The 72,089-nt window shown below is 40.9% G+C and overlaps 2 protein-coding genes across 3 annotated transcripts in view; both read left to right on the plus strand.

Moving 5' to 3' along the window:
- The first annotated feature begins 2,184 nt into the window (after positions 1 to 2,184).
- Positions 2,185 to 34,609, plus strand: LOC110540658 (vomeronasal type-2 receptor 116-like). The gene is made up of 6 exons (XM_021627417.1): positions 2,185 to 2,381; positions 5,852 to 6,146; positions 6,428 to 7,228; positions 21,811 to 22,038; positions 31,580 to 31,703; positions 33,705 to 34,609. The coding sequence occupies exons 1-6, from the start codon at positions 2,185 to 2,187 to the stop codon at positions 34,607 to 34,609; spliced, it is 2,550 nt and encodes an 849-aa protein (XP_021483092.1).
- A 37,030-nt stretch (positions 34,610 to 71,639) lies between these two features.
- The window catches only part of LOC110541546 (zinc finger protein 420-like), a 24,558-nt gene continuing 24,108 nt past the window's right edge, over positions 71,640 to 72,089 (plus strand). For both annotated transcript variants that reach the window (XM_060367202.1, XM_021628274.2), the window contains exon 1: positions 71,640 to 71,822. The gene's annotated coding sequence lies outside the window, so the exon portion shown is untranslated. The remainder of the gene's footprint in view (positions 71,823 to 72,089) is intronic.

The following is a 72,089-nucleotide window of genomic DNA, read 5'->3' on the forward strand; positions in this document are numbered from 1 at the left end:
CCTAGCAAAGCTGCTCCTCCCTCCGGGGTCGGGATATCAAAGAGCCAGTCACCGAGTTCATGTCAGAGACAGTCCCTGTTCCCCTTCCTAGGGCACATACTTGGATACTGAGCTGCCATGGGCTACATTCCGAGCAGGGGTTCTAGGTTATATCCACACATGCTACTTGGTTGGAGAATCAGTCTCAGAAAAGACAACTGGGCCCAGATATATTTGGTCCTTGTGGAGCTCCTATCATCTCTAGATCTTACTAACTCCCCCTTCTTTCATATTATTCCCTGAACTCTGTCCAAGGTTTGTTTATGACACTCAGCATCTGCTTTCATACACTGCTAGGTAGAGTCTTTCAGAAGCCCTGTGTGGTAGCCTCCTGTCCTGTTACTTGTTTTCTCCTACTTCCAATGTCCATCCCATTTGTCTTTCTAAGTGAGGATTGATCATCTTACCCCTGGTCCTCCTTCTTGTTTATCTTCTTTTGCTGTACAGATTTTAGTGTGTTTATCCTATCTTATAGGTCTAGTACCCACTTATAAGTGAGAATATATCATGTGTGTCTTTCTGCTTCTGGGATACCTCACTCAGGATGATATTTTCTAAATCCCACCATTTGCCTGTAAATGATTTCCTTGTTTTTAATTGCTGAGTAGTATTCCATTGTGTAAATGTACCACAATTTCTGTATCCATTCCTCAAATGAGGGACATCTGGGTTGTTTCCAGATTCTGGCTATTACAAATAAAGCTGCTTTGAGCATATTTGAGTGAATGTCCTTGTTGTGTACTCAAGCATCTTTTGATATAGCTGGATCTTGAGGTAGAAATATTCCTAATTGTCTGAGAAAGTACTAGATTAATTTCCAAAATGGTTGTACAAGTTTTCATTCCCACCAACAAATGGTGGGGGAATTCCCTTTTCTTCACAATCTCTCCAGCATGTGTTTTCACTTGATTTTTTGATTGTAGCCATTCTGATGGGTGTAAGGTGAGATCTCTGGGTCACTTTGATTTGCATCTCCCTGATGGCTAAGGACGTTGAGCATTTCTTTAAGTATTTCTCTGCCATTCTATATTCCTCTACAGAGAATTCTCTGTTTAGCTCAGTACCCCATTTTTTTAATTGGATTGCTTGATTTGTTGTTTTTAACTTTTTTAGTTCTTTATATATCCTGGATATCAGCCCTCTGTCAGATATAGGGTTTTTGAAGACCTTTTCCCAGTCTGTAGGCTGTCATTTTATTCTGATGACAGTGTCTTTGCTTTAGAGCAGCTTTTCAGTTTCATGAGGTTCCATTTATTGATTGTTTCTCTTAGGGCCTGTGATGTTGGTGTTCTATTCAAGAAGTTGTCTCCTGTGCCAATGAGTTCTAGGCTCTTCCCCACTTTTTCTTCTAACCAATTTAGTGTGTCAGGTTTATATTGAGGTCTTTGATCCACTTGGACTTCAGTTTTGTGCAGGGTGATAAATATGCATCTATTTTCATTTTTCTGCATATAGACATCCAGTTAGACCAGCACCATTTGTTAAAGATGCTACCAGAAGATCTTTTATTGCACAGAATAATGTAAGCTATTCTGGGTCTTTTTGTTTATCTAAATGAAATTGAGAATTGCTCTTTCAAGGTCTCTAAAGAATTGTGTTAGTATTTTGATGGAATTACATGAAATCTGTAGATTGCCTTTGGTAGTATGACCATTTTCCCTATGTCAATCCTATTGATCTATGTGCATAGGAAAACTTTGCATCTTCTGGTATCTTCTTCATTTTCTTTTTTCAGGAACTTGGAGTTTCTTTGAGAAATCAACAAGATAGACAAATCCTTAGCCAAAGTAACTAAACATTTGAGGCAGTTCTCAGAGGAAATTTTCTCAAAATGGCACCTTTCCAAGAGCCTTAATGTCTACAAACATGGATGATGTCAACCTAAGTAACCTGAGGCATATTTATCAACCCATGTTTCTCACAAGGACTATGGACATCAGATGCAGAGCCCCGGGGAAGAGAGTGTACAGGTTTCCTCCAGAGGTGAGAAACAACCTGGGAGAAAATGGGAATTGTGAATGTGCACATTGATTCTCTTTTGATCACAGGAATAAAAGCAGGTAGAAACACATTGATGCCCATTTTCTATGCTGTTCTTCATGGCGCTTCACTACCCACAGTGCCCAGACTTAGAGCAGTATAAAGATGTTCAGTTCCATTTTCCTGTTTTTGCTCCTGAACATTTCAATTCTCATGGTCAGATTCACTCATACTAGGTGCTTCTGGAGAATGAAGCAGAATGAAAACAAGGAAGGAGATTTGGGGACAGGTTGTGTCTTCCCTATTAGATTGGTGCCTTTTCCTGTGGAAGAAGAGTATTTCAGCTACATTCTAAACACACAGTAAGTGCTTTTGTATTTTCTATGTAAATGTTATCATGAATGTTGCATGAAGCTTATTAGGATGAGGAGCGGAGCAGTGCTCTGTGTCTACTATCTTGTTCTTCATAACTCTACACTCAAAGCAACCCCAAATTCATTTAGGGACTCAAAGTTATTTTTGTACTTTTAATTAGTACAGAACTATTCTGTTTCCTCCAGTTAGACTCCACTTGCAAGCTGTAGGCTGATAAAAGAAGGAATTCCACCTAGATTCATCACATATAGCCCTCTGCTTGACAGCTTACAGAGCACACTAACCAAAGATTTTTTATCAAAAGAAACCACAAGTTTTTTTTTGTCTGAAACAGTGCAATTAAATGACTTAAGAAATGGGCTGATGGTCTTTACACCAGCGTGTAGCCCCTAATTCGTGTGGTGGGGCAAATAATGTTTCCATCACATTTAACTGAGGAGATCTTCATATACATATTCAGTTACGTTCTCAGATGCTCTACCTGTAGTTATTCTATGAAGCTGCATTAAGAATGGAAGTAGGAGATTTGTCTACTGTAAACTTTATATGTGCTACTGTTTCTCCACATTTCTCTTGTATGCATGTAAAAAGAGTTTTTTCATTATTACAAAACCAAATTTTTCATTTTCTCATTAAAATAAAAAATAATGTATGGAATATATGTTATATGTTTGCATTCTTTGAAAACTGAAGCTATCACTAGCACTGGTGACTGCCATGTCCTTTGTCACTTGTCTCAGTGACAGCTGTGAAATGTGATGGTTGGCACCCCTTAAGAACAAGTATTGATTTACCTACTAGCTCACATCTGTTATTATTTAAGAATCTTCTCTGTTTATGTCTAAGTTGTTTATTCTCTGATACTTAAATCACATTTACCTTTATGTCTCTCATTTAGTAACTTTATTAAGTATAGCTGCATATTTTCTCACCGTGAGCACTCTACATATTTTGATGTTGTGAATTCTTGAGTGTTGTTTCTCAAACACAGCTCTTTCGACCAGTAACTACTCTGACAGCACAAGTAATTGATGTTTCTTTTTTTAAAAAAAAATCTTTATTAGTTTTAACAAACAATCCCTTTGAGTATTGATTCTACACACCTTTGTTGTACTGTGGTGGTATGAACAAAATGTCCTTCAGGCTCAGAGCTGCTTGATATTATTTATACTCACTTGTGAGGTAGTAAATTGGAGTAGAGAAACCCTTTGTAATATGCCCATGTTCAGTAGGAAAAGCTGCAGTTAGCTTCTTCCTTCTTGGCCAATAGGTGAACTGGTACTATAGCCTTAATACTGATTGATGCTTGAACTTACATTCTTCATTTATTATTATCATTTATTACAGTTTATTTAATTTGTATCCTGGCCATGAGCCCCTCCCTCATCTCCTCCCAATCCTAAATGTTTAGTTTGTGGGACTTAGTGCTTCAGAAATTCTAGTTTCAAATTTTCATTGCCTGTTACTTAAATTAATTGGTGTGAAAAACAATACCCTAAAAGGGCCTACTTTTCTAAGTTAAAACACCATAGAAGTACAATGTCTAAATGAGAAAGAGATTATATTAAACTCTGAGTCAATCATTCACAATGAAGTATCTGGTTTCCTATTTATTGTTAAGATGCCATGTAATGATTAGGAAGAGACAGGATTTATTATTCTTTCCATAAACATAAACACAAAGTGGCGTTTTCTCTACCACTTGGATTGTTGACTATTTTTATTAGAAAAAAAAAACACCCATATATGTTTTTCACACATATTACAATTTCTAGTCTTTTCTATTACAAACATGTAATACTAGCACATACAAACATCACTGTAATATTTAGATGTTCACAGTTCTTACTAAGATGCTAGTGTTGTGTTGGTATAACTGAAAAAACAAACAAACAAAAGATATGTTGCTCACGCTTTCCTCCCATTAATATATCACATGCCTGTGTAAACATAAAACAGGCCAACTATATTGGAATGGTAGTGCATGCCCTTTTTTGCAGCACACATGAACTGGACCAAGTGTATCCATCTGTCTTTGAGAGCGGGTTAGTCTACAGTACAATGCTATTTAAAAACTATGGGATCAGAGGATGGACATCAGAAGAAGAAGAGAACAGGAAACGAGTTAGGAACCTGCCACAGAGGGCCTCTAAAAGGCTTTGCCCTGCAGACTATCAAAGCCGATGCTGAGACTTATGGCCAACTGTTGGGCAGAGTGCATGGAATCTTATGAAAGAAATGGCAAATAGTAAGATCTGGAGAGGACAGGAGCTCTACAAGGAGAGCAAAGGAACCAAATAAAAACTTGAACACAGAGGTCTTTCCAGAGACTGATACTCCAACCAAGCACCATTCATGGAGATAACCTAGAACCCCTGCACAGATGTAGCCCATGGCAGTTCAGTGTCCAAGTTGGTTCCATAGTAATAGGAACAGGGACTGCCTCTGACATGAACTGATTGGTCTGCTCTTTGATCACCTCCCCCTAAGGGGGAAGCAGCCTTACCAGGCCACAGAAGATGACAATGCAGCTACTCCTGATGAGATCTGATAGACTAGGATCAGAAGGAAGGAGAGGAGGACATCCCCTATCAGTGTACTTGGGGAGGGGCATGCATGAATAAGGGAGAGGGAAGGTGGGATTAGAAGGGGAGGTGGGAAGGGTTAATGGGGGGATACAAAGTGAATAAAGTGTAATTAATAAAAGTTAAAAAAAGAAAAAAAAACTATGGGATCAATTACCCTTTTATGCCCTAAATGAGCATTGCTCATGTCCATACACATAGATGCATACAGACATGGACTTTTTACAAAAGGAAATCCTTGAGTTTGAATTTATTTAAAAATAAATCTTTAAGCATATCTTCTATTTGCAATAAATAAGCTGGGAAAAATGAACAAGATGAGGTTGGATATGTAGAGGTATGTTAACTATATTATACACTAATTATAATATATATATTTTTAATTATAATATATTTTAAAGAGCCAATTGTTGCACCAGAAAGACTCCTGTGCACTCATCAGTCATTCTTTTGTAGTCTTTGCCAACTGAGTTAATGTCATAGTAATTATCATAAACTCAAAGGCAAATACATCATGTGTATTTTTCATATTGCTTAATAATTTCAAAATGAATACATGATCAGGTTTATTGTTTGGTGAAATTCTGTGGCCTTGTCTTTATTTTCTTAGCAAGTACTCAAAAATTAGAGATGGAAAATGTCCTCTGTGAAAGATGCCAATGGCTCATCTCACTTATGGGAGATGCACTCTCATAAAATTATACAACTTGTGGAAGCTCCCAGCTTCATATGTAATCCCAACCTCAAAACACAGGGTTTTTTTTTCCAGTCTTTGTGGTGGGGAGCAATAACATCCAGCACAGGATAGACCTTGTATTAAATACAAATAACAGTCTGTATATGTTCTTAGTAAACACTGTACCCTTTTACAGGACACCAACTAAAAACTACCAGTTTGCCCTAGCCTTGGCTTTTTCTATCAATGAAGTCAACAAGAATGCTGATCTTTTACCAAATATGTCTCTAGTATTTGACATTTTTGAAGATAGTTGTATGAGTACACCAAAGCTAAAAAGACTCATGCATTTGTCTGAAACAAATCGTCATAGGATTTCCCCGAATTATGTCTGTGATGATGAGATCACCTGTTCAGTGCTATTAACAGGCCCAAAGTGGAAAACATCTTGGAACATTCGGACAATCATGGAGCTCTACATACCACAGCAGGTAAGTTCTTGTGGGCTGTGAATTCATGAAACTATGTTTTCATTTGTACCTCACCCAAATGCTAAGATGAATGTAAACAGGCGACTAGCCTTATGCTCATGCAATTGGTGAGGTTCAAGGATACTATTCAAGGATTTGACAGGATTTTCAAGTTTCCATGTTTGAAACAGAGATGAGGAAAGAAGTAATAGTTCAGGGGAATTTCTAGAACTCTTTACAGAAATGTGTGTTTATATGTTCTTGGGTGTGCATGCTAACACCTGCTGTTTCCTGTGTCCTAGATCCTACAACTTACCTATGGACCTTTCCATCCTATGCTGAGTGATAGTGATCAATTTCCCTATCTGTATCAGATGGCCCCTAAGGACACATCTCTAGCCCTGGCCATGGTCTCCATCATAATTCATTTCCTCTGGAACTGGGTTGGGCTGGCCATCTCAGATGATGACCAAGGTATCCAATTTCTCTCGTATTTGAGAACAGAGATGGAAAAAAATACAGCCTGCTTGGCCTTTGTGAACATGATACCAGTCAACATGCAGTTATACATGTCAAGAGCTGAAGTGTACTACAACCAAATCATGACATCATCTGCAAATGTTGTTATCATTTATGGTGACACAGACAGTACTCTAGCTGTGAGCTTCAGAATGTGGGAATCTCGAGGTATACAGAGAATATGGGTCACCACCTCACAGTGGGATGTCACTACAAGTAAGAGAGACTTCACACTTGACTCATTTCATGGGACTTTTGCTTTTGCCCAGCACCATTCTGAGATTTCTGGTTTTAAAAATTTTCTTCAGACATTGAACCCTCTCAAATACTCAGACACGTATCTGGCAGGGCTGGAGTGGATGCACTTTAACTGCAAAGCCATGGCATCTAAGACAGTGAAGAACTTCGTATCCAATGCCACATTGGAATGGTTAAAAGAACAGACTTTTGACATGGCCTTCAGTGATAACAGTTACAACATATACAACGCTGTGTATGCTGTGGCCTATGCACTTCCTAAGCTGCTTCTTCAAAGGGTAGATAACCCGACAAACGGGAAAGGACCCATTTCTCTCTGCTTGAAGGTAGTGTTTCTTCTATTCGATGATATTTGGTTATCAATGACATAGTCTTTAAGGATTTCTCAGGTACACAAAGCAAGTGGCCTGGGAAATAATTTCCAAGACAGAATAAGAACTGAACACTTTTTCCTGCTGAGAAAGTAAATCTAGAGATGGGTATAAATGTCTAATTCAAAGGCAGTGGTGTAGAAGGAACAATTGACTAATAAAATTCTGTTACATTGTTACATGGCACCTAAATCTCACCATACATGTTCAGATACTAGAAAATTAAGCTATCTTTCATTATGATACTCTCTGTGATGAGATGATAACTTTTTTATTAATATCAAATACTTGGTGATCAGTGTAAGGGATTGTTTTCACAAGTGTTACCATTGATTCTGCACCCACTGTTGGCTCTGGGAAACACCAGTGATCTGAGAGTAAATACCCAGGAAATCGTGGTGGTATTAAGTTCAGTATATACAGGGGTTAAGGTGACTGAATGAATGTTTCTCACTGAGTACATGTGTTCGCTTATGTATCTTTTTATGTGTGTGCATACATATATTTCTGTCTATCTGCTTATTTTTCCCTCTGGGGAAATGAGCATAAATTTGTGTGTGTCAATGCTTTCTGTATGGGTGTTTTTGTCTATGTGTATCTTTTGTGGTATTTGTCAGTGCAGGTGTCTGAGTGTTCCTATGTTTACTTCTTCTATTTCTATATATGTGCCTGAAGGTATGTATATCGAGGATGATGATGGTGGTGGTGGTGGTGTGTGTGTCTGTCTTTCTGTCATTGGATATGAGCAAATATTTGTCAGAATGTCAATGTCTGTCTGTGTGGGTGTTTGTATATATGTATGCCAATCTATGCGTGCGTGTATACATACCTATCTGTCTGTATTTCTCTCTGTGTGTGTGCCTGTGTATGTGTTTGTGTGTTTCTGTGTCTTTGTGTCTCTTTGGGTAGATATTTCCATTTGTCTATCTGTTCCTGTGTGTATTTAGGTGTGGAGGGCATTTATTTGTGTGTAAAAAAGTGTGTATCAGCCTTATGTGTCGATCTTCCTTTTTTTTCAATCTTTTTATTAATTTATTTTATTCATTGCAATTTATTTGCCTTGTATCCCAGCTGTAAACCCTCCCTTGTCCACTCCCAATCCATCCTTGCTCCCTCTTTGCCCCTCCCATTCCCTTTCCCTAGTCCTCTGTTAGAGGAGGTCCTCCTCCCCTTCCATCTGACACTATCCTATCAGGTCTCATAGGAACTGTGCCTTTTTTCATCTCTGGCCTGGTAAGGCTGCTCTACCCAGCTCAGGGGGATGTGATCAAAGAGCCAGCAACTAATTTGATGTCAGAGATAGCCCCTGTTCCGGTTACTAGAAAATAAATTTGGAGACAGAGTGGCCATGGGCTACATCTGTGCAGGAGTCATAGGTTATCTCGACGAATGGACCTGGAATGGAGTATCAGTCTCAGAAAGGATCTCTGGGCCAGATTTTTTGGTTCTGTTGCACTCCTTTGTGGAGCTCCTGTCCCCTCCAGGCCTTTCTATCTCCCCTTTCTTTCATATGATTCCCTGTACTCTGCCCAAAGTTTGGTAATGAGTCTCATCATCTGCTTTAATACCCTACTAGGAAGAGTCTTTCAGAGGCCCTCTGAGGCAGGCTCCTGTCTTGTTCCTTGTTTTCACCATCTTCCTGTGTCTATCCTGTTTACCTTTCTGAATGAGGATTGATCATCTGACTCAGGGTACTCCTTCTTGCTTAGCTTCTATAGGTGTATGTATTTTAGTATGATTATCCTATAATAAATGTCTAATATCCATTTATAAGTGAGAATATACCATGTTTGTCTTTCTGCTTCCAGGATACCTCATACAGGATGATCTTTTCTAGTTGCCACTGTTTGCCTACAAATTTCATGATTTCCTTGTGTTTAATTGCTGAGTAGTATTCTATTGACTAAATGTACCACAATTTCTGTATCCATTCCTCAACTGATGGACATCTGAGTTATTTACAGATCTGGCTATTACAAATAAGGCTGATAGGAAATGTCCTTGTTGTATACTTGTGCATCTTTCGGGTATGTGCTTAGGAGTGGTATAGCTGAATCTTAAGACAGCAATATTCCCAATTGTCTTAGAAAGCGTCAAATAGATTTCCAAAGTTGTTGTACAAGTTTATATTCCCACAAGCAATGGAGGAGGGTTCCCCTTTCTCTGCATCCTGCCAGCATGTATTGTCACTTGAGACTTTTTAAAAAACTTTTTATTTTATTAAATACAGTTTATTCATTTTGTATCCCAGTTGTAGCCCCCTTCCCCAGTCCCCCGCAATCCCACCATCCCTCCTTCTTCTTCTCCCATGCCTCTTCCCCAGTCCAGTGATAAGGAAGTTCTTCCTCCCCTTCCATCTGACCCTAGGCTATCAGGTCTCATCAGGACTGGCTTCTTTGTCTTCCTCTGTGGTCTGGCAAGTTTGCTCCCTCTTCAGGTGGAGGTGATCCAAGAGCAAGTCACTGAGTTCATGTCAGAGATGGTCCGTGGTACTGTTACTGGTGAACCCTCTTGGACACTGAGCTGCCATGGGCTACATCTGTGCATGGGCTCTAAGTTATCTCCATGCATGTTCCTTGTTTGGAGTATCTGTCTCAGCAAAGAACCCTGTGCCCAGATTTTTTGGTTCTGTTGCTCCCTTTGTGGAGCTCCTGTTCCCTCCAGGTCTTTCTATCACCTCTCTTATTTCATAAGATTCCCTGTACTCTGCACAAAGTTTGGTTATGAATCTTAGCATATGTTTTGACACCCTGCTGGGTGAAGTCTTTCAGAGACTGTCTGTGGTAGGCTCCTGTCCTGTTCCCTGTCCCCTCCCTCTTCCGATATCCTTCTCATTTGCATTTCTGAATGAAGACTGATCATCTTACCCAGGATCCTCCTTCTTGCTTAGCTTCCTAAGGTGTACAGATTTTAGCATGATTATCCTATATTGTATGTCTGATATCCACTTATAAGAAAGTATATAGCATTTGTGTCTTTCTGCTTCTGGGATACCTCACTCAGGATGATCTTTTCCAGATCACACAATTTACCTGCAAATTTCATTATTTCCTTGTTTTTCACTGCTGAGTAAGTATTCCACTGTGTAAATAAACCACAATTTCTGTATCCATTCCTCAAAGGAGGGGCATCTGGGTTTTTTTCCAGGTTCTGGCTATTACAAATAAAGCTGCTACAAACATGGTTGAGCAAATGTTCTTGTTGTATACTTGAGCCTCTTTTGGATATATGCCCAGGAGTGGTGTAGCTGGGTCTGGAGGTAGCGTTATTCCTAATTGTCTGAGAAAGTGCCAGTTTGATTTCCAAAGTGGTTGTACTAGTTTACATTCCCACTAGCAAAATTCTCAACTTCATATGGAATGACAAGACATGCAGAATCGTTAAAACAATCTTCTACAATAAAAGATCTTCTGGAGGTACCTCCATTCCTGATCACAAGCAGTACTATAGAGCAACAATTACAAAAACTGCATGGTACTGGCATAGAAATACAATGGTGGATCAATTGAATCGAATAGAAGACCCAGAAATAAACCCACACACTTATGGACACCTGATTTTTGACAAAGGTACCAAAACCGTACAATGGAAGAAAGCTAGCATCTTCAACAAATGGTGCTGGACTAACTGGATCTCTACATGTAGAAAAATGCAAATAGATCCATACTTATCACCCTGCACAAAACTAAAATCCAAGTAGATCAATGACCTCAATATAAAAATGGACAACTAAACCTGTTAGAAGAAAAAATAGGGAAGAGCCTTGAATTCATTGGCACAGGAGACAACTTCCTGAACAGAGCACCAACAGCACAGGCTCTAAGAGCAACAATCAATAAATGGGACCTCATGAAACTGAAAAGCTTCTGTAAAGCAAAGGACACTGTCATCAGAACAAAATGACAGCCTACAGATTGGGAAAGGATCTTCACGAACCCCATATTTGACAAAGGACTAATATCCAGAATATAGAAAGAACTTAAGAAGTTAAACAGCAACAAGCTCAAGTGACAACACATGCTGGAGAGGATATGGAGAAAGAGTCACTTCAGCTTTTTATCTTAACCGATCTGATGGGTATATGGCAAAATCTCAGGATTCTTTTGATTTGCATTTCCCTGATGACACAGTACATTGAGCATTTCTTTAAGTGTTTCTCTGCTGTTCGATATTCCTCTATGTAGAATTCTGTTTAGCTTTGTAACCCATTTTTTAATTGGATTACTTCATTTGTTGCTTTTTAATTTATGAGTTCTTTATATATTCTGGATTTAGCTGTCTGTCAGATATAAGGTTGGTGAAGATCCTTTCCCAGTCTATAGGCTGTTGTTTTGTTCTGATGACACTGTCCTTTGCTGTACAGAATCTTTTCAGTTTCATGAGGTCCCATTTATTGATTGTTGTTCTTAGAGCCTGTGCTGTTGGTGTTTTGTTAGTTGTCTCCTTTGTCAATGAGTTCAAAGAGCTTGTTCACTTTTTCTTCTAACAGATTTAATGTGCCTGGTTTTATATTGAGGTCTTTGATACACTTGGCCTTTAGTTTTGTGCAGGGTGATGAATATGGATCTATTTGCATTTTTCTACATGTAGACATTTTGTTAGCCCAGCACCATTGATTGAAGCTGCTATCTTTTTCCATGTATGATTTTGGCATCTTTGTCCAAAATCAGGTGTCCATAAGTGTGTGGACATTTTAATTGGCTCTTCTATTCGATTCGACTGACCTGCTAGCCTGTTTCTATGGCAGTACCATGCAGTTTTTATTACTGTTGCTCTATAGTACAACTTGAGGTCATGGTTAGAGATACCGTCAGAAGATTTTTTATTGTAGAGGATTGTTTTAGCCTTTCTTGGTTTCCCTTTTTTTTTATATGAAGTTGAGAATTTTTCTTTCAAGGTATATAAAGAATTGTGTTGGTAATTTGATGGGAATTGCTTTGAATCTGTAGATTGCTTTAGGTAAGATGGCCACTTTTACTATGTTTGTTATGCCAAGCCATGAACATGGGGGATCTTTCCATCTTCTGATATCTTCTTCTATTTATTTCTTTAGAGACTGGAAATTTTTTTCATAACAAGTCTTTGACTTGCTTGGTTAGAGTTACTTCAAGGTACTTTATGTCCTTTGTGGCTATTTTGAAGGGTGTTGTTTCACTAATTGCTTTCTCAGTCCTTTTTTCTTTCATAAACAGGAAGGCTACTGATTTTTTTTTTTTGAGTTATTTTTTTTTTATCCAGCCACTTTGCTGAAGGTGTTTTTCAGTTACAGAAGTTCCCTGGTAGAATTTTTGGAATCACTCATGTATATACTATCATATTGTTTGTGAAGAGTGATACTTTGACCTCTTCCTTTCAGAAATGAATCCCCCTTATCTCCTTTAATTGTCTTATTGTTCTAGCAAGGACTTCAACAATTATCTTATAAAGATATGAAGAGATTGGACAGCCTTGCCTTGTCCCTGATTTCAGTGGGATTGATTTTAGTTTCTCTCTGTCTAATTTGATGTTGGCTATAGGCTGGCTGTATATTGCCTTTAGTAAGTTTAGGTAAATGCTTTATATCCCTGATCTCTTCAAAACTTTAAGCATGAAGGAGTGCTGCATTTTATCAAATGTTTTTTTATAACATCTAAGGAGATTATCATGTGGTATTTTCCTTTCAGTTTGTTAGTATGGTGGATTACATTGATGGATTTCCATATATGGATCCACCCTTGCATACCTGGGATAAAGTTTACTTGGTCACAATGAATGATATCTTTTATGTGTTCTTGGATTCAGTTTTGTGAGTATTTTGTTGAGTATTTTTGCATCAATGTCCATAAGGGAGATTGGCCTGAAATTCTCTTTATTTGTTGTATCTTGTGAGGTTTGGTTATCAAGATGAGTGTGGCTTTGGAGAATGAGTTTGCTAATGTTCCTTCTTTTCTATTTTGTGGAATAGTTTGAAGAGTATTGGTATTAGCTCTTCTTTGAAGGTATGGTAGAATTCTGTGTTGAAACCATCTGGCCCTGGGTTTATTGTTTGGCTTTTTTTTTTTTTTATGGGACACTTTTGATGACAGCTTTTATTTCCTTAGGGCATATAGGAATATTTAATTCATTTATCTGGTCTTGATTCAGCTTTGGTAAGTGGAATCTATCAAGAAAATTACCCATTTCACTTAGATTTTCAAAATTTGTGGTATATAAGATTTTGAACTAAGACCTAAGTGTCTGTTATGTACCCAGCTGATTTCTGATTTTGTTGATTTGGATAGTTTCTCTCTGCTTTTTAGTTAGTTTGAATAAGGGTTTGTCTATCTTTCATTTTCTCAAAGAACCAGATCTTTGTTTCATTGATTCTTTGAATTTTTTTGTTTCTAATTTATTGATTTCAGCCCTGAGTTTTATTATTTCCAATCATCTACTCCTCCTGGGTATGTCTGCTTCTTTTTTTCCCTAGGGCTTTCAGTTGAGCTGTTAAGTTGTTTGAATGACATGTTTCAAATTTCTTCTTGAAGGCACTTGGTGCTATGAGATTTCTTCTTAGCACTGCTTTCATTGTATCCTAGTATGTTGTGCCTTCATTTTCATTGAATTATAAGAATTCTTTAATTTATTTCTTTATTTCTTCCCTGACCCAGCTATCATTGATTAGGGAGTTATTCAGCTTCCATGTGTGTATAACTTTTTTACTATTTTTGTTGTTGTTGAGGTTCAGCTTTAGTCAATTGTGGTCAGATACGACACAATGAATTATATCAATCTTCTTGTATCTGTTGAGGCTTGCTTTGTGACCAACTATACGGTCTATTTTGGAGAAGGTTCCATGAGGTGCTGAGAAAAAGGTATATTCTTTTGTGTTTGGATGAAAGGTTCTGTAAAAGTCTGTTAGGTCTATTGATTCATGATCTCTGTTAGAGTCATTATATCTTTGTTTGACTTCTGTTTTGTTGACCTTTCCATTGTTGAGAGTCAGATGTTGAAATCTCTCACTATTAATTTGTGGGGATGGGGATTTCTGTGTGTTTTAAGTTGTATTAATTTTTTTTATAAATGTGGCTACCCTTTTATTTGGGGCACAGATGTTCAGAAAAATGAGGCCTTCTTGGTGGAATTTTCCTTTGATGAGTATGAAGTGACCTTCCCCATCTCTTTTGATTAATTTTGATTGAAAGTCTATTTTATTAGATATTAGAATGGCTACTCCTGCTTGCTTCTTGGCTCCATTAGCTTGGAAAACTCTCTTCCAGCTGTTTACTCTCAGGTAATATCTATCTTTGTGCCGTAAGTGTGTTTCTTATATGCAACAGATTATTGGGTCTTATTTTATCAACCATTCTGTTTGTCTGTGTCTTTTTATTGGAGAGTTGAGTACATTAATGTTGGGAGAGAATAATGACCAGTCGCTTTTAGATCATTTGTTTTTTCTGTTGGTTGTGGTAGCGTGTTTGTTTGCCTGGCTACTTTTAGCTTTGCTGTGGTGAAGTTATTTATTTCCTGTGTTTTTATGAATGTAGTTAGCTTTCCCGGGTTCTATTTTTTCTTCTAGTATCTTCTGTAATGCTGGACTTATAGGTAGGTATTGTTGAAATTTATTTTTGTCATTGAATATCTTGTTTTCTCCATCTATGATAACAGAGAGTTTTGCTGGGTATAGTAGCCTGGGCTGACATCTGTGTTCCCTTAGGGTCTGCATGATATCTGTCCAGGCTCTTTTGGCTTTCACACTGTCTGTCCAGAAGTCAGGTGTGATTCTGATGGATTTGCCATTACGTGTTACTTGGCCCCTTTCCCTTGCAGCTTTTAGTATTTTTTTCTTTGTTCTGTATACTTACTGTTTTGATGGTTATGTGGCTGGAAGATTTTCTTTTTTGGTCTAATTTATTAGGTGTTCTGTAGGCCTCTTGTATGCTTTCCCCTTTAAGTTGAGGAAATTTTCTTCTATGATTTTGTTGAAAATATTTTCTTGGCCTTCGAGAAAGGAATCTTCCTTTTCTTCTATTATTCCTTTTTTTCTTTATTAATTACACTTTATTCACTTTGTATGCCCCTGTGATTCTCTCCCTCCTCCTGTCCCAATTCCTCTCTTCCTCCACCCTCTGCATGCATGCCCCTCCCCAAGTCCACTGATAGAGGAGGACTTCTTTTCCTTTCTTCTGATCCTAGTCAATTAGGTCTCATCAGGAGTGGCTACATTGTCTTCTTCTGTGGCCTGGTAATGCTGCTTCCCCCTCAGGGGGAGGTAATTAAAGAGCAGGCCAATCAGTTCATGTCAGAGACAGTCCCTATTCGTATTACAATTGAACCCACTTGGATACTGAACTGCCATGGGCTACATCGGTGCAGGGGTCTTAGGTTATCTCCATGCATAGTCCTTGGTTGGAATATCAGTCTCAGGAAAGACCCCTGTGCTCAGATTTTTTGGTTCTGTTGCTCTCCTGTGGAGTTCCTGTCCTCTCCAGATCTTACTGTTTCCCACTTCTTTCTTAAGATTCCGTGCACTTTGCCCAAAGGTTGCCCATAAGTCTCAGCATCTACATTGATAGTCTGCAGGGCAGAGCTTTTCAGAGGTCCTCTGTGTCAGGTTCCTGACTTGTTTCCTCTTTTCTCCTTCTTCTGATGTCCAGCCTCTTTGCCTTTCTGGATAGGAATTGAGCATTTTAGCAAGAGTCCTCCCTCTTGATTAGTTTCTTTAGGTGTACAGATTTTAGTAGGTTTATCCTATATTATATGTCTATATGAGTGAGTATCTTTCTGCATCTTTCTGCTTCTGGGATAGCTCACTCAGGATGATCTTTTCCAGATCCCACTATTTACCTGCCAATTTCATGATTTCCTTGTTTGTTTGTTTGTTGCTGAGTAATATTCCATTGTGTAGATATACCGCAATTTGTGCGTCCATTCCTCCACCGAGGGGCATCTAGGCTGTTTCCAGCTTCTGGCTATTACAAATAAGGCTGCTATACAACTCCTAGGCATATATCCAAAAGATTCTCAAGTACACAATAAGGACATTTGCTCAACCTCTATTACTCTTATACTTAGCTTTTGTCTTTTGACTTTGGGTGAAAGGTTCTTTAGATGTCCGTGAGGTCCATTTGATTCATGACCTCTGTTAGAGTTATTGTTTCTTTGTTTAATTTCTGTTTTGTTGACCTGTCCTCTGTTGAGAGTGGGGTGTTGAAGTCTCCCACTATTAATATGCAGGGGTCTATGTGTGGTTTAAGTTTTACTAAAGTTTCTTTTACAAATGTGGGTGCCCTTTGCATTTGGGGCATAGATGTTCAGGATTGTGATATCTTCCTTGTGGATTTTTCCTTTGATGAGTATGAAGTGTCCTCCTCTATCTCTTTTGATTAATTTTGGTTGAAAATTTACTTTATTAGATATTAGAATGGCTACTCCTGCTTGTTTTTTGGGTCCATTTGCTTGGAAAACTGTCTTCCAGCCCCTTACTCTCAGGTAATGTCTATCTTTGTGATTTAAGTGTGTTTCTTGTATGCAACAGATTGTTGGGTCTTGTTTATGCATCCATTCTATTAGTCTGTGTCTTTTTATTGGAGAATTGAGTCCATTGATGTTGAGGGAGATTAATGATCAGTGGCTGTTAGATCCTTTGATATTGATGTTGGCCATGGTACTGTGTTTGTGTGTTTGGCTGCTTTTTGTTTTGCTGTAGTGAGGTTATTTATTTCCTGTGATTTTTTGAAAGTAGTTAGTTTTCTTGGGTTGTATTTTTCCTTCTAGTATCTTCTGTAACGCTGGATTTGTGTGTAGGTATTGTTGAAATTTGTTTTTGTCGTTGAATATCTTGTTTTCTCCATCTATGAGGACTGAGAGTTTTGCTGGGTACAGTAGTCTAGGCTGACATCTGTGTTCTCTTAGGGTCTGCATGATATCCATACAGGCCCTTCTAGCTTTCATAGTTTCTGTTGAGAAGTCAGGTGTGATTCTGATGGGTTTGCCATTATACATTACTTGGCCTTTTCCCCTTGCAGCTTTTAGTATTTTTTCTTTGTTCTGAATACTTACTGTTTTGATTATTATATGACAGGAGGATTTTCTTTTCTGGTCTAATTTATTAGGTGCTCTGTAGCCTCTTGTATTCTTATAGGCCTCCCCTTTAAGTTGGGGAAATTTTGTTCAATGATTTTGTTGAAAATATTTTCTGGGCCTTGGAGGAGGGAATCTTTTTTTTCCTCTATTCCTATTATTCTTAGGTTTTGTCTTTTTATGTTGTCTTGGGTTTCTTGGATGGTTTGTGTCAGGAATTTTTTAGATTTATTATTTTCTTTGACGGAGACATCAATTTCTTCGATTGTATCTTCCACACCTGAGATTCTTTCTTCCATCTCTTGTTGTCTATTGGTTATGCTTACCTCTGTAGTTCCTGTTTTCTTTCCTAGGTTCTCCCTCTGCATGATTTCCTCCATTTGTTTTTTCTTTAATTTTTCCAATTCTATCTTCAGATCTTGAACCATTTTGTTGATTTCCTTCACCTGTCTGACTGTATTTTCCTGTTTTTCCTTCAGTTCCTTCAGCTGTTCGTTTGAACATTCCTCTGTTTCTTTTATTTCTTTCAATGATTTAACCATTTCCTCTCTGAACGCCACATACTGTTGGGCTGCATCTTCCTGTATTTCTTTATGGATGACCATAATCTGTTTTATTATATCTTCCCCTAATTCTTTACCCATCTTATTTACTTCCTCTATTAACCTCTTCATAAGCATAGATATAAGGTCATCTTCTTGAATTTCACTTATATTAGGGTGTCCAGGGCTTGCCCCTGGATAACTGGGTTCTGGGGATGCCATATTGCTTTGCCTTTTGTGGGTTGTGCTTTTACACTGGCCTCTACCAATCTCTCTGTCTCAGGTGTTGTCTGTTAATTTCTGGTGCCTGCTGGGTCCTGGGGCAGGGAGAATCCACTTGGTGGAGTTCTGAAGTTCTCCTCTGCTTTTTGGGTATGGTCAACTGAATGGTGGTGCTTCTCAGGAATTGTTACAGTTCACTTCAGGTGTATGGACCTCTGTGGTAACTGTGATGGTCAGGAAGGCTCTCCTCTCATCAGGAGAGATCCTGGTGATTGCTGTCCTGCTGCTGGGTTTCTTGCTCTGAATTTATTGAGCAGCAGCTGTTGCTCTTAAGGTGTAATTTTTGGGTGCAGCCCTCTTGAAGAACCAGGGATTCCCACAGTTTTGTCAGTTTAGCTAGGGATAACTGGTTGATCCTTGGCGCAGTATCTGAGGGCTGCTCTAATGGCTCTCTGGCTTTTGTAGGTCTTATGATGCAGCTGTGTGCCCCATTGCCCTAGTGGTACCCAATAATGGTGGGTGAGCACAGCACTCCTGCCTGCAGTAGAAGGCTAGAGCCTAGGGTCTGTGTGAATCCAAGAAGTCTTTTGGAGCTGGGTGTCCTGAGTGTTGGACCTGATGATCCCCCCTCTGTGGGGTTTCCTTCTGACAGGGATACCCAGTCTTTGCTTTGGGGACAGCCTTTCTGACTGGGATGGCGAGTAGAACCTGCAGGCACAGACTTACTTACGTGGCTCTGCTTTTCTGCCTTTTTGATGATAGGGTGCCTGGGCGTCTGCCCAAACTGGGTAACTTTTCCGGAGACCTTTTCAGGGTGGTAGTATCGGCTGAGTGCTCTGAGATCAGACCAGCTGTTTCCCTCCCTGTGGGTTTGCACGTGACAGAGAAACTCGGTCTCTGGTCCCCTGGGGCCCACAGTTCTATCTGGGGCAGCAAATCAGGCACGAATGCAGGACACTGTGCTGGTGCCTGGGTCCCTGGCTCTTGCTCTAGGCTGGTTCCTGGGGCACCAGTGGAAGCTGAGTCTTTTCCAGGGGATGTCTGGGTGACCTAAGGTCGGTCTCAATCGTTTCCTGCATGGGGGGGGGTTATCTCTCGACTGGAAATTGCAGTCTCTGATGTTGTGGTGCCCACAGTTTAGTCTGGAACAGTGATCAGAGCATGCTGGCGTGTGGCTCTGGGCTGGCGCTCAAGTGCCTGGGATCTCTTCCTCGAGGTTTAGCCAGGTGAGTAAAAGCTGATTGAATCCCCCACCATGGGGTATCCTTTCACCTAGGAAACACAATCACTTGTGTGTTATGGCTGCGAGTTCTGACTGCTGGTCACTGTGCCGATCCTGCTGTGCTGCTGGTCAGAATGAGAGTTGTCCCAGCACTGCCATCTTGCAGAACCCCAAATTACAAGCTTTTGTCTTTTCATGTTTTCTTGAATTTCTTTGATGGTTTGTGTTGAGAATTTTTTAGATTTAACATTTTTTTTGACGTATACAATGGTATCTTCCATTGTATCATCCACACTTGATTTTCTTTCTTCCATCTCTTGTAGTCTGTTGGTTATGCTTAGCTCTGTTGTTCCTGATTTCCTCTCAAGTTCTTCCTCTCCATGATTTCCTCCATTTGTGTTCTCTTTAATTATTTCAATTCTCATCAGATCTTGAACCATTTTGTTGATATCCTTCAACTGTTTGACTGTATTTTCCTTCAATTCCTTCATCTGTATGTTTGAACATTGCTCTGTTTCTTTTATTTCTTTCAGTGATTTATTTATTTCCTCTATGTAGGCCACAAACTGTTTCGCCAAATCTTCCTGTATTTATTTACAGATGGCCAGACTCTGTTTGACTTTATCTTCCTACATTTCTTTAAGGATGGCCCTAATCTGTTTTACTTTATCTTCCTCTGTTTCTTCATGCATTTAATTTGTTTACTCCATTCTCCTCTTCATAAGCATAAGTATAAGGTCCTCTTTCCAATTTCACTTGTTATAGGGTTTAGAGGGCTACTAGCCCCTGGATACCTGGGTTCTAGAGATGCCATATTGCTTTGGCTTTTATTTGGTAGTGTTTTTGTTTGTTTGTTTGTTTTGTCTTTTTTTTTTTTTTTTTTTTTTTTTGATGATCTCTACCCATCTCTCTGTCTGAGGTTTTGGCTGTTAATTTCTGGTGCCTGCTGAAATCCTGCTGTGGGGAGAAGACCCGTGGCAGGAATATGATTGTTCCCATAGAAGGTCTCCTCAGATTTTTGGGTATGGTCACCAAATGGCTGGTGCTTCTCTGGAATTGCCACATCTCACCTCAGGTGTATGAACCAGTGTCGAAACTGGCCATTGGTGGTCAGGCAGGCTGTCTTCTTACCAGAAAGAGTCCTGGAGGCAGTTTCACTGCTGCTGGATTTCTTGCTTGAATTTAGTGAGCTGCTTCTCTTACACTGTGTTTGCTGGTCACAGCCTTCTTGAAGAAATAGAGAGCCACATGGTTTGGTCAGTTTGGCTAGAGCAACAGGTTACCATTTGGAATAGTGTCTGAGATCTGATCCCATGGATCCAACGCTTCAGTAGGTCTCAGCTTGGAACTCTGTGCCCCAGTTACCAAGTGGTAATCAGTTGCAGGTGAGTGCAGCACTCATGCCACTGTCAGGAGGCTAGAGTCTGGTTCCTGCAAGAACCTAGAAACTTTTCTGGAGCTGAGTGTCCTGAGGTGGGACCTGATATTTCCCCCACCATGATGTTTCCTCCCAACAGGGAGACCCAGTCTGTGTTGTTTTGAGATCCACAGTTCAGTCTGAGATGGTGAGTAGAGCATTCAGGAGCTGGCAAGTCTCTCCACACTGGTGGGTTACTGGTGCCTGCAGTAACCCACAAACTTTTCCTGAGAACTTTTGGTGGGGTGGGGAGTTCGGTGGAGTGCCCTGAATTCGGACCTGATGTTTCTTTCACAATGGGGTTTTCTACTGACAGATAAACACAGTCTCTGGTGCCCTGGGGCCCTAAATTCTGTCTAGACAATGAGTTGGATATGCAAGCAAGTCTCTGGGATGGCTGCTGAGCACCTGCCTGAGCCAGGGACCTTTTCCAAAGACTGTATGGATGACCTGAGGTCAGGCTCTATAACTTCCTTCACATCAGAGTTATCTCTCAACTGGAAAGCCCTGTCTCTGGTGTTGGGGAGTCCAAAGTTCATCCTGGGATAGTGATCAGAGCACACAGGCATGTGGCTCTGGGCTGATAATCTAGCATCTACTGGGACCCAGGAATTCTTTCAGGGTTTATCTGGATGACCTGAGAATGGACCCTATAACTTCCCACACTGTAGTGTTTCCTCTAACCTGGGAAACACAATTGCTGGTGTTTTAGGGCCCAGAGTTTACTGTGTTAGATGCTGTGCAGTTACTGCTGCCCTACTCCTCAGACACAGTGTCCTCTTGCTGCAGCCATCTTGGATCCCCTCTGTGTGTATGTTTCAGAGATGTCTCACTGTGTGTACATGTGTGAGTGTAGGGGTGTGCATATTACATATCTATTTTTTCTAGTGTCCATGTATTTTCATGTTTGTGCCTCTTTTTTTCTTCTGAGAGAATTAAACTTGTTTGAACACTATGATAATTTTATTTATCCATTTTCCTTCACTGCTATTTCTACACTGGACAACTTCAATAATGTTGCCTTCAAGATGCAATCATAACATTTTCTGACTTTAGGTAAGCGTATATGGACTATAAAATGTTCTCTGTCTTTCAGATGTATTCTGTGCTGAAGAAGACCCTCTTCACTAATCCTGTTGGGGACACAGTGAATATGAACCAGAAAAAAAAATGTCAGGCAGAGTATGACATTTTCTATATTTGGAATCTCCCATACGATCTTGAACTTAAGTGGAAGATTGGAAAGTTTAGCCCACATTTTCAACAGGGTCAGCAGCTCCATTTATCAGAAGACATGCTAGAATGGACCACAGGAGGTAGACAGGTGGGTTTGACCTAACTATACTGATTTACATTATATAATAGCAAACACTATTAAGTGGGTCCATTTTGGCTTTTTTTGTGATTTAGTGACATTTTCATGTGAGGAAGCATTTTCTAGCCTATTTGATTATATTTCTTTATTGCACTTTTTGATGTGACATTTTATTAATTCTTTGATTTCTGACATGCCTACAGTATATTTTTACTATATCAAAACAGTGTTATTGTTTAAAATATGAATATAAAACTAGTTGTGACCACTATTTACGTGTATTTTCAGTAAAGTGAGCAACATTCTTATGGTACCATTGTGATTACTACACAATGATTTCCCTGTCTCCTGCTGGACATCTGACAAAGACACTGAAAAGAGAGAGGCTAATTTTAAGGAAGAAGTAAACATTTGCAAATATTTTTCAATTTTTTTGTTAATTTGTTTACTTTACATCCCCATAAAACCCTCCCTTTTCTCCTCTTCTCTCAGACCCTCCATCTCCCACACACCACAGGCAGTCTTACTGTCCTCTACATCTCCTCAGAAAAGGCTCAGAAAAAATATCTTCAATAGATATCAACCCAATACATCAAGTTGCAATAGGACCAGTCACAACCTCCACAACCATATATATGCAAAGCATACCAACAAAGGCAAACATATCTAAGGGCAAGCAACAGAGTCATATACAGTTTCTGCTCTTGCTTTTCAAAACCACACTTGACTCTGTTGGTTTCCTTGTGGCATTCTTATCCCCTTGGGCCCTTCTATCCTCACCTCCACACCCACTCTTTCACAGAATTCCCTAATCTTGGCGTAATGCATGGTTGTGAGTCTCAGTATTTGATTCAATAGGCTGCTGGGTGGATTCTCTCAGAGGACAGTTATGCTAGCTCCTGCCTGTAAACATAGCAGTGTATCCTTAATGGTGTCAGGGGTTGGTGCTCTCCCATGTGGTGAGTCTCTGTTTGTGCCAGGCTTTAGTTGGACATTCTTAGGGACTCTACTCTAGAGAACTTGTAGGCAGGGTCAATTTTGGGTTGAAGGTGTTCTAGGTGGATAGTGTTGACCTCCTTGCCACAGGAAGACCAATAGGGTCAATAACCTAGACCAATGGGGAATACAGAGAAGGAAGCACCATCTCAAGAGCAGAGCAGGCATGCACTGGAAACAGATCCACTACACATTTGTACCCAGTGGGCTGTTTGATCTTCATGTGGATTCCCTTTTAAGTTGAGAGGGTGCTCTCTATCACATGGACTTTGTTGCCTGCTTGTGATCACTTCCCCCTATCAGGGCTGCCTACTCTGGCCTCAGTGGATGAAGATGAGCTTAGCCCTAATGAGGCTTGATGGGCTGGGGTGGGTTCCTCTTTTCTGAGATGAGGAGGGATGGGGAGAGGAGCGAAGGGAGGGATCAGGAAGAGAGAATGTAGTGGCTGACTGGGGTATAAAGTAAATATGTAAGTTAAAAACAAAATTTTAAAAAATCACAAAAATGTCCCACATGAATAGCAAGCTGCATTAATGTTACAGATGTGCAGATAGCCAAGGTCCATCCCATGTATTCTCTCTTTTTCTTGGTTTAGTCTCTGTGTGACACTATGGACACCTATTAGTTGATTCTGTATGTTTTCTTGTGGTGTCCTTAACTGCTCTAGCTCCTTCATTCTCCCCTACACTTCTAGAATATTTCGTAAACTCTGCCCAATGTTTGGCTGTGGGTCTCTCTTTTTGTTTCTGTTAGTTGCCTGATGAAACCTCCCAGATGACAGCATGTCAGACACCTTTCAGGAAGTATACCAGAATAGGATTAAGAGTGTCAGGAGTGGCTTCTCTCTCATGGAATGTGCCTCAAGCTGGGCCAGTCATTTGTTGGTCATTCCTTCAATCTCTACTACATTGTTACTGCTGCACATCTTGTTTGCAGGAAAATTTGTTGGTCTAAGGTTTTGTGCTGGACTGGTATCATAACCTCCATTAGATGGATTTCTAGCCACAGGTTATGGCAACATAAGCTTCCATGCCCTCCATTGCTAAGAGTCCCAACCAGGGTCACCCTCATAGATTCCCAGGAGCCTCCGCTGTCCTAAATTTCTAGTTCTTCTTAAAGATGCCACCCCACTGATTGCTGTTCTGTCTACCTGTACTCCCTCCCTCTGGCCCTCAAAATTGCTCCTACTCCTTTTCTTATCCCCTCACTTTCATTTTGTTTCCTCTCTTGATCCAAAGCCAATGTCCATGCTGTTTCCTAGTGAGATTCAAGAATCCCTTCTCCCTTGATCCCTCCTTGATTCTTAGCTTCTTTGGGTCTGTGGATATTAGCATGGTTATTATTCACTTTACTGCTACTATCAACTTATAGGTAAGCACATATCATGTTTGTTTCCCTGTCTTGGTTACAACATTTAGAATGATCTTTTCTAATAATAATAATAATAAAATAAAGCAACTATCAATTGATTTCAATATTTAAAAAAATGAAAATAAAATTAATACTTAAAAAAATAAGTGCATTTTGAAGGAAACTGCCATTATGAGTTTTCACATAAGTATAAAAACTCTTTGTAAAAGCTTGAATCCCATTCCTCTCTGATATATATTGTTTCTAATTAATACATTAGTTTCATGTAAATATGTTTAAGGCTATACAGGTTGTTTGATATTCTGAAAACATTATGCTTGAATTCTCAATTGTGTGTCTAGGAGTCTTTATGTTTTTATTAAAAGAGTCATCATTTAAAGTAAAGAATGATCTTTTCTGGTTACATCAATTTGCCTGCAAATTTCATAATGTCATTGTCTTAATTCACTTTTATATTGAGGGACTTCTTAAGTTGTTTCTTGTATCTAGCTAGTACAAATAAAGCTTCTATGAAGAAAGCTGAATAAGTGTCCTTGTGATATTGTGGAATATCTTTTGGATATATACCCAGGCATGGTACAGATGGGTCTTAAAGTAGAGCTATTTCTGATTTTATGAGAAACTAGCAAATTGATTTCCAAAGTGGTTGTAAAAGTTTGTACTCTCAACAGCAATGGAAGAGTGTTCCCCTTGATCCTCATCTTTTCCAGCATGTGCTGTCACTAATGATCTTAGCCATTCTGACAGGTATAAGATGAAACAGAGTCATTTGGATTTGTATTTCCCTCTTGGCTAAATATGCTGAACCTTTCTTATTTGCTTCTCACACATTAGAGATTTCTCAGTTTAGAATTGTCTGTTTAACTCTACGTCCATTTTTAATGAAGTTATGTGGTTTGTTGGTGTCTAGTTTCTTGAGTGATTTATGTATTTTAGATATTAGACCTCTGTTGGATGTAGGGTTAGTGAAGATCTTTTATCATTCTCTAAGTTACCATTTTATCCTTTTCATGGTATCCTTCACCTTATGGAAGCATTTAGGTCCCATTTATCATCTGTTAATCTTAGTGCCTGAGCTGTTGGTATTTTATCACCTGTTCCAGGTCACTCCCTAAGTTTTCTTCTACTTAGTGAAACTGGTTTTGTGTTGACGTCATTGATACAACTGGATCATTGAATTTTGTGCAGAGTGATAGGCATGGATCTGTTAGCTTTCTTCTTCATGCAGACACCAAGGTAGCCCAACACCATTTGTTGAAGATGCTTTCTATTATCCATTGTATGAATTTGGTTTCTTTGTAAAAAATCAAGTGTCTTTTGAGATGCATATTTATTTTTTGATTCTTGCATTTGATTTCATTGACAGACCTGTCATTCTTTGTGATAATACCATGTGGTTTTTGTTACTATTTCTCTGTAGTACAGCTTGATATTAGGAATGGTGATACCTCCAGATGTTCTTGTATTATTCAGGATTGTTTTTGCTATCCTGTTTTTTTTTGTTGTTGTTGTTGTTTTAATTTTTCCATATAAAGTTGAGGGTTGCTCTTGCAAGGTTGGTGAAGAATTTTGTTGGAATTTTGATGGGAATTGCATTGAATCTATATATTGCTTTTGGTAAGGTGGCCATTTTTACTATGTTTAATCTACTACAACATGAACATGGGAGATCTTTCCCTCTTCTGTTATCGTCTTCAGTTTCTTTCTACAAACAAAGTCTTGAAGTTATTGTCATACAAATTTTTCATTTGCCTGGTTGGAATCATACCAAGACATTTTATATAAATTTTAGCTATTGTGAAATGTGTTACTTTTCTAATTTCTTTATCAGCCTGTTTATTGCTTATATGAGGAAGGATTCCCACTATATTTTAGTTAAATTTGTGTCTAACCAAGGTGTCCGAAGGTGTTTATCAGCTGTTGAATTTCTCTGGTAGAATTTCATGGGTCACTTATGTAAACAATCATATCCTCCATGAATACCCATAATTTGACTTCTTCTTTTCCAATTTGTGTCCACTTGATATCCTTTAGCTTTCTTATTAGTCTAGTTAGAACCTCAAGGACTATATTAAATATATACAGATAATGGGAAGCCTTCTCTTTGTCGGGGAAGCTTTCATGGTATAATGGATAATGGTATAATGGTATAAAGCCTGATAATGGACCTTCAAGTATCACCGTGGATTCTCCTCTCACCTGAGAAACACAAATGTCATGGTTTTGGGGTCCACAGTATAGCCTGCTGGTCACCCTGCTCCTCACTGCTGAGCTGCTGTTTAGATATCCTGGGTGGTTGGTAACACCATCTTGAATCTCCTTACCTTTAGGTTTCTTTTTTTAATATTAAATTTATTTTTTTATTTGAAATTTTTTATATTAATTATAATTTATTTAATTTGCATCCCAGCTGTCCCCCTCTCTCATTTGCTCTCAATCCCAACCTCTTTCCCTCATCTCCTCCCATGACCTTCTCTATGATAGGGAAGATCCTCCTCCCATTCCATATGACCTTAGCCTATCTGGTCCAATGAGGACTGGCTGCATTGTCTTCCTCTGTGGCCTGGAAAGGCTGCTCACCCCTAAGGGGGAGGTGATCAAGAGCCAGCCACTGAATTCATATCAGAGACATTCCCTGTTCCCCTTACTAGAGAATCCACTAGGACTCTGAGCTGCCATGGGTTACATTTGTGCAGGGGTTTTAGGTTATCTCCATGCATGGTTTTGGTTGGAGTGTCAGTCTCAGAAAAGACCCCTAGGCCCAGAGTTTTTGGTTCTGTTTCTCTCCTTGTGGTGCTCCAGTCTCCACCAGGTCTTTCTATCTACCCCTTCTTTCATAAAATTTCCTGTACTCTGCCCAGTTTGACTATGAGCCTCAGCATGTGCTTTGACACCCTGCTGGGTAGAGTCTTTCAGTGGCCCTCTGTTGTAAGCTCCTGTCTGTTCCCTATTTTCTCCCTCCTCCGATGTCCATCACATTTGCCTTTATGAATGAGGATTGAGCATCTTACTCAGAAACCTTCTTCTAGCTTACCTCCTTTAAGTGTAGAGATTTTAGTATGTTTATCCTATGTTAAGTGTGGAATATACATGTATAAGAGTATATGCTATGTTTGTTTTTCTGCTTCTAGGATGCCTCACTCAAGATGATCTTTTCTAGATCCCACCATTTGCCTGTATATTTCATTATTTCCTTGTTTTTAATTGCTGAATAGTATTCCATTGTTTAAATGTACCACAATTTCTGTATCTGTTCTTCAGTTGAGGGACATCTGGGTTGTTTCCAGGTTCTGGCTATTACAAATGAAGCTGCTATGAACATGGTTAAGCAAATGTCCTTGTGTCTTGTGCATATTTTGGGTATATGCCTAGGAGTGGTATAGCTGGATCTTGAGGTAGCACTATTCCTAATTGTCTCAGAAAGCACCAGATTGATTTCACAAGTGGTTGTACAAGTTTACATTTCCACCAGCAGTGGAGGAGGGTTTCCCTTTCTCCACATATTCTCCAGCATGTGTTATCACTTGAGTTTTTGGTCTTATCCATTCTGATGGGTGTAAGGTGAAATCTCAAGGTCGTTTTTTATTGAAAGTCTATTTTATTAGATATTAGAATGGCTACTCCAGCTTGCTTCCTGGATCCATTCACTTGGAAATTATTTTTCCAACCCTTTACTCTGAGGAAATATCTATTTTTGTTTCAGAGGTATATTTTTCATATACATCAGAAGGATGGATCCTGTTTTCATATCCATTCTGTTAGCTCTTTTCTTTTTACTGGGGAATTGAGCACTCTCATTCTTAGAAATATTAATCACCAATGATTTTTAATTGTGTTATTTTGAAGATCATGGTAGTGTATGTGTTTTTCTATCTGTGTATAGTAATATGTGCTTCTCTTGTTTTGGTTTTGTTGATGTGTTATTTATGTGTAGTTAGCTTCCTTGGATTTGAGTTTTTCTTCTAACATCTTCTGGAAGACTGGATTTGTGTACATATATATTGTTCACATTTGTTTTGTTGTTGAATATCTGTTGTTATTAAGGTCTTTTTTTTCTGCATGAGATTGTCTGGGCAGATATGTGTTCTTTCTTAGACCCTATATGACATATGCCCAGGGTCTTCTGGCTTTTAGAGTCTCTGTTCAGAAGTTGGGTGTAATTCTGATAGGCTGGACTTTATAAGATACTTAACTGTCTTCCCTTGCAGCTTTTAATATTCTTATTTGTTCTGTACTTTTAGTGTTTTAATTATGTAATGGGATAATTTTCTAATCCAATACATTTAGTGTTCTGCAAGTTTTCTGTATGTTTATAAGCATAAGTTTCTTTAGATTAGGAAAATATTCTATGATTTTGTTGAAAAAAGTCCCTTGGTGCTAGTAATGTCTTCTTCTATTTCTATTGCCTTATGCTTGCTCTTTTCATTGTGTTCCTGATTTCTTGGATATCTTTGTCAGGAACTTCTCAGGTTCATCATTTTCTTTGATCAATTTATATGTTTCTTCTATTTTGTCTTCTAGTCTTAAGATTTTCTCTTCCACCTCTTTTATTGTGTTGGTAATACTTGCATCTGTAGTTCTAGTTTTCTTCCCTGGGTTTTCCATCACTAGCATTATTTCAGTTTTTGTTTCTTTATTCCTTCTAATTCCATTTTCAGGTCTTGGTTTATTTTATTCATTTCTTTCACCTGTTGTATTGTAGTTTTTTGTAGTTCTTTAAGGGATTTATTTATTTCCTCTTTAAATACTTTATCATCATTATGAGATTGAATTTAAGGTCATCTTGTGCTTGAGCTGTGTGAAGATATCTAAGGATTGTTGTAGTACGATAGCTGAAGTGGGGGTGCCACGTTACCCTGACTCATTGATTATGCACTTACGCTGGCTTTTTGCCCTCTGGATGTCATTGGTGCTGGCTGTATGTTCCTGATGCTGGCAGGACTGAGCTTGAGGGCACATAGAGCTGTTGAACAATGGAACTCATAGATAATACACCGCTCGCTGCTGCTTGGTGTACACCAGCTAAAACTGACATGCCAGGGGTTGTCTGGGATGGTCTAACCCATTGTTCTAGGGTCCCTGCAGGTCTCCTCTGAAATGCAGAGCCTTGGGCTGAAAATGAAGCCCAGGGAACAGAAGACAGTTGTCTGTTGGTGGCTCTGTACCCAGGAGAACCATGCAGGCCCAGGATTTATGGAGAGGATTCTAATCTGCATGTTTCTGGGGTCAGGCTGCCTTTGTTTCCTTATGGAAGGCAGACAAAGCTGGAAAATGAAGCTCAAGTGATAGAGCACAATGCACTGCTGGTGGCTATAGTCCTAATGTGACCCTCTAGGCAGGAAATTAGTAAGGAGAGGTTTAATCTTGATGTTCTTTGAGTCCAGCAGTCTTCCTCTGAAAAGGCAAGCAAAATCATGGGCCATAATGTTAAACTCAGGAAAACGCTTACATCTTACCTATGCTGGTGATGCCACAGGTGGGCCTTTGTGGCATTTTTTAAAATTTTTTTACTATTAATTACACTTTGTTCATTTTGTATTCCCCCATAAGCCTCCTCCCCTCCCGATCCTACCCTCCCTCCCCCTTCCTCATGCCTGCCCTTCCCCAAGTCCAGTCCTCTTCTCCTTCCTTTTGATCTTAGTCTATCAAATCACCTCAGGAGTGGCTGCATTGTCATCTTCTGTGGCCTGGTAAGGCTGCTCCCCCCTCAGCGGGAGGTGATCAAAGAGCAGGCCAATCAGATTATGTCAGAGGCAGTCCCTCTTCCCTTTACTATGTAACTCACTTGGACACTGAACTATCATGTGCTACATCTGTGTAGGGGTTCTAGGTTATCTCCATGAATAGTCCTTGGTTAGAGTATGAGTCTCTGGGAAGTTCCCTGTGTTCAAGTTTGCTGGTTCTGTTGCTCTCCTTGTGTGGTTCCCATCCTCTCCAGCTCTTACTATTTCCCACTTCTTACATAAGATTCCATGCACTCCACCCAACAGGTGGCCATAAGTCTCAGCGTCTGCTTTGATTGTCTGTAGGGCAGAGGCTTTCAGAGGCCCTCTGTGGCAGGCATTTTTATTTTTTAATATAATTTGTTACAATTTATTCAGTTTGTATCTTAACTGTAGCCTGACCCTCATCCCCTCCCAATCCTCTCCTCCTTCCCTTCCTCATCTCCTCCCATGGCCCTTCTCAGTCCACCCTAGCCTATCAGGTCTCATCGACATTGTCTTCCTCTGTGCCCTGGCAAGGCTGTTCCCCACTCAGGGAGAATTGATCAAAGAGCCAGCCACTGAGTTCATGTCAGAGACAGAACCTTTTCCCCTTATTAGGGAGCGCAGTAGGAGACTGAGCTGCCATGGACTACCTCTGTGCAGGGGTTCTAGGTTATTTCAATGAATGAAACTTTGTTGGAGTATCAGTCTCAGAAAAGACACGTAGGCCCAGATATTTAGGTTCTATTGTTCCACTTGTGGAGCTCCAGAACCTTCCAAGTCTTTCTCTGAACTCTGCCCAAAGTTTGGCTATGAGTTTCACCATGTGCTTTAATACCCTGCTAGATAGAGTCTTTCAGAGGTCCTCTGTGGTAGGCTCCTGATTTGACCCTTGTTTCCACCTTCTTCCGATGTCTGTCCCAATGTCTGGGTTATGCGGGTGGAACTGGGAGCAGAGGAGCGAGGGGCCTTGGATCAGGCTATAAAGTGATTAAAGAAATAAATAAATGAAACAAACATAGACCATGATGAAACACTGTTTACAGGCTTGCTCTGCAAGATTCCTCATACAACACTGCCTGAGACAGCACTGTCCACAGTGACCTGAATAATCCTACATCAATTAGGAATTAATAAACTCTTCACTGATGTGACAACAACCCATCAGTTACAGAGAAATTTGTTGCTTCATGGTCCTTATGCTTTTTTACTATACTTGGTGCCAAGTTGATGAAAATAACTAGAAAATCCAGGTTATAAGTTCTGTGGTGCTTGCACAAAACAAAACACCAGTACTTATCCATAATTTCATGGAGTTTGGAGGCAACTCACATTTTCAGTAATCTACATCTATATACTCAAATAAGGTCAATTTGTGTATATAAAATAAGCTAACTGATATCTCAACATTCTGATATGTTATAGTTATGGAAGGAGTATGTTTAACTCTTGATGTCATCATGTGTCTATTTTTCCAGATGCCAGTCTCTGTTTGCAGTGCTGATTGTGGTCCTGGATTCAGAAAATTCTGGCAGCAAGGAATGCCACCCTGCTGTTTTGATTGCAGCCCCTGCCCAGAAAATGAAATCTCTAATGACACAAGTGAGTGTCTGATGCAAGATTAAACTGTCACATTGATCATAATTTTCCACACATACTGTAATTCTGAAGGTGTCTAAAAGGCAACTGCATATAAAATATATCACTTTCCTAAGTTAGTCCTTATAAGAATATGATCATAAAAATGTCATTGTAAGTAACTCCTTATGCCTTGACATATATATTTGAATTATTGTAGATTTATTTCAGAGAGCATTTTATCAAAAAGTTTTAATAATCACAATTGAGTGTTAAGTAATTGTATGCATTATTACTCCTAGTGATTTATCTCCTCTATTGCTACAATCAGATTGGATTTCATACATGATTCTTTATAAATATTTATTTATTCATTTTGCATACATAATTAGATGTGTGTGTGTGTGTGTGTGTGTGTGTGTGTGTGTGTGTGTTTCATGCAGGAGCCCATGAAGAATGGAAGAGGGCATCAGATCTGCAAGACTCTGTCATGTTGGTGCTGAGAATCGAATCCAAGTCCTCTATAAGATTAGCGAAGAGGACAAATAGTTACTTGTAAAATTAGCAGAAACTGCTAAGAATAAAAAGGAAGCTTCATTCAATTCTAGAGAGCTTTATTTCAGGGGGTTAATTTGATTTGAGTTCTAGAAATATAAAAATAAGTGTTGACAAAGAAAATCTGAGGAGTCCTCTATTCGATATCCTTATCTACTTCACCCAGCTAACAATGCCACAGTGTAATAGATTCAAATGGGTTTGTACTCAAAGCAAGAAGTCACGGCCATTGAACTGGTATTATCATGTATGCATCCATATTAGGCAAAGGATTATTTGTTTATGGTTGGTTATTGCAATGGCCCAGATATATTTTCACTTCTATGACATGTCATCCTGTAGGACACAAAGGGTATTCATGGCCAGTGAGAGGGCTCAACACTTAAAACCCTTTCTTTTAAAGCTGATGACCTGAGTTCATCACAAGGAACTATGTAGTGGGAGGAAGTACCCAATTCCTTGTAGTTGTCTTCTGACATCCACGTACTCCTACATACAACAGATTAAAAAGTAATTAAACAAAGTGTAATGAAATTTTTAAATGTAAAAACAAATGAACATACTTATATATTTTTTGCAGTTTTTCTTTCTTTCTTTTTTTTTTTTTTGCTAAGGATTATTTATATAGTATTCTGCCTTCAGGTACGACTGCAGGCCAGAAGCAAGCACCAAATATCAAATGGCTATGAGCCACCATGTGGTTGCTGGGAATTGAACTCAGGACCTCTGGAAGAGCAGACAATGCTCTTAACCTCTGAGTCATCTCTCCAGCCCTATTTTTGCAGTTTTAAGCATTATTTTTATATATTATTCCTATACATTAATATGTATTATTATATTTATTTATTTTATTTATACAACTTTCACCTCTCACTCTCGGCCTCTCCTTCCCCAATCACTCTCAAATTCATTAGCTCTTTTGTTACTTTTACATGAAATCACATAAACACACATACAGACACACAGCCTACTGATTCCATTTAGTGTTGCTTCTATATCAATGTGTTTGAGCTGGAGAAATTGAACTAGAAAATGTATCGCAGGTCTTGTCTTAGTATAAGACAGTTTCCATTTCTCATGAAAATAGCATTCTTACAAGAGATGGACTTCAGGAGGCACTGAATCCATAGAATCTATTATTTTAAAATTTCACTGAATAATTTTAGCTTCTGTGAATGCACCTGTGTCAGCCATTTAATCATATCATCAAGAATGTAGTAAAACTTGTGTATGTCCCTACAACATGATAAATTACCTCATCAACATACAATTGAACAAAGATATGATTGTTTGATTTCATTCTCCAAAAAGATAATGAGAATTAGCAAATGAAAACATTGCTCTGCAGTGTTGTCTTTCAATTACACCCTCAGCAACACAAGGCAGATATTTCACAGCTTCTTCATCAGACTTATTGAAAATGTCCTGTCAACACATGCTCAAGGTGCACTAATCTCCATTCTCCATCAGATTTGGATCAGTGTGTGAAGTGTCCTGAGGACCAATATGCCAACCCAGAGCATAACCAGTGCATTCAGAGAGCTGTGGTCTTCTTAGGCTATGAAGAACCCTTGGGTATGGCTCTGGCCATAATGTCCTTGTGCTTCTCTGTATTCACTGCTATAGTTCTTGGAGTCTTTGTGAAACACCATGCTACTCCCATTGTAAAGGCCAATAACTGCACTCTCAGCTACATCTTGCTCATCTCACTCATCTTTTGTTTCCTATGCTCCTTGCTCTTCATTGGCCATCCAAACTCAGTCACCTGCATCCTGCAGCAAATCACATTTGGAGTTGTATTCACTGTGGCTGTTTCCAGCGTGTTGGCCAAAACTATTACTGTGGTTCTGGCTTTCAAACTCACAATACCTGAAAGAAAGATGAAGTACATCCTGGTTTCAGGAACACCTAACTACATCATTCCCATCTGTACTCTCATCCAAATGATTCTCTGTGCAATCTGGTTGGGAGTTGCTCCTCCCTCTATTGACATTGATGCACACTCTGAGCATGGCCGTATCATCATTGTGTGCAACAAGGGCTCAGTTATTGCATTCTACTGTGTCCTGGGATACCATGGCTCCCTTGCCTTAGGAACGTTCACTCTGGCTTTCTTGGCCAGGAAACTACCTGATACTTTCAATGAAGCCAAGTACTTGACATTCAGCATGCTGTTGTTCTGCACTGTGTGGGTCACCTTTCTCCCTGTATATCACAGCACCAAGGGAAAGGTCATGGTGACTGTAGAGATCTTCTCCATTTTGGCTTCCAGTGCAGGGCTGCTGGGATGCATCTTCATCCCCAAGTGCTATGTAATTTTGTTAAGACCAGAGAGAAATTCTTTTAAAAACTTAAGGAAGAAAACGTCATCATGAAATCACATTACATAATTATGACTGACAAATATAATGTTAATACAGAACCACCTATTAAGATACAGTGCAAGACATATGCATTAGATAGTGACTTTTTTTCTAGTGAGGATGCGTAGCAGTGTCATGGATACAACTTTTCTGTACTAATCATCTAGACATCCACCTAGTTTTCAAGACCCAGCTCTTAAGCATTACGGCATAGTGATACTGTTCTTTATTTTGCTGTTTAGTAAGAGATAAAATCGAAATCAGAAGTTTTTTGGTGCGTGTGCAAATTTGTCAGGAATTAAGTGCTGAGAGAAATCATAGAATGTTTGTAGGAAAAGTGAGTGAGCATTTGCAGATGACGGTAAAAACAATGTTCCCTCTTTCAGGGGGAAGATTAGAGTATCCCGAAGCATCCTGGGAGGGGGAGGAATAAAACCGAGTAAGTGGTGGGATGGCTTGTGAAAGATTAGAAACAGTATTGCAGAAGACAGACAGATGTCTCAGCAGTTAAGATCATGTGCTGTTTTTGCAGAGGACCTGTGCTCAGTATCCATCCCCCACATCCTGTAATTAAGATGGTATTGTAACAATAGTACCAAGGAAACAGATGCCCTCTTCTGCTTTACAATAAATGAAAAGAAAACACAAGTTGGATGTTACAGATTACTTCAGTAAAAATATGAAGAGATTTTTTTTTAGTTATTTCAGGTATAAAATCAGTCAACAAAAAATTCAATAACTAAAGCTACAAATCCATAGGGACCAAATGAAAAATTTTCAAAATTAATGGGAGGTATTACCTGGCTGAGGCCTAAATTGGATTGAGTACCTATGAGTTAAGTTAATTGGTTTCAGATCCAAGATGGCTGCACCCAGAGAACACTGTGTCTGAGGAGCAGGACAGCAGTGTCAGTATAGCAACCAAGAGACTGAACTCTGGGCCCTAAAACACCAGCGATTGTGTTTTCCAGGTGAGAGGAAAACTCCCGGTGTGAGAATCAATTGGGTCCATTCTCAGGTCACCGAGGTAAACCCCAGAAGAGTTGCTGGTCCTGGCAGGCACTCAGAAAGCCAGCCCAGAGTCACATGCCTGCATGCCCAGATCACCTTCCCAGGCTAAATTGTGGTCACCACAACAACAAAGACTGGGATTTCAGGTTGTGAGAAAACCCCACAATGAAGGAAGCACATGGGATCGACCTCAGGTCACTCATTCAATCCCTGGACAAAGTCTTGGTGACTGGCAGGTGCACAACTGCCAGCCCATAGTGTGTTACTCAACCACCAACTCAGATACCTGCTGTGTGCCCGATTCATCATCCCAGGCAGAACTGCGGGCCCCAGGGCACCAGAGACTGGGTTTCCCTGTTTGGAGAGAAAGCAGGTCTGAGCTTAGAATACTCAGCCAATCCCTACCCCCCCCCACTCACAAACATGGAAAAGTTCTCAGGAAAAGTTCCTGGGTTCCTACAGGTGCCCACACCAGCTCGGAGCCACCACTAGTCTACACCTGCATGCTCTGCTCATCACCCCACAGACTGTGGACCCCAAAACACCACAGACTTGGGTCTCCCTGTTGGAATGAAATGCCACAGTGGGAGAAAACATCTGTTCCAACCCCAGGACACCCAGCCCTGCAAATGTTACTGGGTCCCTGTAGGCTCTAGGCTCTACCTCCTACTGCAAACATGAGAGCTGTGCTTACCTGCCACTAATTACCGCTTGGGTGCTGGGGCACAGAGCTCCTACAGAAGCCTGGAATCCCGGAGATCAGCCTCCAGACACTGCTCCAAGGGGCAACAAGTTATCCATAACTAAACTGACCAAACTGCGGAGCTCCCAGGTTCTTCAAGAGGGCTGTGCCTAGAAAAGAGTGCAAGAATAACAGCAGCACCTCTTTGATTGCATTTTCCTGTTTTTCCTTCAATTCCTTCACCTGTTTATTTGAACAATCTTCTGTTTCTTTTATTTCTTTCAGTGATTTAAAGTATTTTCTCTCTAAAAGCCAGAAACTGTTTGGCTGCAACTTCCTGTATTTCTTTACAGATGGCCATAATCTGTTTGTTTTTATTTTCCTCTATTTCCTTATGGATGGCCACAATCTGTTTGACTTTATCTTCCTCTAAGTCTTTACGCATTTTATTCCCTTCCTCTGTTATCCTCTTCATGAGCATAGATGTTAGGTCATCTTCTTGAATTTCAATTATGCTGGGGTGTCCAGGGCTACTTTCCCCTGGATAAATGGGTCTGGACATGTCATATTGCTCTGTCTTTTGTTGGTTGAGCTTTTATGCTGATCTCTACCCACTGTGCTATCTTAGGTTTTGGGTGTTAGTTTCTGGTGTTCCTGGAATTCTGTGATGGAGAGAATCCCCTTGGCAGGAAGATCGTTTTTCCTGAAGGAAGCCTCCTCAGCTTTTTGGGTATGGTCACTGTATGGCTGGTGTTTTTCAGGAGTTGCCGCTGCTCACCTCAGGCATACAGACCTGAGTGGTAACTATGGTTACCACTTGTTAGTTGAGAGGGCTCTCCTCTCACCCGGAGAAGTCCTGGAGACAGCTGCCCTACTTCTGGGTTTCTTGCTGTAAATTTAGTGATATGCTGTTATAGCCTGGGTGTCCCGTGGTTTTGTTACGAATAACTGGTTGCCCCTTGAAGCAGTATCTGGGGATTGATCTTGGGGATCCCAGGCTTCTGAGGTTGGGGCTCTGTGCCCCAGTACCCAGGCGATAATCTGTGGCAGGTGAATACCGCTCTCCTGGTAGCAGCAGGCCAGCTGGAACAGCAGGTCCCTGGGTTGGACCTTTTCCAGGGATATACTGAGTAGCCTAAGTCCATCCCCTTTTGCTTCCATCCCTGTGGATATTTCTCCCAACAGGGACTCCAAGTCTCTGGTTCCCTGGGGCACATAGCTCTGTCTGTGGTGAATAGTTGGTGCACAGCCGGTCTCTAACAGAGGTCATGAATCAAATGGACCTAACAGACATGTACAGAACCTTACACCCAAACACAAAAGAATTTATCTTCTTCTCAGCACCTCACTGAACCTTCTCCAAAATAGACCATATGGTTGGTCACAAAGAAAGCCTCAACAGATACAAGAAGATTGACATAATCCCTTGTATCCTTTCTTCTTTTTTTTTTTTTTGGAGATTTCTGAGTCTTATTTATTTATTTATTTATTTATTTATTTATTTATTTTGGTCTTACTCTTTTTTTTAATTTTTTATTTAACTTTTATTAATTACACTTTATCATTTTGTATCTCCCCATAAGCCCCTCCCTCCTCCCCTGCTGATCCCACCCTCCCTCCTCTTTCTGCATGCATGTCCCTCCCCAAGTCCACTGATAGGGGAGGTCCTCCTCTCCTTCTTTCTGATCTTAGTCTATCAGTTCTCATCAGAAGTGGCTGCATTGTCATCTTCTGTGGCCTGGTAAGGCTGCTCCCCCCTCAGGGGGAGGTGATCAAAGAGCAGGCCAATCAGATTATGTCAGAGGCAGTTCCTCTTCCCATTACTATGTAACCCACTTGGACAATTGTTTTACTATCCCTTTACCATACACATAAGTTGTAGAATATAATTCAATAAACAAAATTGATAGAATAATATATAAAACTCCTCTTGTACTCTGATATACACTGATTTAACACATTTATTAAATGCATTTGTTTGTTTTTTTTTTTTTAGCACTATTGAATTAAATGTTATCTTTTTTTTATTTTGTTTCTTTTTTTTTTCAATGCAGTTTATTCAGGAACCTTGAACAATCATCTGACCCAGGGGAAAGCCAGCCCACAGCTTAAATAGCCTCTGGGTAGCCAACCCAAGCGTGCCACGTGGGCAATGCAGATAGGTCCACATACATGGAAGCAAGCCAGATCCTCAGCCTTAGCCAAATGTGGAATTGTTCGTGACAGAGAGCACTCACCATCGGGAAGGTGGAAGGCGGAAACCAGCTCCATCTTTAAGGCACAGCATTTCGCAGCTCTCTACAGTTCCCCCTTTTTGTTTTAGACGCATCAGGCAAGAGTAGAGGTCTGATCTCTGATATTAGAAATAAATTGGGACTTTGTACTGATGTTCATTTAGGTGTCATCCACCCAAAGAGCATCAGACCCATCCGATACCTTTTTTCTCAGAGGCGGGACCTGGGGTATCAACCCGCATGCAATCAGACATGCTCTTCTCTGGGTCCAAAGTGGCTGACCCTGAGTGCAGTGCTTAGCCTCGCATTCTGAGCGTAACATTTTAGCTTTTTATGGTATCCAACCATGCTTGGGGCAAATGTCCTGCTTCAATGGCTGTAAAGGCCTGAATGATCATGGCTGCATCACACTGTTGTGAGACTCTAATCTTGCATATATACCACAGGCAAACCAAGGAGACCAACACCAGAAGGCCTGCTAATGCTCCCATGCCCGCCCATTCCTTCAGATGATTCATGGCTGCAGCAATCCATGATGATAATCCTGTGGCTAGTCCTGCGTCCACTCTGGTAGAATTTACTGTGACAATGGCCACTCTCAGCTGCTTCATCATAGTATCGAATTCTCCAGTCCAATTACCTAAAATATAGCTCGACAATTGTTTAGACAGATTTGCAGCACAGGAAAAATTCTCATGTTATATGCTAGTGACTCAAAGTCCAGCATATTTTCATTGAAAGCCAAGTTGAGCGATTTGCCATAGGGTATCAATTTGCTCCTGCACGAGGTCAATCCTCTGATTGAACAGCATCAAGCTTTCTTTTAGTTGAGCATTAATTCCTTTATGTACAACTAAGGCATGAGCTACATTGGCTAAATGATTATTCAGGGTCTGAGCAGTCTGCCCAGTATTACTCATGGCTAATGCCACGGTGGTAGCTCCAACAGCCACCAATGAGATGGTAGTAACAATGGTGGCTGTAGTTCCAAGATCCCTTTTCTGTCTGAAGAGAGTCATAGCGTGAGGGGCATCAATGAGCACAGGCACCCAGTGAGGCATGCGAGTAACCAGGGCATACCTAAATTTACTAGCATTCCAGCATTGGGCAAAAAAGCAAGTATCATTACCACAATTACTTGGCTCTATCTGGCTAATAATGAATAAAAATGGGGGATATAGACAAACAGGTGTGGGCTTATAGGAAATATTATGAGAAGCCTTAACCCCCTCGTTGAAACATCCTGCGTCGGTTCTAGAACTAGCAGTGGTGGTGTCCGAGGTCTGAGTAGGTTCAGGAGACCATTGCCCCCAGGGGCGAGATGTGCTCCATGCCAATTGACTAACTCCATGTTTTCCTCAACTTTTGAAAGTCATTTAAGGTTCTTAAATTATTTTTTTCCTTTTTTTTTAAAAATTTTTCATCAATTACACTTTATTCATTCTGCATCCCACCATAAGCCCCTCCCTCCTCCCCTCCAGTCCCACCCTCTCTCCTCCCTCTGCTTGCATGCCACTCCCCAAGTCCACTAATAGGGGAGGTTCTCCTCTCCTTTCTGATCTTAGTCTGTCAGTTCACATCAAAAGTGGCTGCATTGTCCTCTACTATGGCCTGGTAAGGCTGCTCCCCCCCAGAGGGAGGTGATCAAAGAACAGGCCAATCAGATTATGTCAGAGGCAGTCCCTCTTCACATTACTATGTAACCCAACTGGACTCTGAACTGCCCTGGGCTACATCTGTGCAGGGGTTCTGGGTTATCTCCATGAATAGTCCTTGGTTGGAGTATGAGTCTCTGGGAAGTTCCCTGTGTTCAAATTTTCTTGTTCTGTTGCTCTCCTTGTGGAGACCCTGTCCTCTCCAGCTCTTACTATTTCCCAGTTCTTACCTAAAATTCCGTTCACCTGCCCAACAGTTGCCCATCAGGCTCAGCATCTGCTTTAATAGTCTGAAGGGCAGAGGCTTTCAGAGGCCCTCTGTGATAGGTTCCTAGGTTGTTTCCTGTTTTCTTCTTCTTCTGATGTCCATCCTCTTTGCCTTTCCAGATGGGGATTGGACATTTTAGTTAGGGTCCTCTCTCTTGCTTAGTTTGTTTAGATGCACAGGTTTTAGTGGGTTTGTCCTATGTTGTATGTCTATATGAGTGAGTATATACCATGTGTGTCTTTTTGCTTCTGGGACAACTCAGTCAGGATGATCCTTTCCAGTTCCCACCATTTACCTGCAAATTTCATGAATTCCTTATTTTTCATTGTTGAGTAATATTTCATTGTGTAGATGTACCACAATTTCTGCATCCATTCTTCAGTTGAGGGGCATCTGGGTTGTTTCCAGCTTCTGGCTATTACAAATAAATCTGCTACAAACATGGTTGAGCAAATGTCCTTTTTGTGTACTTGAGCCTCTTTTGGATATATGCCCAGGAGTGGTATGGGTGGATCTTGAGGAAGCGCTATACCTAGTTGTCTGAGAAAGCGCCAGATTGATTTCCAGAGTGGCTGTACAAGTTTACATTCCCACGAGCAGTGGAGAAGGGTTCCCCTTTCTCCACAACCTCTCCAGCATGTGTTGTCACTTGAGTTTTTTATCTTGGCCATTCTCATGGGTGTAAGGTGAAATCTCAGGGTTGTTTTGATTTGCATTTCCCTAATGGCTAGTGAGGTTGAGTATTTCTTTAAGTGCTTCTCTGCCATTCGGTATTCCTCTACAGAGAATTCTCTGTTTAGCTCTGTTCCCCATTTTTTAAGTGGATTACTTGGTTTGCTGCTTTTCAGCTTCTTTCAGATTCTTTCCCAATCTGTAGGTGGTCGCTTTGTTTTGGTGACGGTGTCCTTTGCCTTACAGAAGCTTTTCAGTTTCATGAGGTCCCATTTATTGACTGTTGCTCTTAGAGCCTGTGCTCTTGGTGTTCTGTTCAGGAAGTTTCCCCCAGTACCAATGAGTTCTAGGGTATTTCCCACTTTTTTTTCAAGCCGATTTAATGTGTCTGGTTTTATGTTAAGGTCTTTGATCCACTTGGACTTCAGTTTTGTGCAGGGTGACAAGTATGGATCTATTTTCATTTTTCTACATGTAGACATCCAGTTAGACCAGCACCATTTGTTGAAGATGCTATCTTTTCTCCATTGTATGGTTTTGGCGTCTTTGTCAAAGATCAGGTGTCCATAAGTGTGTGGGTTTATTTCTGGGTCCTCTGTTTGGTTCCATTGATCCACCATTCTGTTTCTATGCCAGTACCATGCAGTTTTTAAAACTGTTGCTCTATAGTACAACTTAAGATCAGGGATGGAGATACCTCCGGAAGATCTTTTATTGTAGAGGATTGTTTTAGCAATTCTGGGTTTCTTGTTATTCCATATGAAGTTGAGAATTTTTCTTTCCAGGTCTGTAAAGAATTGTGTTGGTAATTTGATGGGCATTGCATTGAATCTGTAGATTGCTTTTGGTAAGATGGCCATTTTTACTATGTTAATCTTGCCAAGCCATGAGCATGGGAGATCTTTCCATCTTCTCATATCTTCTTCTAATTCTTTCTTCAGAGATTTGAAATTTTTTTCATACAAGTCTTTGACTTCCTTGGTTAGGGTTACTCCGAGGTACCTTATGTCATTTGTGGCTATTGTGAAGGGTGTTGTTTCCCTAATTTCTTTCTCAGCCCTTTTGTCCTTTGTATACCAGAAGGCTACTGAATTTTTTGAGTTAATTTTGTATCCAGCCACTTTGCTGAAGGTGTTTATCAGCTGTAGGAGTTCCCTGGTAGAGTTTTTGGGGTCACTCACATATACAATCATATCATCTGCAAATAGTGATAATTTGACTTCTTCCTTTCCAATTTGTATCCCCTTGATCTCCTTCAACAGTCTTATTGCCTTAGCAAGGACTTCCAGCACTATGTTGAAGAGATATGGAGAGAGTGGGCAGCCTTGTCTTGTCCCTGATTTCAGTGGGATTGCTTTAAGTTTCTCTCCGTTCAGTTTGATGTTGGCTATAGGCTTGCTGTATATTGCCTTTACTATGTTTAGATATGTGCCTTGTATCCCTGATCTCTCCAATACTTTGAACATGAATGGATGTTGGATTTTGTCAAAGGCTTTTTCAGCATCTAGGGAGATTATCATGTGGTTTTTTTCTTTCAGTTTGTTAATATGGTGGATCACATTGATGGATTTCCGTATATTGAACCACCCCTGCATACCTGGGATGAAGCCTACTTGGTCATAGTGGATAATATCTTTGATGTGTTCTTGGATTCGGTTTGCAAGTATTTTATTAAGTATTTTTGCATCAATGTTCATAAGGGAGATTGGCTGGAAATTCTCTTTCTTTGTTGAGTCTTTGTGAGGTTTAGGTACCAAGGTGACTGTGCCTTCATAGAATGAATTTGCTAATATTCCTTCTGTTTCTATTTTGTGGAATAGTTTGAAGAGAATTGGTGTTAGCTCTTCTTTGAAGGTCTGGTAGAATTCTGCGCTGAAGCCATCTGGTCCTGGACTTTTTTTGGATGGGAGACTTTTGATGACCGCTTCTATTTCTTTGGGGGATATAGGACTATTTAGTTGATTTACCTGGTCCTGATTCAGCTTTGGTAAGTCAAATCGATCAAGAAAATTGTCCATTTCATTTAGATTTTCAAATTTTGTGGCATATAGACTTTTGAAGTAAGTCCTAATGATTGTTTGGATTTCCCCAGTGTCTGTAGTTATATCCCCCTTTTCATTTCTGATTTTGTTGATTTGGGTGGTGTCTCTCTGCCTTTTAGTTAGCCTGGCTAAGGGTTTGTCGATCTTGTTGATTTTCTCAAAGAACCAGCTCTTGGTTTCATTGATTCTTTGAATTGTTTTATTTGTTTCTAATTGATTGATTTCAGCCCTGAATTTGATTATTTCCAGCCGTCTACTCCTTCTTGGTGTGTCTGCTTCTTCTTTTTCTAGGGTTTTTAAGTGAGCCATTAGGGTGCTTGAATGAGCTGTCTCAGATTTCTTCTTGAAGGCACTTAGTGCTATGAACTTTCCTCTTAGCACTGCTTTCATTGTGTCCCACAAGTTTGGGTATGTTGTGTCTTCATTTTCATTGATTTCTAGAAAGACTTTAATTTCTTTCTTTATTTCTTCCCTGACCCAGCTGTCATTTAGTAACAAGTTGTTCAGTTTCCATGTGTGTGTAGTCTTTTTGTTATTTCTGTTATTGTTGAGGTCCAGCTTTATTCCATGGTGATCAGACAAGATACATGGGATTATTTCAATCTTCTTGTATCTGTTGAGGCTTGCTTTGTGACCCACTATATGGTCTATTTTGGAGAAGGTTCCATGAGGTGCTGAGAAGAAGGTAAGTTCTTTTGTGTTTGGGTGTAAAGTTCTGTAAATGTCTGTTAGGTCCATTTGATTCATGACCTCTGTCAGAGACATTGTTTCTTTGTTTAATTTCTGTTTTGTTGACCTGTCCTTTGTTGAAAGTGGGGTGTTGAAGTCTCCCACTATTAATGTGTGGGGATCTATATGTGCTTTAAATTTTATCAATGTTTCTTTCACAAATGTGGGTGCCCTTGTATTTGGGGCATAGATGTTCAGGATTGTGATGTCTTCCTGGTGGAATTTTCCCTTGATGAGTATGAAGTGTCCTTCCCCATCTCTTTTGATTACTTTTGGTTGAAAGTCTATTTTATCAGATATTAGAATGGCTACTCCTGCTTGCTTCTTGGGTCCATTTGCTTGGAAAGTCGTCTTCCAACCCTTTACCCTCAGGTAATGTCTATCTTTGTGTCTTAGGTGTGTTTCTTGTATGCAACAGATTGCTGGGTTTTGTTTACGTATCCATTCTGTTAATCTGTGTCTTTTTATTGGAGAGTTGAGTCCATTGATGTTGAGAGAGATTAATGACCAGTGGCTCTTAGGTCTCTTGATTTTGATGTTGGCTGTGGTCATCAGGTTGTGTGCTTGGTTGTTTTTTGTTTTACTGAAGTGAGGTTATTTATTTCCTGTGTTTTCTTGAATGTAGCTAGCTTTCTTGGGTTGTATTTTCCCTTCCAGTGTCTTCTGTAATGCTGGATTTGTTTGTAGGTATTGTTGGAATTTGTTTTTGTCATTGAATATCTTGTTTTCTCCATCTATGAGGACTGAGATTTTTGCGGGGTATAGTAGCCTGGGCTGACATCTGTGTTCTCTTAGGGTCTGCATGATATCTGGCCAGGCCCTTCTGGCTTTCATAGTCTCTGTTGAAAAGTCAGGTGTGGTTCTAATGGGTTTGCCATTATATGTTACTTGGCCTTTTTCTCTGGCAGCTTTTAGTATTTTTTCTTTGTTCTGTATACTTACTATTTTGATTATTATGTGGCAGGAGGATTTTCTTTTCTGGTCAAATTTGTTGGGTGTTATGTAGGCCTCATGTTTTCTAATTGGCCTCTCCTTTAGGTTGGGGAAATTTTCTTCAATGATTTTGTTGAAAATATTTTCTGGGCCTTGAAGAAGGGAGTCTTCTTTTTCCTCTATACCTATTATTCTTAGGTTTTGTCTTTTCATATTGTCTTGCATTTCTTGGACGGTCTGTGTCAGGAATTTTTCAGATTTTGCATTTTCTTTGACAGATACATCGATTTCTTCCATTGTATCTTCTACACCTGAGATTCTTTCTTCCATCTCTTGTAGTCTGTTGGTTATGCTTACCTCTGTAGTTCCTGTTTTCTTCCCTAGATTCTTCCTTTCCATTATTTCTTCCATTTGTGTTTTCTTTAATTTTTCCAATTCCATCTTCAGGTCTTGAGTTGTTTTGTTTACTTCCTTCACCTGTCTGATTGTACTTTCCTGTTTTTCTTTTAGTTCCTTCAACTCTGTTTCGATCATTTCATTCAGTGTTTTAAGCATTTCCTTTCTAAAGGCCATAAACTGTTTGGCTGCAGCTTCCTCTATTTCTTTACGGATGGCAATATTCTGTTTGAGTTTATCTTCCTCTATGTCTTTACGAATCTTATTTGTTTCCTCTGTTATCATCTTCATGAGCATACTTGTTAGGTCATCTTCTTGGATTTCAGTTATGGTGGGGTGTCCAGGGCTACTTGCCCCTGGGTAACTGGGTTCTAGAGATGCCATATTGCTCTGTCGTTTGTTGCTTGAGCTTTTATGCTGGCCTCTACCCATTGTGTTATCTTAGGTGTTTGGGGTTATTTTCTGCTGGTTCCTGGGGATCCTGTGGTGGAGAGAATCCCCTTTGCAGAAAGCTGGTTTTTCCTGAAGGATGTCTTCTCAGCTTTTTGGGTATAGTCCCTGGATGGCTGGTGTTTTTTCAGGAGTTGCTCACCTCAGGGATATAGACCTCAGTGGTAACTGTGGTCTTTGTTAGTCGAGAGGGTTCTCCTCTCACCCAGGGAAGTTCTGAGGGCAGCTGCGCTGTTACTGGGTTTCTTGTTGAAATTTAATGATCAGCTGCTGTGACCCAGTTGGACATCAGGCACGCCTCAACTGTTTGTGCCTGTGTCTGGAGCACAGCTGAGTGCTGGCGCCTGGGCCCCACTAGACTGCTAGACTTTTTTTTAGGGAAGCATTGGGTGATTTATGTCAGTACAGTTTCCTTCCTTCCCCGTGGATTCTCTGGAGACACGGACTCCCAGTGTCTTTTTTTGCCCTGGTGCACACTGCTCAGTGTCCACCAGCTGGCTGGCCACAGAAGCTGCCTGTGCCTGGAGCACAGCTGTGTGATGGCGGTTCAGTCTCTGCCAGCTGTCTGGTGCGCAGAAACTGCCTGTGTCTGCCTTTGCGGCTTTTGGGAGCCTGAGTGGCTCCCTAAGCTGGGTAATTTTCCGGGGACCTTTTCAGGTTGGGGGTGAGCTGAGTGCTCTGAGATCAGACCTGCCCTTTCTATTTCCTGTGGCGAATCAGGCACGCAGGCAGGCAGGGCTCTGTGCCGGAACCTGGGTCCCCGGCTCTGGCTCCAGGCTGGCTCCTGGGGTGCTCATGGAATCCGCCCGAGTCTTTTCCAGGGGATGTCTGGGTGACCTAAGGCAGGTCCCAATTGTTTCCTCTACCCTGGGGTTATCTCTTAACTGAAAATTCCAGTCTCTGATAGTGTGGTGCACACGGTTCAGTCTGGGACCGTGACCAGAGACACTGGCTTGTGGCTCTGGGCTGGGGCTGGGGCTGGCAGCCGGTAGCCAAGCGTCTGGCGGAACCGGGATCTCTTCCGCGGTTTAGCCGGGTGAGTTAAAAGCTGATTTAATCCCCCACCGTGGGGTATCCTCTCACCTGGGAAACACAGTGACTGTGTTTTATGGCAGAGAGTTCTGATTGCTGGTTACTGTGCTGATCCTGCTGTGCTACTGCTCAGAATGAGAGTCCTCCCGGCGCCGCCATCTTGCCGCCCACCCTTCTATCTTTTCTGATCACCATGGAATACAGCTGGACCTCAACAAAAACAGAAATAGCAAAAAGCATACACACATGTGGAAACTGAACAACTTGCTACTAAATGACAGTTGGGTCAGGGAAGAAATTAAAGTCTTCCTATAATTCAATGAAAATAAAGCACAACATACCCAAACTTGTGGGAAACAATGAAAGCAGTGCTAAGAGGAAAGTTCATAGCAATAAGTGCGTTCAAGGAAAAATTTGAGACAGCTCATTCAAGCAACTTAATGGCTCACCTAAAAACCCTAGAAAAATAAGCAAACACACCAAAAATGAGTAGACCTAGACAGCTGGAAATAATAAAACTCAGGGCTGAAATCAATCAATTAGAAACAAATAAAATAATTCAAAGACTCAATGAAGCCAAGAGCTGGTTCTTTGAGAAAATCAACAAGATAGACAAACCCTTAGCCAAGCCACCTAAAAGACAGAGAGACAACATCCAAATCAACAAAATCAGAAATGAAAAGGGGGACATAACTATAGACACTGCGGAAATCCAAACAATCATTAGGACTTACTTCAAAAATCTATATGCCACAAAATTTGAAAATCTAAATGAAATGGACAATTTTCTTGATCGATTTGACTTACCAAAGCTGAATCAGGACCAGGTAAATCAACTAAATAGTCCTATATCCCCCAAAGAAATAGAAGCGGTCATCAAAAGTCTCCCATCCAAAAAAAGCCCAGGACCAGATGGCTTCAGCGCAGAATTCTACCAGACCTTCAAAGAAGAGCTAACACCAATTCTCTTCAAACTATTCCACAAAATAGAAACAGAAGGAATATTAGCAAATTCATTCTATGAAGGCACAGTCACCTTGGTACCTAAACCTCACAAAGACTCAACAAAGAAAGAGAATTTCCAGCCAATCTCCCTTATGAACATTGATGCAAAAATACTTAATAAAATACTTGCAAACCGAATCCAAGAACACAGCAAAGATATTATCCACTATGACCAAGTAGGCTTCATCCCAGGTATGCAGGGGTGGTTCAATATACGGAAATCCATCAATGTGATCCACCATATTAACAAACTGAAAGAAAAAAACCACGTGATAATCTCCTTAGATGCTGAAAAAGAATTTAACAATATCCAACATTGCTACACCCACTCCAGCTTCGCTAGTGTAGCATATCAATAGATTGTGCTACAGTGCGGGAGACATGCTTTCTTCAGAAATTCGCTCCCTGGAGGTCAATAGCAGGTCTCCCCGACCACCTAAGTCAAAAAGACTCAGTCTAGGGTTTCTACGCTGTTTCGATTGTGGTTATGGGGCTGGATTAATGAGTTTTTTTGATCTTTCTCTATGATTCTTGAAACAGCACAATTAACTATTCAAGGAAACATATTCTTGATAGATTATCAAAAGCTTTAACAAGAATAGGACGGAAGAAAAGTAGTTTTAAGAGAAGTAATGAATTAGATTTAGTATTAAAAGCATTATAAGAATACTGAAAAAAATAATGGGCTCCTTCTTAGGAAAAAATAGCATGAGAAGTACAGCTGGCTCGAGCTTGCCCCCCTTAGTGTTTCTAGGGAGAATCGTAAATCTTTAGCAAGATATATGGGAGGATGGTTAACAAAGGTGTATTTAGATTTTAATACAGAGAAAGATTTTGGCAGGCATCTGACTTAGCTCCTGACTTTCCTCTTCATTGGTTAGCAATAATGAAACTGCAGTTTGAGGTTTCTTTTCCTTTGTTTGCTTTGATCAAAAAGTTCTCAGGCCAAGATTTCTTGTGGGCACTGCTTTATGTTTGACTACATTTTTTAGTTAAAATGTAAACTTTGTATTCTTGGCAAGTCTAAGTGTTCTGGGAAATATGCCAATACATAAGGTGTTTCCTTATGTAATTACTATAAAATTATTAGCCTGACTTCAGTAAAATTACAGCAGGGTCAAAACCATCTCAGTGTGGTCTCTGTCATTCACCTGAAACTGTGCCTTCCTGACATCCAAACCTCTGATTTTGCTGCGGATGTTTATGTTTTACCTGAACATAGTAAAGACAATATACAGCAAGGCTATAACCAACATCAAACTAAATGGAGAGAAACTTAAAGCAATCCCAATGAAATCATTGACAAGGTAAGGGTGACCACTCTCTCCATATCTCTTCAATATAGTTCTGGAAGTCCTTGCTAGAGCAATAAAACAGTTGAAGGAGATCAAGGGGATACGAATTGGAAAGGAAGAATGCCCCAGCCCGCAGGGCTTCAACGGGGTTCCTAAGGTGGAGAGATTGGAAGGAATGGGGGAAAAAGGAACAAGAGACGCAAGAAATGAAAGCCAAGTCTGTTCATCTGATCAAGGCTTCCGTTTATTAGAAATTTTTACCCAACTTATACAGGGAGAAGGCAGGAAAGGGGGAAGGTAAATCTACTGCTGCAGGAAATAGGAAGAGAACTTTCATGGGTTAAATATTGCACCTGCAAGATACCATAAGGATGTTCTCTTAAGATATCTTATGGATGCTCTAACAAAAGATGTCCTCACAATCTATCACCCATGATTTAGGGTCTTAGATAACTCTTTCACTACATAGCTTTAGGTCTCCACTAAATGACCTTTGCTCTCTATTTGGCTTTGGCTTCAGTATCTACCTTTGTCTCCACTAGATAGCTTTGACTTTGGCTTCCGTAGATAGCCTTGGCTCACTAATTGACTTTGGCTTCTGTAGATACCTTTGTCTTCACTAGATAGCTTTGGCTTTGGCTTCCGTAGATAGCTTTGGCTGCCAGCAGAAGAAGTCAAATTATCACTATTTGCAGATGATATGATAGCATACCTAAGTAACCGCCAAAATTCTACCAGGGAACACCTACAGCTGATAAACACTTTCAGCAAAGTGTCCAGATACAAAATTAACTAAAAAAAAATCAGTAGCCCTCCTGTATACCAAAGACAAAAGGGCTGAGAAAGAAATTAGGGAAACAACACCCTTCACAATAGCCACAAAGGACAAAAAGTACCTTGGTGTAACCCTAACCAAGCAAGTCAAAGACTTGTATGAAAAAAATTTCAAGTCTCTGAGGAAAGAATTAGAAGAAGATATCAGAATAGAAAGAACTCCCATGCTCAGGGCTTGGCAGGATTAACATAGTAAAAATGAACATTTTACAAAAATGTGATGTCACTTGAGATCTGTAGATCTGCAATCTACAGATTCAATGCAATTCCCATGAAGTTACCAACACAATTCTTTAAAGACCTGGAAAGAAAAATTCTCAACTTCATATGGAATAACAAGAAACCCAGAATTGCTAAAACAATAATCTACAATAAAAGATCTTCTGGAGGTATCTCCATCCCTGATCTTAAGCTGTACTATAGAAAAACAGTAATAAAAACTGCATGGTCCTGGCATAGAAACAGAATGGTGGATCAATGGAACCAAACAAGACCCAGAAATAAACCAACACACTTATGGACACCTGAGTTTTGACAAAGATGCCAAAACCATGCAATGGAAAAAAGATAGCATCTTCAACAAATGGTGCTGGTCTAACTGGATGTCTACATGTAGAAAAATGAAAATAGATCCATACTTATCACCCTGCACAAAACTGAAGTCCAAGTGGATCAAAGACCTCAACATAAAACCAGACACATTAAATCGGCTAGAAAAAAGTGGGGAATACCCTAGAGCTCATTGGTACAGGAGAGAACTTCTTGAACAGAACACCAACAGCACAGGCTCTAAGAGCAACAATCAATAAATGGGACTTCATGAAACTGAAAAGCTTCTGTAAAGCAAAGGACACTGTCATCAAAACAAAGCGATGCCTACAGATTGGGAAAGAATCTTCACCAACCCTATATCTGACAGAGGACTCATATCAAGTATATATAAAGAACTAAAGAAGATGAAAAGCAGCAAACCAAGTAATCCACTTAAAAAATGGGGAACAGAGAACTCTCTGTAGAGGAATATCAAATGGCAGAGAAGCATTTAAAGAAATGCTCAACCTCATTAGGCATTAGGGAAATGCAAATCAAAACAACCCTGAGATTTCAACTTACACCCATCAGAATGGCCAAGATGAAAAACTCAAGTGACAACACATGCTGGAGAGGTTGTGGAGAAAGGGGAACCCTCCTCCACTGCTGGTTGGAATGTAAACTTGTACAACCACTCTGGAAATCAATCTGGCGCTTTCTCAGACAACTAGGAATAGCGCTTCCTCAAGATCCAACCATACCACTCCTAGGCATATATCCAAAAGAGGCTCAAGTACACAAAAAGGACATTTGCTCAACCATGTTTGTAGCAGCTTTATTTGTAATAGCCAGAAACTGGAAACAGCCCAGATGCCCCTCAACTGAAGAATGGATGCAGAAATTGTGGTACATCTATACAATGGAGTATTACTCAGCAAAGAAAAATAAGGAAATCATGAAATTTGCAGGTAAATGGTGGGACCTGGAAAGGATCATCCTGAGTAAGAAATCATTTCATGATTTCTGTTTTTTTTTTTTTTTTTTTTTTAATTCTTAGTAGTATTCCATTGTGTAAATGTACCACAATTTCTGTATCCATTCCTCAACTGAGGGACATCTAGGTTGTTTCCAGCTTCTGGCTATTACGAATAAAGCTGCTATGAACATGGTTGAGCAAATGCCCTTGTAGTTTGTGTACTTGAGCATCTTTTGGATATATGCCTAGTAGTGGTATAGCTGGATTTTGAGGAAGTGCTATTCCTAATTGTCTGAGAAAGCACCAGATTGATTTTCAAAGTGGTTGTACAAGTTTACATACCCACCAGAAATGGAGTAGGGTTCCTCTTTCTCCACATCTTCTCCAGCATGTGTTGTCACTTGAGTTTTTGATCTTAGTCATTCTGATAGGAGTAAGGTGAGATCTCCGTCATTTTGATTTGCATTTCCCTGATGACTAAGGAAGTTAAGCATGTTTCTCTGCCATTCAATGTTCCTCTATTGAGAATTCTCTGGTCAGTTCTGTACCCCATTTTTTAATTAGGTTACTTGATTTGTTGCTGTTTAACTTCTTTAATTCTTTATATATTCTGGTTATTAGCCCTCTGTCAGATCTAGGGTTCCCAATCTGTAGGCTGTCGTTTTGTTCTGATGACAGTGTCCTTTGCTTAACAGAAGTTTTTAAATTTCATGTGGTCCCATTTATTGATTGTTGATCTTAGAACCTGTGCTGTTGTTGTTCTGTTCAGGAAGTTGTCTCCTGTGCCAATGAGTTCAAGGCTCTTTCCCACTTTTTCTTTTAACAGGTTTAGTGTTTCTGGTTTTATATTGTGGTCTTTGATCCACTTTTACTTTAGTTTTGTGCAGGTTGATAAATATGAATCTATTTGCATTTTTAATTTTTTTTACATATTACAATTTATTCACTTTGAATCTCAGGTGTAACCCCCTGCCTCATCCCCTTCCAATCCCACCCTCCCTCCCTCTTCTCCACCCATGCCCATTCCCCAGTCCACTGATAGGGGAGGTTCTCCTCCCCTTCCATCTGACCCTAGACTATCAGGTCTCATCAGGACAATATGCATTGTCTTCCTCTGTGGTCTGGTAAGGCTCCTTCCCCCTCAGGGGGAGATAATCAAAGAGGCCAGCCACTGAGTTCATGTCAGACACAACCCCTGTTTTTCTGTGGAGAGCCGAGAGAATGCAATTGCCATTATGAGATGGCACCGACATCTGGCCTCGGCCCTAGTGAACAAGTAATAAAGCGCATGTGCAAGTTGCAAAAGCGCACCAAGTCACTGCCCAGCCCAGGGCGTCATATGGGGCAATGGGCAAGCAGCCAACCAGCGGAGTACACGCCGCCATAAGGTGTATTTAAGCAGCACCATTCTGGGGCTTGGGGTCTTCCTCCTCTCATTGCTTGACTGCAATAAAGCTTGCTGCAGAAGGATCCTGGTGTCCGCGTGCGTTCTTGCTGGCAAGACGGTGGCGCGGGTCACAACTGGTGCTGAAACCCGGGACGCCGGGCAGCCTTTATCGCCGGCCCTGAGGAGACTCCCCCGCTCGCGGGGAGGATTCAAAACTGCAGCACTAAGGTAAGTTCTGAGAGGTATGTTTGGTCTTAAAGAGATACCACCCCATTTGATTGTCCAAGTTGCTCTTGCGTTTGTTTTGGTGGCCTTAGTGATTTTTCTTTTGGTTTCATTTTGTTTCCATAAAGGCTGGTGTTAAAGTGCTTTGTCTCCGTAGGACATCGTTAGACGGACGTAGATAAGCCGCAGTGTCCCCCCCCCTTTTTTTTGGTGTGCCGTTGGGTACTGTTAGCCAGATTTAAATAAGCCACGGTGCCCCTCCCTGTGTCAGTTTCTCTCGTAGATAAGGGAACAACATGGGAGCTTCACATTCGGTGATCACGGCACTTCAGTCACTTTTAAAACAGCATAAACTAAAGCTTTCAAAAAGAATGTTGGAAGGATTTATTACGAAAATTGATCGCATCGCTCCCTGGTTTGTATGTTCAGGGTCGCTGACGCTTGCTTCCTGGGATAAGCTAAAAGGTGATTTACGGAGGGAGAAAGAAAATGAAAAGCTAAAAGTTGGAACTAGGTCATTGTGGATTTTAGTAAAATCTTGCTTAGAAGATGAGAAATGCCGCTCATCTGTGGCAGCTGGCCAAGGGGTGTTAGAGGAACTACAAGACAGCATGTCAGAAACAGAATGGGATAAAAGGTTAGGGGCCCTTAAAGAAAAAGAAAAAGACGTCTCTAAGAAAAAAGGCCTTTCTGTGGACGGTAAGCCCACAGACAGGATAGACAAGGGAAAGGATGCCCTGGGAGAGAAAGGTGAAAAGGAAAGGAGAAACCCCCCAAAAAAGCCTCTTTATCCAATAAAAGAATTGGAGGCTTTGGGTCTTGATAGTTCTGAATCTGAGCAGCTAAATCCCTCTGAGAAAGAGGACTTAGAGGAGGAAGCGGCTCGCTATGAGGAAGAGAGGCACCACCCTAATGAGCAGCCGTTACCACCAAATCGAGAGAAACAGAGGGGAAGAGCTGTAACTCGCGGGGCTTTCTCATTAACCCCTAGTGCCCCTCCGCCTTATTATGAGAGGCACGTTTTAGAGTCCTTCTTTTCAAAAAGGGACAAAAGAAAGCTTTTGCAGGCCTTCCCTGTATTTGAGGCTGCAGAAGGGGACCGTGTTCATGCACCGGTAGAATATCCCCTTGTTAAAGAACTTGCTGGATCAGTTTACAAATACGGGGTAGATGCTAACTTTACAATCATGCAGCTTAAAAGACTTGCTAGCATGGCCATGACTCCAAATGATTGGCAAAATATCATAAAAGCTGCTCTCCCTAGTATGGGACAGTACTTAGAATGGAAAGCCTTGTGGCATGATGCTTCCCAAACTCAGGCAAGGGCCAATGCCCATGCAGAAGACAATCAGCAGCAATGGACCTTTGATTTGCTAATGGGGCAAGGCCAGTTTGTTCATAATCAGACAAATTATGATTGGGGGGCATATGGTCAGATCTCTGCTGCTGCTATTAAAGCATGGAAAGCCCTTTCAAAGAAGGGTGAGGCCGGAGGACACCTGACAAAGATTATACAAGGCCCTCAGGAGCAATTCTCAGATTTTGTGGCCAGAATGACAGAAGCAGCAGGTAGAATATTTGGAGATCCGGAGCGAGTTAGGCCAATGATAGAACAGCTGGTATATGAAAATGCTTCCCCAGAATGTAAAACAGTCATTACTCCTAGAAGGAACAAAGGGCTAACAGATTGGATAAAAGTTTGCCGAGGACTCGGAGGCCTGCTTACCAACGCCGGCCTGGTGGCAGCCATATTACAGAACAAGAACCGCCCAAGTTCTAGAAACAATAAAGTTTGTTTTAATTGTGGCAAAATGGGTCATTTAAAAAGAGACTGTCGTGTGTCTGCACAAAAGAAAGTTCCTGGACTTTGCCCTAAGTGTAGAAAAGGCAATCACTGGGCTAATGAATGCCGTTCAGTTAGAGATATTCAGGGAAAACTTATTCAGCATGAAACCCCCCCTAATGAGAGAAATGAAAATATTCCAAAAAACGGGTCTCAGGGCCCCAGGTCTCAGGGCCCCAAATGATATGGGACACAGGCAGGCAACAGGAGGGTTTATCCAGCTGTAGAGCAACAAGAGGATCAGCAGGGTTGGACCTCCGTTCCACCTCCCAATTCTTATTAATGCCACACATGGGGGTGCGACCTGTCCCAGTGGAGTTTGAAGGCCCCCTGCCTGAAGGAAGTTTCGGTCTTATTTTGGGTCGCTCCTCTCTCACTCTAAAAGGACTTATGGTCCATCCTGGAATATTAGATCAGGATTTTATGGGACAGCTCCAGGTGCTTTGTTCCTGCCCCCAAGGCATATTTTCTATTTCTCCTGGAGATAGGATTGCTCAATTAGTCCTCCTCCCAAGCCTTCATGACTGTTTTCCATCTACCAGAACACCAAGGTGCACAAAAGGACTTGGTTCCACAGGAACAGATTTTGCTCATTTGGTAGTTGATCTTAAAACTAGACCTACCCTACAACTACAAATAGAAAGAAAAAGTTTTATTGGTATTTTGGACACAGGGGCTGATAAAAGCATTATCTCTTTCACCTGGTGGCCTAAGGCGTGGCCTGTTACACAATCATCCCACTCCGTACAAGGGTTGGGATATGAGGCCAGCCCTGCGGTTAGTTCACGTTCTTTGATGTGGCAAGCACCGGAAGGTCAAACAGGAAGTTTCATACCATATGTTCTTCCTCTCCCTGTCAATCTCTGGGGAAGAGATATTTTGCAGGATTTAGGATTAGCATTGACCAATGAGTATTTTCAACAAGCGGTTGATATAATGAAAAGGATGGGTTATAAGGAAGGAAAAGGCCTTGGTAAACAGGAACAAGGGAGATTACACCCGATTTCACAGGAAAGTAATACAGGGAAACAAGGCCTGGGTTTTCATTAGCTGCCATTGAGGGTTCCATGCCCATATCTTGGCTCACAGAGGAGGCCGTATGGGTTCCTCAATGGCCCCTTTCCTCTAAAAAGCTGGAAGCCGCTACAAGGCTGGTTAAAGAACAGGTACAGCTTGGTCATTTGGAACCATCTACTTCCCCCTGGAACACAAGTATTTTTGTTATTAAAAAGAAGTCTGGAAAATGGAGACTTCTTCATGATTTAAGGGCCATTAATGCACAGATGCGGCTCTTTGGCTCTGTTCAGCGAGGCCTACCTTTACTTTCTGCTTTGCCTAAACAATGGAGAGTCATAGTTATAGATATCAAGGATTGCTTCTTCTCCGTTCCTCTGTGCCCACGAGACAGACAGATTTGCCTTTACCCTACCTACTGTTAATCACCATGAGCTACACAAAAGATATCAATGGAGAGTTTTACCTCAAGGCATGGCTAATAGCCCCAGCATGTGTCACTTGTATGTGCAGATGGCTCTTGAACCAGTTAGACAGCAATTTCCTTCCTTGTTACTGATTCACTATATGGATGATATTCTCTTGTGCCATGAGGAGTTAGCCATCTTACAAGATGTGTATCCTTTGTTGCAAAAAAACCCTGCAACAATGGGGATTGCATGTTGCCACTGAAAAGGTCCAAATTTCAGAAGTAGGTTCCTTTCTAGGGACTGTTATTTATCCGGAACGAATAGTTCCTCAGAAAATAGAAATTCGAAGGGACCATTTGCATACCTTAAATGATTTTCAAAAATTATTAGGTGATATAAATTGGCTTAGGCTGTTTTTAAAGATTCCTTCTGCTGAATTAAAACCCCTATTTGATATTTTGGAAGGGGATGCTCATATTTCTTCACCCAGAGCCTTAACACTGGCTGCAAGCCGCGCCCTGCAAGTGGTAGAAGACGCTTTACAAAATGCCCAATTAAAACGTGTAGATAAAACTAAGACCTTTGACCTGTGTGTCATTAAAACTAAACATTTACCAACTGCTGTATTATGGCAAGATGGACCCTTATTGTGGGTTCATCCCAATGCTTCTCCTGCAAAAATTATTGAATGGTATCCAGATGCAGTTGCTCAACTTGCACTTCGTGGGTTAAAAGCAGCCATTACATACTTTGGGAAGGAGCCAAAGTTCTTAATAGTGCCTTATACAGCTCATCAGGTTCAGGTATTGACTGCTACCTCTGATACTTGGGCGGTGCTAGTTACCTCCTTTAGTGATTTGATTGATAATTATTATCCTCGACACCCTGTTTTGCAATTTGCTTTAACTCAAGAGGTAGTCTTCCCACATGTAACGTCCCAGGAACCACTTCGGGATGGACTGGTAGTTTATACAGATGGGTCAAAAACAGGAGTGGGAGCTTATGTGGTTAATAATAAAGTTGTTTCTAAGCAATATTATGAGACCTCGCCTTAAATTGTGGAATGTTTAGTAGTGCTAAAAGTTTTGGAAAAATTTCCAGGTCCCTTAAATATTGTTTCTGATTCTAGTTATGTGGTAAATGCCACCAAAATCTTAGAGGCTGCTGGATTGATTAAAGCATCTAGCAAGCTTGCAAAAATTTTTCAAAGGATACAGTTTGCCTTAATTACCAGAAGATCCCCTGTTTTTATTACACATATTAGGGCTCATTCCGGTCTACCAGGGCCCATGTCCCATGGAAATGACCTGGCCACAAAGATGATTGCATTTGCCCTCCTTTCAAATTTAGAATTGGCTAAGGAGTTTCATAAAAAAATTCATGTTACAGCTGAGACATTGTGTCATCGATTTGACATAACTAGAAAGGAAGCTAGAGATATTGTTACCCAATGTCAAAATTGCTGTCAGTTTTTACCTGTGCCTCATGTTGGGATTAATCCCAGAGGAATCCGTCCGCTACAGATGTGGCAAATGGATGTTACTCACATTTCATCTTTTGGCAAACTACAATATTTACATGTTTCCATTGATACTTGCTCTGGAGTTATGTTTGCTTCTCCCCTGACTGGAGAAAAGGCAGCCCATGTTATTCAACATTGCTTAGAGGCATGGAGTGCCTGGGGAAAGCCCAAAATTCTAAAAACTGATAATGGGCCAGCCTATACTTCTCAAAAATTTGGACAGTTTTGTCATCAAATGGGAGTGACCCACCTAACAGGTCTCCCATATAACCCTCAGGGACAGGGCATTATTGAACGTGCTCATCGCACTCTAAAGTCCTATTTAATAAAACAAAAAGGGGGAGTCGAGGAGGCTCTGCCCTCAGTGCCACGAGTGACTGTTTCCTTGGCACTCTTTACTCTCAATTTTTTAAATTTGGACAGTCAGGGCCACTCGGCGGCTGATCGCCACTGCTTAGAGCCTGATAGGCCTAAGGAAATGGTCAAATGGAAGGATGTCTTGACTGGTCAGTGGAAAGGCCCGGATCCTATTTTAATAAGATCCAGGGGAGCTGTCTGTGTTTTCCCACAGGAAGAAAACAATCCATTCTGGGTACCGGAGCGCCTCACGCGAAAGCTCGCGGCAGCTGAAGATGATCCTCCAACGAATATACCTGCAACTAATTCCAGTTCTTGCTTGGATCCTTCTAAATCAGGTTCCTAGTATTGTGGGGGTACAACGTTGGGCCATTTTGTCTGCATTCCCGAAGCCTATGCCGGTCAGACATAATTCATTGACTTTTCCAAAATTCTTCTCGTCCAATAAAGATTTAGGCCTGCCTTATTTGCCTTATGATGAGACTGAGGCATCATTAGGGGAAAGCCATGACTTTCCAGAAGCTGACTCCCTTTGCTTTCAAATTGGGGATTCTGTAGGAGATTGTGTTCAGCTTACCAAAAGGATTCTTGGGTCATTTAGCCATAAGGATTGGAATTGGGAAGTTATGACCCAAAAGAAAAGGGATAATAACGACACCATCGATGTCTATTATACCTTTTGGCAAAAGGTCACCTGGATAAACAGTTCCTTTTTAGGACCAAATTTTTTAGATAAAGATAGACCTCTTCAACCTAGGGTGGCCCCTTCATATGCATGGGAGGATGATGAGACCATCCCTCCATGGTCCGACTGCCAGTTGCGCATTACTCGATGGGCTGACAAAAATAAAACCTTTTCCTTTTCCCCAAATATGTTGATGGATCCTACAAAAGACTGGGTAATGAAAAAGGGGCTCTTTATACAACATCGAGATATGGCCCCTTTTCATAAATGGGTACTTTGTGGGATAAATGGTAGTTGTATGGACCTCAATCCTCTGGGATTCATTAGTGGTGGTACTGTAGGGAAATCGATAGTCATGGGTGCCCTAAATGGTACTGTGTTAAAAAAGGATATGGAAATGGTAAATGCGACAAGGCAAATTACCAATTGGAATAGAACCATTACAAATCAGACGGCTTTTCCGCCTCATCCTGTCTGTGTTTATCCCCCTTTTTTACTTGTTTTGTCCAATAATTCTTTTAGAAATTGTTCCAATGAGACATGCTGGATGTCACAATGTTGGAATGCCAGGCGTTACGCTCGTGCCCTGGTAGTTAGAGTCCCGCAGTGGATCCCAATCCCTGTGGAGACTCCATCCACCCTCTCCCTGTTTAGACAGAAGAGAGATTTTGGCATCACCGCAGCCATTGTTACTGCCATCGCTGTCAGTGCAGCTGCTGCCACTGCAGCTGGCTTGGCAATGGCAAATTCAGTCCAAACAAGCACAACAGTAAATCAATTGTCAGCAGGTGTGGCTGAAGCCATGAACCTTCATGCATTTGCTAGCGCACAATTAAAAGGTGGATTGATGGTTCTTAACCAGCGTCTGGATCTTGTGGAAAAAAGAATAGATATTTTATTTCAATTGGCTCAATTAGGATGTAAAAGAAAAATAGGAGCACTCTGTATTACCAGTGTACAATATGAAAATCTTACCCAAGCCGCTAATTTGTCCAGGAAATTGTCCTTATATCTTGCAGAAAACTGGTCAGAAGGATTTAAAGAAACGCTTGAAGAGCTAAGGGTGGCAGTGGTGACCATTAATTCTACTCGAGTGGATTTATCGCTCACAGATGGCTTATTATCCTGGGTTTCTTCCGCCTTTTCTTATTTTAAGGAATGGGTGGGCGTTGGAATGTTTGGTGCAGCATTATGTTGTGGCTTAGTGTTCTTACTTTGGTTGGTCTGCAAGCTCAAAGCCCAACAACAACGTGACAAGGTCGTGATCGCCCAAGCACTTGTGGCCTTGGAGCAAGGATCATCTCCCGAAATTTGGTTATCCATGTTAAAAAATTAAAACAGACTGTGACACTCAGTCGATGCACCTCAGGGGTTTTACCCATTGCACTGAGTCGATGAGTGATCCAAGTCACAATGTTGCCTTTGCCTAAGTGGCTATGGTACCTAGATAGGAGGACGACAGCCCTTGCACTCCCTGGAATTTTATTCCATTGCACGGGAATGGGTGTCACCTCCATTTTTAATCTTCTCCCTTAGCCCCTGCACCCAGAGGACTTGTCTCCATTGCACCTGGTGGGGTAAGGGAGTAAACTAAAGCCCTTGATCGCTTACTCCCCAAAGAAGGAGTTCGCTTGATTGAGCTTAGGGCTTTCTTGTGCCGTGCTTACAAGGCTTTGAGGCAGTTTTCATTTATTAAAACAAAAAGGGGGAAATGTGGAGAGCCGAGAGAATGCAATCGCCATTACGAGATGGCACCGACATCCGGCCTCGGCCCTAGTGAACAAGTAATAAAGTGCATGTGCAAGTTGCGAAAGCGCGCCAAGTCATTGCCCAGCCCGGGGCGTCATATGGGGCAATGGGCAAGCAGCCAACCAGCGGAGTACACGCCGCCATAGGGTGTATTTAAGCAGCACCATTCTGGGGCTTGGGGTCTTCCTCCCCTCATCGCTTGACTGCAATAAAGCTTGCTGCAGAAGGATCCTGGTGTCCACGTGCGTTCTTGCTGGCGAGACGGTCGCGCGGGTCACATTTTTCTTACTAGGGAGCCCATTTGGAGACTGAGCTGCCATGGGTTACATCTGTGCAGGATCTACTTGCATTTTTCTATATGTAGACATCCAGGTAGACCAGCACTATCTGTTGGAGATGTTATCAGTTTTTCATTGTATGGTTTTGGCTCCTTTGTCAAAAATCAGGTGTCAGTAGGTGTGTGGATTTATCTCTGGTTATTTGATTCCATTCCATTCATCTAGCAGTTTGTTTTTATTCCATTACCTTGATGTTTTTAATACAGCTTGAGATCAGGGGTGGAGTTGAATCCAGATCTTTTATTGTACAGGATTGATTTAGCTATTCTGTTTGATTTTGTTTCATTTTGTTTTGTTTTTTCCATTTGAAATTGAGAATTGTTCTCTCAGGTCTGTGAAGAATTGTGATAGTATTTTCATGGGAATTGCATTGATTCTGTAGATTGCTTTTGGTAGGATGACCATTTTTTATGTTAATCCTACCGATCTATGAGCATGGGAGATTTTGCCATCTTCTGATTTTTTTTTCAATTTCTTTCTTTAGAGACTTGATTTTTTTCATACAGGTCTTTCACTTGCTTGCTTAGAATTACTCCAAAGTACTTTATGTTATTTGTGGCCATTGTGAAGGGTTTAGTTTCCCTAATTTCTTTCTCAGCCCTTTTGTCTTTCCTATGCTGGAGGGCTATTGATTTTTTTTCTTTTGAGTTAATTTTGTATCCAGCCACTTTGCTGAAGGTGTTTGTCAGCTGAAGGAGTTCACTGGTAAAATTTTGAGGTCACTCGTGTATACTATTATATTATTTGTGAATTGTGATACTTTGACTTCTTTCTTTCCAATTCGTATCCCCTTGATCTCCTTTAGTTACCTTATTGCTCTAGCTAGGACTTCAAGTCCTATGTTGAAGAGCTGGGAAGAGAATGGACAGTCTTGCCTCATCCCTGATTTCAGTAGCATTGATTTAATTTTCTCTCCATTTAGTTTGATGTTGGTTATGGGCTTGGTGTATATTGCCTTTATTATGTTTAGGTATGTGCCTTGTATGCTTGATCTCTTTAAACTTGAATGGGTGCTGAATATTGTCAAATGCTTTTTTGGCATCTAAAGAGATTATCATGTGTTTTTCCTATTTCAGTTTGCTTATATGGTGGATTACATTTATGGATTTTCATTTGTTGAACCATTCCTGCATGCCTGGGATGAAGCCTACTTGTTCACTATAGATGATATCTTTAATGTGCTGTTGAATTTGGTTTGCAAGTATTTTATTTTGTATTTTTGTGTAAATGTTCAAAAGAGAGATAAGTCTGAAGTTCTCTTGGGTCTTTGTGTGTTTTAGGTATCAACATGCCTGTGGCCTCATAGAATGAGTTTGGCAATGTTCCTTCTGTTTCTATTTTGTGGAATAGTTTGAAGAGTATTGGTGTTAGCGCTTCTTCGAAGGTCTGGTAGAATTCTGTGATGAAGCCATCTGGCTTTGGGCTTTTTTTGGATGGGAGATTTTGATAACTTCTTCTATCTCCTTAAGGTTTATAGGACTATTTAATTTATTTACCTGATCTTTACGAAATCTATCAAGCATATTGTCCATTTCATTTATATTTTCATATTTTGTTGCATATAGGCTTTTGAAGTATAACCAAATGATTCTTTGGATTTCCTTGTCATCTGCAATTATGTCCCCCTTTCATTTCTGGTGTCCATTTGCTTGGAAAACCTTTTTCCAGCCCTTTACTCTGAGTTAGTGTTTATCTTTGTTATAGAGGTGTGTTTCTTGGATACAACAGAATGTTGGATCCTCTTTCTGCAACTATTCTGTTAGTCTGTGCTTTTTATTGGAGAGTTGAGGCCATTGATGTTAATATATATTAGTGACCAATGATTGTTAGTTCCTTTTATTGTAGAGTAGGTGGTGATTGTGAGTGTGTATGCTTGTTTTCTTTTGCTTTTATTGTTGTGAAGATGTCTTTATACTTTTTTGGGGGGGCTGTAGTTATTTTGTTGAGTTGGAGTTTTTCTTCTAGTATCTTCTGCAGCAAGCATATATTTTTTTTATTTAATTATGTCATGGAGTATTTTGTTTTCTCCATCTATGTTAATTAAAATTTTTGCTGGGTATAGTACTCTGGGTTGGTATCTGTGATCTCTAAGCATCTGCATGATATCTGCCCAGGGCTTTCTGGCTTTCATAGTCTGTTGATTAGTCTGGTGTGATTCTGATAGGTCTACCTTTATATGTTACTTGGCCTTTTTCTCTTGCCGCTTTTAATATATATATTTTTTTGTTCTGTAGATTTAGTGTTTTGATTACTATATGGTGGGAGGAGTTCCTTTTCTGCTCTCGTCAATTTGGTTTTCTGTAGGCCTCTCATATGCTTATGGGCATTTCTTTCTTAAGGTTGGAAAAATTTTCTTCTATGATTTTTGTTGAAAATATGGGCTGTGGAGCCTAGAATCTTCCTTTTTGTCTATTCCTTCCATTCTTTTCTTATTTCTCTATTCCTACACCTGACAGAAGGCTAAGATCCAGAATATATACAGAATTCAAGAAACTAAATAATCCAATTTAAATACAGGTTATAGAGGCTAAAAGAGAATTCTCATCAGAGGTATATTGAATGGTGAAGATACACTTAAAGAAATGCTCAGTGTCCTCAGTCAGCTGGGAAATGCAAATGAAAACAACCCTGATATTCCATCTTATATACATCAGAATGACTAAGATCAAAAACCCAAGTGACAACAAATGCTGGAGAGGAGTGGAGAAAGGGGACCCTCCTCCACAGTGGGAATGTAAACTTGTGCAATCAATTTAGAAATTAATCTGGTGCTTTCTCAGACAATTGGAGATAGCTTTACCTCAAGATCCAGCTATACCCCTCTTGGGTATATATCTGAAAGATGCTCAACCATACAACAAGGACATTTGCTCAACAATGTTCATACCAGCTTTACTCATAATAGGCAGAATCTGGAAACAACCTAGATGTCCCTCAACCAAGGAATGGATACAGAAAATGGTACATTTACACAGTGGCATACTACTCATCAATTAAAATCAAGGAAATCATGAAATTTGCAGGCAAATGGATGGAACTAGAAATGATCATTCTGAGTGAGGTAACCCAGAAGCAGAAATACAGGCATAGTATATACTCACTTATTAGTGGATATTAGCCATATAATATAGGATAAACACACTAAAACCTGCAGACCTAAAGAAGAGACCTAAACAATGAGGAGGATCCTAGGGAAGATGCTTAATTCTCATTTAGAAGGGAAAACAGGATAGACACTAGAAGTGGTAAAAGAGAGGGAACAGGACTGGAGCATACCCTAGAAATTCTCTGAAAGACTCAACTCAACATGGGATTGAAGCATATTCAGAATCTTACAGCGAAACTTTGGGCAGAGCATAGGGAATCTTATGGAAGAAGAGGGAGATAGAAAGACCCAGAGGGGACAGGAGCTCCACAAGGAGAGTAACAAAGCCAAAAAATCTGGGCCCAGGGGGTTCTGCAGAGACTTATGCATCAACCAAAGACCATGCATGCAGAGAACCTAGACCCTTTGCTCAGATGTACCCCATAGGCAGTTCTGTCCTCTACTAAGGGGGACTGGGGCAGTCTCTAACGTGAACTCAGTTACCTGGTCTTGGCTCACTTTTCCCTGGAGAGACGGCCTACCCAGACCACAGAAGAGGATCCGGGCAGTTCTAATGGGACCTGATATACTAGGGTCAGATAGTAGAGGGTAGGGGTTGAAGAGGGAGAGAAGGTGAGATCAGGAGGATATGAGGGAGGGAGCCACCACCAGATACAAATAAATTGATAATAATAATAATTTCTTAAACTCCTTTACCTCCCTTACAACCTGCCAATCCTAGGTAGGTTATTAGTAGGGAAAGACTTGCTGATAAGGGTAAATTGGTTCTTTGGAAATTACAAATCTCTATCGTCAGGATATCAGCAGTCTAGCAAAGCAGCAGCAGCAACATGCATCAGCAGAAACAGAATGATTCTATAGAAGTGGCTAGACTCTGCCCAAGTGGCACCTGTCTGCTGAATAGGCAAAACTATGCCAAAGTAGCATGAGCAGTTCTCTGGAACATTTCTTCCTGCAAAGACCAGCCAAAGATGCAAACTATAGCAATATAAAAGCATAAAGATGCAGAAACAATCTCTCACTGTCTGTGGGCATCTATTTAACCCTCCTCAAAGTCCCTTCTCAAAGTGAGATGTCTTGCAGCTCACAAAAACTATGCCCCTCACACGAGGTAGCCTTTAGCTGACCAACATCACACACCCTCTCACAGGAGCTGGTTTCCAAAGGGGAGAAACATTCCCACATCCCACACTTGGGACCAAAACAAACAAAAAACATATTCACATGACACAACTGAGTTTCCTAAGAAACCAGAAACTTTCACTTCAGTTGTCAATATCATTTTTTATTGTGCAGGCTGCCATTTGACCTATTGATTTATAGAAGGTTTTCAGTTTCATAAGATCCAATTTATTAATTATTGATCTTGGAGTCTGAGCTGTTGATATTCTGTTCAGCAAGTTGTCTCCTGTGACAATGATTTCAAGGTTATTCCTCACTTTCTCTTCTATTGTATATAGAGTATCTGGTTTTATTTGGAAGTCATTAATACACTTGAACTTGAGTTTTCTGCAGGGCGATAGATACAGATCTATTTTCATTCTTCTACATGCAGCCATCCAATTAGACCAACACCATTGGTTGAAGCTGCTTGTCTTTTTGCCACTAAAAGATTTTGGCTTTTTGTCAAAAAAATAAGCGTCAGAATTTATGTAGGTTATTTCTGGGTCTTTAATGTGATTCCATTGATCCACCTGTCTGCTTTTATGCCAATATCATGTGGATTTTATTACTATTGCTCTGCAGAAAGATCTCTGAGCCTAGAGCTGCTCCAGTGTCCCACAGGCTTCCTGAAGATGGTGGAGAATGGGATTTGGGTCCTACCCTTGGCTCAGCTCTGCTGGGTTCACTGGCTGTTCTGAGCTCATTGTTTCTGACACTGGTGTTCTAGGCTGCTGGGGAGCAGGCAGAAAGATCTCTGAGCCTAGAGCTGCTCCAGTGTCCCACAGGCTTCCTGAAGATGGTGGAGAATGGGATTTGGGTCCTACCCTTGGCTCAGCTCTGCTGGGTTCACTGGCTGTTCTGAGCTCATTGTTTCTGACACTGGTGTTCTAGGCTGCTGGGGAGCAGGCAGAAAGATCTCTGAGTCTAGAGCTGCTCCAGTGCCCCACAGGCCTCCTTGCAGAGGGGGACAATGGAACTTGGGTCCAGTACCTAGCTCAGCTCCGCTGTGTTCTATGTCTGTGCTGGGCTCCCTGTTTCTATCCTCGGTGATCCAGGCTGCTTGGATAGTGAGAGAAAGTTCTCTGTGCTTAGAAGCTGCTTCGGTGCCCCACTAGCTTCCTTGAGATGGCAGACAATGGGATTTAAGTCCCACACCTAGCTCAGCTCTGCTGTGCTCGCTGTCTGTGCAATTCTGGCTGATTTTGATCCAGGTACGCCAGGCAGATGGGGAGCAGGCAGAATGGAGCTGAGCCTCTCCCACAGTACCAGTAGGTAACCCCTCCACAGGGCGGTGAGGGTGAGCACCACTAGCCGCTGAGACCAGGAAAGTGTTCACAGGATGTTGAGTGTGGTCTCTCGGGCTCAGAACTATTACCCAGAAGGTGACTGTGAGAGAGGACGCCCGGATTTAGAGCCTCACCCCCAGTACAGGAAGGTATTCTCTCCCCAGGCAGTGAGAGTGAGCACCCAAGGTCCGAGCTGCCAGCTGCTGGTATCAGAAAGGTATTCACAGATGGTAAGCTTGAGAAGATGACCTAAGGCTGCCGGGTCAGAGCTGCCAGCAGCTGGTCCCAGAAAGGTGTCTACAGATAGTGGGGTTGGGCCGGTGGCCTAGGGCTGCGGCAGTATTTTGGGGTCCACAGTACAGCCTGCTGATCTCACTGCTCAGCTGCTCTTCAGATACCCCGCATGGTCGGTGCTGCCATCCTGGATCTCCGTTTTTTCTTTGTGTTTATTATTTATTACAATTTATTCACTTTGTATCCAGGCTGCAGCCTCCCTGCTTGGTTGCCTGCTCTTTGATCAACTCCCTTTGGTGAGGTGGCCTTACTAGGCCACAGAGAAAGAGGGTCCAGACAAAGCTGTTGAGACCGGATAGGCTAGGACCAGAGTAGGGGAGGAGGACCACCCCTATCAGTGGATCTCCCTGTACTCTAATCACTGAACCACCTCTTCAGCCCTTGGGCATTGTTTTTTGTTTGTTTGTTTTTGTTTGTTTGTTTGTTTGTTTGTTTTTGAGACAGGGCCTAACCGAATATCCTCTAATATGTCGTCTAGGCTGGTCTTAACTCAGAGATCCATCTGCCTCTGTCTCCAGAGTGCTGGGATTAAAAACCTACCACATGTATTTACAGACATGTCTAAATGTATAAGAAAGTGTGGAAACATAGATGAAATGTACTGTCTTTCTGTCAGAGGGTTAAATATGACAGAATTTCTATTAAAGACTGTAAAGAAGCCACTTGGTAGAAATTCAAATTTGTCCATGGTCAATTGTTTTTGTTCGTTTGTTTTAAAGGTTTTATTTTGGTACTTAAACTTGTGTCTGGTTTTCACTTGCATTGTTTTAATCTAGCCATTGTCTTATGTATGTGAGGTGAGCTCTGACCACTCTAACATTAGCCACTTTTACTTTATGAATGAAGTCCTAGTAGGATCCTTGCTGGACTTGGCACAGCTATACTTTCTCCTACAGAAGTAAAAATTTTGCCTTGCCATTTTCTTAAGATACTCAGACCCATTCATTTCTCACCCTAAACAGCTTAATTTTCTAGTTCTGTTTTAATGTCTTCCTTCGCTTGAGTGTTAAGTTTATTAATTATTGCATTGATTGATTAGCTATATGCTGTTTAATTCAAGCTTTGGAAATGTTTATTTACTTTTTTAATTTTTATTTTTTTATATTAATTACAGTTTATTCACTTTGTATCCCAGCTTTAGCCCCCTCCCTCATCCCCCCCAAATCTCATTGTCCCACCCTCCTCCTATGCCTCTCCACAGATAGGGGAGGTCTTCCTCCTGCTTCCATCTGATCCTTGCTTATCAAGTCTCATCTGAACTGGCTGCATTGTTATCCTCTGTGGTTTGGCAAGGCTGCTCCCCCATCCAGGGGAGGCAGTCGAAAAGCTAGCCATTGAGTTCAGGTCATAGACAGTCCCTGTTCCCCTTACTAGGGAACACCTAGTTCCCTAGTATCCCTTGGATACTGAGCTGCCATGGGCTACATCTGAGCAGGGGTTCTAGATTATATCCATGAATGGTCCTTGGTTGGAATATCAATCTCAGAAAAGACCCCTGTGCCAAGATATTTTGATTCTGTTGCTCTCCTTGTGGAGCTCCTGTCCTCTCCAGGTCTTACTATCTCCCCGTTCTTTCCTAAGATTCCCTGCACTCTTCCCAAAGTTTGTTTATGAGTCTCATTATCTGCTTTTATACACTGCTGGGTAGACTCTTTCAGAGGCCTCCGTGGTAGTCTGTTCTGTTTCCTGTTTTCCCTTTCTTCCAATGTCTGTCCCATTTGCCTTTCTGAGTGAAGATTGATCATCTTACCCAGGGTCCTCCTTCTAGCTCACCTTCTTTAGGTGTACAAATTTTTGTAGGTTTATCCTATATCATATGTCTAGTATCCACTTATAAGTGAGTATGTACTGTGTGTGTCTTTCTGTTTCTGGGATACTTCACTCAGAATGATCTTTTCTAGTTCCCACCATTTGCCTACAAATTTCATGATTTCTTTGTTTTTAATTGCCGAGTAGCATTCCATTGTGTAAATGTACCACAATTTCTGTATCCATTCCTCCATTGAGGGACATCTGGGTTTTTTCCAGGTTATGGTTACTACAAATAAAGCTGCTATGAACATGGTTGAAGTTTATTTACTTTTTATTGAGTTTTTGTTGGTTTACACCATAACAATTAGGGATGTAATGATTAAGAACACTTGGAATTGTTTTCAAACACAATTTTCTGTTGCATTTTGCATATTCTATAGACATAACATGAGAAGGTGAAACTATTCATGTCACTATTGAAATTTTTACTAACCAGTCTTGGTTGTATACACCTGTAATTCCAGGACTCAGACATCACTCAAAAGAAATTCTTTACCAAAGCCTTGAGCTCATGCATTGATGCAAACAAATCTCTCATAGAACACATGCAAGTTCCTGGGTTCAATCCCTAGCACTTCACAAAATGTATTTAAGGATATAAGAGAGGGGTTTGCCTGCTCCTCTGTTCTGAAGTCTGGACAGGCAGCTGTATGCTTCGCTACTCTTTTTGAAAAAATAATTTTTTTTTTTCTAAAACTAAAAATGAAAAATTTCCAGGAGGGCTGGATAGATGGCTCAGAGATTAAGAGCACTGGTTGCTCTTGCAGAGAATCTGGATTTGATTCCCAGTGCCTATATACTTGCTCATAACCATATGTATCTCCAGTTCCAAGGGATTCAAACCCTTTTTTGGCCTCTACAGAGACTGCACTCACATGTTGCATAAACATATTTGCAAGCAAAATATACATTTAAATTTTTTTCTGGGAGCATTCTCTCTCTCTCTCTGTGTGTGTGTGTGTGTGTGTCTCCAGTAAGTGGCGAGCTAAGATTATTTTTACTTCTTTTATCCTTTCCATACTAAATTATTAATTCTTTGGGTATGAGGAAATAGCTGAGTCAATAAATCCCTTGCTGTCCAAACATGAGAACTAGAGTTCTGATCTGAAGAACCCATACAAAATCCCACTTGTAGTCACAGAACTCCTGGGGCAAAACAGAGCTGCTTGAAGCAAGCTAGCCAGCTAGACTAGCTGAACTGATGAGCTTTGGTATGACTGAGAGTCTATGCCTTGATAAAGCAGAGAATGATTGATGAGGCATCTTAATTTCAGGCCTTTGCACTCATATGTAACCATGAGTACATTCACCTGAACACACATATACAGCCCCATACATATGAACATGTATGCACAAATACATACACATATAACAAAAATTGCCTATAGTCATTTCTCTTTTTCTGTTTATATTTGTGTGTGTATGTGTGAGTGTATGTATGTGTGCATACATTTTTTTTATATGTGTAGGAGTGTGCATGCACACTCCAGAGATCAGTTCAGTGGTGCTGGTGTACATGATGTCTCCCCAACCAGAGTAACAGTCACAGGAGAATGCACTTTCCTTTCTTCCTTCCAAACCTTCCCATATACTCCTTCTTGCTCTCTTTCAAACCATGGCCTCCTTTTTCATTAAATGTTACATAAATTTATACACATATGGATTACAAGTATCAGTGATTAGTTCCAAATCACCAATAATGCATCAGTGTCAAGAAAAAAATTAAAAGCACTTCCCTATGGAGTACAGTTAATCAGGAGGGAGACCAGACTTTAGTCTCTATTTCATGTTTCCTGTGTCCTCTGTCCTGTTGGCAAGCATCTCAATCTGGCTACCTGAAGGCTGTCTCGTGAATCTTTGTGTGTCTGTCCCTAAGAGGACACAGAAAGCATGAAGTAGAGAATTCAGATCCAGACTTGCTCTTAGTTAAATGATTCCAAGGTAAAATGCTTTCGTTTCTTTCCTTGACTCAACAGGGATGTATTATTGGTGACACGGATTGTTTCATTCATGCATGGATGCAGAATATATTACAAGGTCGCATATTTTTTTCCATATACAGACAAACGACAATTTTCTGACAATGTGAAACACATAGACCTGTCATTTGAAAGGTGAAGATGCTCAGATCCCTGAGCTTTAATGACAGACGATGTAGTTCTGGGTTTGTGAATGCCTTTTAACCTGTCACGATCAGGACAGCGCAGTTTGCACCTCAGAGGAACCTGGTCCTCATTATAACTATGAGAAATCTGTTTTTAGCTAGAATCTCTAAAGAAATGGATAATTCTGAAGTCCACTTTCCTCAGCCTATGCAGATGGGCATTGGTATATGCAGAGAATTGTAGAGAATAGTCATCTATAGATAAATAACTAATCAGTGTATATATATGATAGTGTTATCTATTTCTAGGTTTTTTAGAAAAACGTAGGCTGTTTTCCTAAGAGGCTGCTCTAGTTTACAAGCAGTGTATGAAAGTGTCCCTTTCCTTTGAGTCAGAATTTATTTATCCCGGTAATGGCCATTCTGACTGAGGTGGGATGGAATCTTAAAGGAGACTTAGTCTCCATCTCCGCAACCTTTTACATTGGACTTTTTATCAACATGACTTGAGGAATGCCCAAGCTTAGTGCACAGCCTAATCAATAGACATGAGCGTAAAGCACCTCGGTTGCCTACTCACTTTAAAACCTCTACACAACTACATTGAACATGCTAAAAGGAACGGACCAGGAGGCTGGTATCCCAAGATGAAAACCTATTTGAAGGGTTCAGAACCCGGGGTGAGGGTCAGATAGCGTGGTGCAGTGTGCTACTAGATCTAGTTGTGGTTTAGCTTGGCAGCAACTTGTGTGGAGGCTGTTCAGAGGCGGTCCAGGGCAGCCTGACAGCTAGAGTTGTGTGGCGGGTAGCCTGAGACAGAGTGAGAGGACGGGTCTCCGCAGGGCGGGAACACGCACCTGACGCGGAAAAGAAAAAATCCGGGTGGTCTTGAAGAACTAAGCCAGAAAAAGCAAGCGCTAGGCATGGGCGGGCTTGCAGAAGTCACGTAACCGGAACTCGTGTGTGGTGGGCGGGGTTAGGGCTCCAAAGTGACAGGAAAAGCTACCATTCACGGTGGGACCTGGAGGAGCAGCGCGGCCCGGAGTCGGTGGCGGACAGCACAGGCTCCTCCAGGAGGACGGGAAAATTCCCGGTAGCCACAGGTGCCGCGGGGCGTCCTGGGAGAGTCAGCAGTCAGTAGTACAGGGCGGGAACCGCAGCCCGGCGGCCCTGGAACCTCCCAGGTCAGAGGAGCCGCGGGGTGGGAAGCTTGCGAGCGGAGCAGGGATGGAGGCTGCTCCCAAAGTGCGCCAGTAGCACTTCTGTTTGAATGTCTTACCGTGGATATCCTTCCGTTGTCGTGAAGTTTGAGATCCTATGAATTGGGGCTTATTGTGATTTCTAAAAATGTCTCCTATGGTTGCCAGAATATTTTCATAAAATAAACCGGTAGAGCATTTGCATTATCTGTTGTCTGCAAGCGTGATTCTCTGCTTTGTAGCAGTTACAAA

This window comes from Meriones unguiculatus, chromosome 14 (assembly GCF_030254825.1).
Source record: "Meriones unguiculatus strain TT.TT164.6M chromosome 14, Bangor_MerUng_6.1, whole genome shotgun sequence".
Taxonomy (NCBI): domain Eukaryota; kingdom Metazoa; phylum Chordata; class Mammalia; order Rodentia; family Muridae; genus Meriones; species Meriones unguiculatus.

Bases quoted from the DNA above. Each gene is read 5' to 3' on its own strand.
- LOC110540658 (XM_021627417.1), top strand. From the start codon at position 2,185: ATGTTCAGTTCCATTTTCCTGTTTTTGCTCCTGAACATTTCAATTCTC. The intron at 7,229-21,810 runs GTAGTGTTTCTT...TCTGTCTTTCAG, and splicing joins CCATTTCTCTCTGCTTGAAG to ATGTATTCTGTGCTGAAGAA. The intron at 22,039-31,579 runs GTGGGTTTGACC...CTATTTTTCCAG, and splicing joins GGACCACAGGAGGTAGACAG to ATGCCAGTCTCTGTTTGCAG.